Below are 57,681 nucleotides of genomic sequence, written 5' to 3' on the forward strand. Positions count from 1 at the left end.
CTTTTTCAACAATGTCCCTTTCTTTTTCTGTTATCCCTGGTTACATTTTTCCATGACTCAAGTTATCTCCAAATATATCTACAGTATTTCACATTAGCTACTTATTTTAGGGGAAGAAAACCTTAATAAATGTCCTATGTTTGATAGCTAAATATGAAGTGTCTCATTTTCTACTTAAATTCTACCATTTACTTGATCTAGGAAGCACTCCATTCCACACACTTTTAATATCTTTTGTCCATCTCTCAAACTGGATAAGCCCATATTTTACAAGTTCTACTCTGTATCTCATGGGTAATGCTAGATTGATTACCACACCTATCTGAGAATGGTGTTATTCTATGTGAGCGTATATGTTAAATTATTATTATTTTTTTAAAGATTTTTATTTATTTATTTTTAGGGAGGGAAGGGAGGGGGAGAGAGAGAGAGAGAGAGAGAGAGAGAGAGAGAGAGAGAGAGAGAGAGAGAAAGATCAATGTGCGGTTGCTGGGGGGTTATGGCCTGCAACCCAGGAATGTACCCTGGCTGGGAATCGAACCTGGGACACTTTGGTTCCCAGCCCGTGCTCAATCCACTGAGCTACACCAGCCAGGGATGTTAAATTATTTTGTATAACATTTGATACAATCATTATTGATTATTAATATGAATATCATCCCTGTTGGCACCAGAACCTGCACAAGTGATAGTAGCTTGGGGAAAATGCACATTCATATTGTGTGATCTTCCCTAAACCATCACCAAAAATCTCTAATAGTAACTTGACATTGCCCAGAAATCCTTCTGTTCTGCCCTGTAAGCTCTACTTTTCCACTTTTCCAACTCTACAAAATTTATTTTTACACTATCCCTTTTTCCCTCAAACCTCTAATATTTTCATTTCTCTCTTTAAGTGACTGATGTTACTTTATATTTATCTAGAATAAAAATCACATGTCAATACTGATAACAAATATAATCTTAATTGCATAGAAATAACTTCATGTTCCATGCAAAAAATTTATCAAAATACTTGTATCTCATCCAGATCCTCTACCTTCCTTACCCTATCCCTTAATTAATGACTGAGGCTCTCCTCATTTGTGAACTTTAGAATCATCTACTTACCTCCTCAAGGACATTTGATTCTATTTATAGTCCCCTTCTGAATTACTCTTTTTCTTCTTTATAAGATCAACATCATCAACAAATTTCAAATATTGTACACACTTCTAAACATGTGGATGCACAGTACATTTTAAATCATCTCTTTGAATGTGTCCAACTTTCTAACGATGTAATCAAGGTCTTAGAAGGCCTCTAATACAAACACACTGAATTTGGCTGGAGCCAGGGAAAGGGTTGGCATGCCTTTATGTTTGTTGGGTGAATACCTTTTCACTTTAATTTGGAGTGACACTTTCAAATTCCTTCTAATGTGTTTCAGCTTATGCTAGAAAAATGTGATAGCATTATATTTCCTCTAAAATATGTTGAAAAAACACAAACACTAAAAAATATTTCAAGTTTATCAATCTCTGTGCTTTTAAGCCTCTGAATCCTATTGCTATGCTCCTTTGCTTCCTGTTCCAGTTTTCTTAGAATTCACTAATTAAAGACAGTAAGACTCTTTGTGATGCTTTAGATTTAATTAAATTAGAGAGTGGAAGATAATTAATGTATTTAGTTGGCTAATATATCAAAATTATGCACAGAAAATAATCACAAATACTATCAAATATGCACATTAATACAGTAGTAGCAAAATTTTATCAAAAAAGAGTAATACTTTATTTTAAATAGAAGTAATTGAAAGTAATTCCTTTGAGGAGAATACAATACTTGGTGAAAATAATATTTTTTTCATTCTTCTCATTTTCCACTAATTATACAAAAGGTTACAAACTGAAATATAAATAAAGCAAGTAAAAGAACATAAATATAAATAAAATGAGTTGGGGAAAGGAGCTATTTTTACATATTGAGCATATTCTCTCTCTAGATTGGGCAACTACCATTGACATTAACTGATTATTACCATGAAGGAAAATAAGCTCAGTTTTGCTACTTTATTCTGGAGTTTAAAATCAAATATATTTATTTTTAAAATACTAGTTAATAATTTATTTTAAATCAATATTATCATAGCTAAATGAAACTCATAGAAGGACCATGTATGATCCCATATATTACTAGTTTGCTGAGTCTGCCAACACAACTCACATATTAACCAATTACTTTCATGGGTTTTATATAATAGAAAATGTTAAGCCTGAAATAAACAAACAGCATAACATTCCTATCTTAAGAACATTTTTAGTAAAAGAGAGACAGTTACAGGAATACAATTGATATGTAGTGTGAATGCATTCCTTCAAGTAATATTTATAGGGAAACTGCTATGTACTTAATATGGGTAGAGAGCAGTGAGCCAAAGAAACAAAATTGTTATTTAGTATAATATCTAGAATAATAACCACAGTATACTTGTTCAATAAGAAAAATTACATGTTAAAACACCTTGATTGTTGATAAAACTTTTATTGGGTATTTTTGCTAGGTTATGGAAGTGGTGGTTATAACATTATGTTCTTTTGAGGCTTAACTTAACAAATACCTACAAAAATTAAATCATGACACTATCTTTCATGATTCAACCTGACATTGTCGCTGATAGTCACATTGCCTTTAACCTCTGCAAGTAGATCTATCCATGGGACTATTAAAGCAATTAAGTATGTGGGATATACTCTAGGAAAGACTTTCCTTTATAATATAGAGACCAAGTTATGGGAGAACCCCTTTCTTCTTTTCCACCTTTAGATGTTTTGAATAAGGAACTTAATCTGAGAGATTCTGAAAATACACATTCATAAGGAGCCACACTTGGATACGCCAATGATGAGAGAGCCAAAAGGTGAGTACTTAGGCTTATGCTTCAATTTATGAACTCCTGAAATAATACTTTGAACTTTGAATCCTAACTTTGAACTTCTGATCAAGACAATATATGCATATGTGTATACACATATATTTATATTAATATATTTATGTATAAGTCTGCATTAAACTGTTGCCTTTTAAATCCATTATCTGATAACTGGCTTATTTCTAGTTGTTTTAGTTTATGGATTAAAGCTGCTCTGTACAAAAAGTAGCCACTGGCCAAATATGACTATTTAAAATTTAAACTAAGTTAAATTCCATTAAAAATTCAGTTCTGTCAAACTAATCAAATTTCAATTTCTCAATAGCAACATGTGGCTAGAAGCTATAATAATGCACAGCATAGATGCAGAGGAATTCTATCTATTCATGTATGTGATTCATGTAGTGCCTGACCAGTGATTTCCATGTCTTGAACTCTCAATGCTCTATTTGATTTCTATAGTCCAACAATCATCATAGGTTTCCATGTATGTGCATTATATCATATATCCAGCTCAACTACAGTCTTGTCAGAAGACAGATTCTTTACTTGAAACATAATTGCAGAAACAATTTTTCTGAAATGCATATGCAACCAGAGGTATTCAGGCTCTGTAAGCCAGTGAGGGACAATATAGTGAATTTAAACTGATACTACAGTTTTTATGTATTTGGCATGGGTGTTCTGCAATAGAAAATACATCACTACCTTATTTCAATATATACATACTGCCTGCATTTTAACAAGTATGAAGTGCAGGTCTTCATTGTCAATGCCAGGTAGATACGTTTTGCTTCCTCACACAACCAAAAGAAGGACATCAAACAATTTCAAAAGAAAAACAAAACAAAAAAAGCACAAGTGCCAGAAAAATCAAACTGTATGGAAGTGTGACAACCAAAGAGTTGAAGAAACATTCATCCTGACTAGTAGGATGGGGGGAGATGAGCAGCTAGGGCAAAAAGAACTTGCAGCAAGGTGGCAGTTGGTAGGCCAGACAGGCTAGGTGGTGTCTGGCAGACCTGGAGGTCCCACATTTGTGTGCAGATAAACTGGGAAGAACAACTGGGGTACAAGACATACAGCGTCACCCAGGGTTAAAGTAGGAGGAAATAAAGCCTCAAACCCAATGGCTCTAACAACCTGTAGTGGTTGTGGCACCAAGAAAAACTCCCAGTCTCACAGGAGAGTCTGTTGGAGATACCCATGGGATCTCAAAATATACATACACCCACCCACATGGGAATCAGCACCAGAAGGGCACAATTGCCATGTGGATAGTGGGAGAAGTAACTGAAAATGGGGTGAGAGCTGAGTAAGCAATATTGTGCCCTCTCTGACCATTCCCCTACATATAGTGCTACCACACAACATAGTGGGTTGCCCTGCCCTGGTGAATACCTAAGGTTCCACCCCTTACAACATAACAAGTACACAAGACAAAGAAATGTGGCCCAAATGAAAGAACAGATCAAAGCTCCAAAAATAGAAATAAGCAATGAAAAGATAGCCAACCTATCAGATACAGAGTTCAAAACACTGATAATCAGGATGCTCACAGAAATGGTTGAGTATGGTTGCAAAATAGAGGAAAAAGTGAAAGCTATGGAAAGTGACATAAAGGAAAATGTACAGAGGATCAACAGTGACAGGAAGGAACTGGGACTCAAATCAATGGTTTGGAGCACAAAGAAGAAATAAACATTCAACCAGAACAGAAGGAAGAGAACAAGAACTTTTTAAAAAAGAGGAGAGGCTTAGGAACCTCCAGGACAACTTCAAACATTCCAACATCCAAATTATAGGGGTGCCAGAAGGAGAAGAAGAGCAAGAAATTGCAAACATATTTGAAAAATAATGAAGGAAAGCTTCTGACAATCTGGCAAAGGAAATAGAAATGCAAGTCCAGTCATCAGCTGATTTCTCAAAACAAATCTTACAGGCAAGAAGGGACAGAAAAAAAAGTATTTAAAATCATGAAAGGCAAAGACCTACATTTAAGATTACCATCCAACAAAGCTATCATTTAGAATGGAAGTACAGATAAAGTGTTTCCCAGATAAGGTGAAGTTAAAGGAGTTCATCATCACCAAGCCCTTATTATATGAAATGTTGAAGGGACTTATCTAAGGAAAAGGGGAAGATCAAAACTATGAACAATGAAATTACAACTCACAACTTTCAACAACTGAACCTTAAAATCAAAAATAAAAACAAACTAAGCAAACAAGTAGAACAGGAACAGAATCACAGAAATAAATATCACATAGAAGGTTATCAGCAGAGTAGGGAAAAATGGGGCCAAAGGTACAAGAAATAAGAAGCTTAAGTGGTAGGTACAAGGTAGGCAGTAGGAGGTTAAGAATAGTATGGGAAATGTACAAGCCAAAGAACTTATATATACAACCGATGGACATGAACTAATGGGGTGGATACTGGAGGGAGGGGGTGCAGGGCAGAGGAGAGTAAACGGGAGAAAAATGGGACAACTATAATAACATAATCAATAAAATATACTTAAAAAAAGAATGAATGCCATCTTCTCAAAGATGTTATTTAATAAACATCACCCATAACTGTTTTCATAATTTTATTTTGTTCCATACAAAATGAAATTACATATATTTATTTTTAGTTATTTACAGGAAATTATTTTATATACTTATTTAATTCATTCAGTGATATTTGAACCCAGGTGCTTAGTCCATATTTTCTAGAATCAATCCTATAGGAATATATTATTGTCTTTGTACTTACATGATTTTCTTTCTTTTCACATAAAAATAATATTAAAATAATTTCCTTTAATTTTAATTAAATAAAAACTTATTCCCCTCTGATTCTCAAATTCATCTTCTGACTACTAATACTTCTTCATGAATTAAACCTAGTCTGTGAGAAAATCGAAATTAAAACTTTTATCACCACTTTTACATTGATATATCTTGTTAAATACATTATACTTATTAAAATTAGATATTTCAATTATACTTCTGTTGAAGATATCTATGATAATTTCATTCAATGATTTTAATGGAATAATTTAATTATATACTGGGCCATTGATATTAGAAATATTGCATGGGATTATATAAAGAGCTCTAAACTTATTAAAGGCTTAAAGATGATTTTTCATATTTGCATTTTATATATGTTCTAAATCAAGGGTTCTAATACTGTTTGGGAAGAATATTTTACTAAAAGAAAGTTGATCATTCTATTTGTGTTGACTGGTTCCTTAATCCAAGCAGGAAGGAATTGCTTTATTACATCTAGATGAACAGCAAAGTTTTCTGCACCTTTGGGTTATTGTCTCTAAAGTACTCGCTGTTGTTTTTGCTTTAATAAAACAGTAGTAGAAAATTTTCTCGGAATTATGAATAACAATTGTAAAACTTTGCCAAATAAGTAATATCTCTGACTATAGAAAAATTGAATCATTTTGTCATTCCTATAAAAAAATAAATGGAATAATGAAACAATGGAAGAAAATTAGGCTTCATTGAATAAAGAAGCTAGAGATGGACAAAATCTAATAATTTTACTAACATAAAATTCTGGAAAGAAGTAGTAAAACATAGAGCCACTTTATAGACATAATGTGCTCATTTATAAAATTAGAAAGCTGTTATTTAAAAGATGTTAATCTAGCCCTGGCTGGCGTAGCTCAGTGGATTGAGCGTGGGCTGGGAACCAAAGTGTCCTAGGTTCGATTCCCAGCCAGGGCACATTCCTGGGTTGCAGGCTGGAACCCCCAGCAACTGCACATTAATGTCTCTCTCTCTCTCTATCTATCTCCCTCCCTTCCCTCTCTAAAAATAAATAAATAAAATCTTTAAAAAAATAAAATAAAAAATAAAAGATGTTAATCTAATAATTTAAATTGTTCTGTGGGCTCTATAAAGTACCAAATGAAAAGTAATATGATAAGCAAAGTGATGACTGAAACAGAATCGAAAAGAAACAATAGCACAAATGATGAAGCCAAACAAGAAATTCAAATTAGGTAAAGAGAATTCCAAATTTGGCATTATAGAAATGTCTTTTGAGAAAATTAAGCAAATCTCAGCCTATAAATGAAAAAATTAAGTAGGCTATATTGTTTATATGAATGACATATAGGCAATATAAAAGTTAAGAAAACATAAAATTTTCTACAATATGTTTGAAGATATGCCATAACTATTTCAGAATCAAAGGAAATTCTTAATATGCAAAAAGTTTGTTATTTACCCATTATAACTTATAAAAAGTAATTAAGAGAAGACATATCCTCATTAATTTAAATAATTTCAGAGACAAAATAAATCTTAATACTAGAGGAAGAAATAGGAAAACAAAGACATAGTATGCTAATATGAAAATTCAAATATCATAAACAATAGATTATTTTTAAGTATTTAGAGGAAAAGTTACAATTGATAATTCTACACCATCAATGAAGACATCCACACATAATTCCAATGGAAATATCTTTGAAATTTTCAGGCCTAATGTGTTCTTCTTTAAAAATATGTCAAGATGAAAATCCTATTAAAACAAAATAAAATGCCTAACAAAACAACTAATACATGAAAAGAAAAAAGAATAAATGAACTTGGAATTATGATAGCAAAATAAAAGATGGTAGGTACCAATTCAATTTATTCATAAAATGAAACTTAAATAATTGTACTTAAAAAGCAGATTTAAAGTTATTGTATTTTTAAATAAAGATAATATACATTTTGAAGGTACATGACCATAATAAGCAGGGACAAAAATGTATAACTTTAGTAAAAATAAAAGTGGAAGAAAGCGACAGATTGTGAAAATTAGTGTATTATTTTTCTCCTTTCACTCATTGCTTGAAATTAGTAAACATTGTTTCATTTCCAATTTAGATTTGTTGAGACAGGTAGGAAAAGAGGAAATCAATTTGTAATTTAAAAGGTAATAAAAGAAACAATACAATATATGTATAGAATACAATCTTAAAAATTTATTTTTCTAGTAAGAAAAATAAAATTCAAAGAAAGAAATCATAAAACAACACTACCATCAGCAGCAACAAAACGATTAAAAAGCATTTAGACATAATTAACTTATTTAAATGTTTACATAATATGTATTAAAAGAAGAGCCTTCTCATATTGCATTATATAAGACAAAATAAAAGTCATATCTATTTTATGTCCACAGGAGCAATAAGTAAAACAAAAAATATTTTAATTTATAAATATATCACAATTCAAATTAAAAAAATATTTAACACCTTTCTCACAGAAAAGAACCAGTCATGATTTAAAAGCTTTAATCACAAAACTTTTAATTTACTTGCAATTGTATAAGAAATACACACTGAGCAGAATGGCCAACCTAAACAAATTAACAAACAAGTGTTGGAGAGGATGTCGTGAAAAGGGAACTCTAGTGCACTGTTGGTGGGAATGCAGACTGGTGCAGTCACTGTGGAAAACAGTATGGAATTTCCACAGAAAACTAAAAATGGAACTGCTTTTTGACCCAGCAACTCCACTGCTGGGATTATACCCTAAAAGCCCCGGAACACCAATCCAAAAGAACCTATACACCCCAATGTTCATAGCAGCACAACTGACAATAGTCAAGTGCTGGAAGCAACCTAATTGCCCATCAGCAAATAAGTGGATCAAAAAACTATGGTACATTTGCACAATGGAATTCTACACAGCAGAGAGAAAGAAGGAGCTCCTACCCTTTGCAACAGCATGGATAGAACTGGAGAGAATTATGCTAAGTGAAATAAGCCATGTGGTGAGGGACAAATACCACATGATCTCACCTTTAACTGGAACATAATCAACAAAAGAAAAAAGCAAACAAAATATAACCAGAAACATTAAAATTAAGAACAATTTAACAATAGCCAGAGCAGGGGGAGGGGACAGTGGGGAGAAGGGTTTTCAGGAACTACTATAAAGGACACATGGACAAAACCAAGGGGGAGGGTGGAAGCAAGGGAAGGAGGTGGGTTTGGCTGGGTTGGGGGGAAGGCGGGGGGAGAAAATGCAGGCAATTTTAATTGAACAACAATAAAGTAATTAGAAGAAAGTGAATCTCAAACACAAAATAACCTGTCAAACACATTCCTTCTTTGAAGTCTATACTGTGACTTACTTTATTCTTGTGTGATTCATAATTGAATAAAACCTATTTAAAATTAAATAGACATTTTATCATAATAAATATTTTTCCTGAGTAACTTGCTTTGACATACTGTACAATTTTTGCATGTATACCTAAATATGAAAAAGAAGGTACAAATTAATATGCAATAGTTATCCAGTTTGTATAACATTAAACAGATAAGTATATGTATGTATATATGAATATGTATGTAAAGTAGTATATTTATATTACTTTAAACCTGTGTAACAAGATGTTAACAAATTAAATTTTCTTTGAAATTAAACTTTAGTGTATGAGCAGATTGCAATTTATTTATAGTCTTACCTTATGTGAACTTTTTATGAGAATATGCTATATTATTGTGAAAAAATTTAAACTACAGTGCCTTTATAAATAAGGATATTATGTTTTTTATTTATTCCTTTATAATTTTAATGACCAACAGCACACTTTCCTAAAACTTTGCATCAACTTAAAAACAGAATGAGTTAAATAATTTTATATTTAATTACCTTGTTTACTTTAGAGTAAATTTTGTATAGAGTGGCATGATTAGTCAAAGAAATAAAGTTTGTGATTTAGATGTTAAGCACAACATTACATTTTAATTAAGTTTTAATTAAGTTCCAGTTTTAGTTAAACATCTTTCATTTCTTATTTATTTATTTATCTAACATTTTATTTATTTATTTTTACAGTGGGGGAAGGGAAGGGGAAAAGGGGGAAACACTGATGTATGGTTGCCTCTCGCATGCCCCCTACTAGGGACATGCCTGCAATTCTGATTCTTTAAGATGATATGACTTGAGTACCTTCCAAATTTGAATCATGTAAAAGAGACTGTAGTCTTAGCAAACAGCATCCACTTGATCACAATACAGCTATGAATCCCAACTTCTGGGCATCTACTCATTTCTGTTCATTCTCTCTTCTCAGGCAATCTCATGTATTTCTGTGATTTAATGCCATTTTAACACTAACATTTTAAAAATGTGTTTCTGAAAACTTTTCTAATCTTTAAATATATATATATATATATATATATATATATATAGCAGCTGCTTATTATCTACTTGACCTACTAATCTACTGATCTAATTAATCTACTTGAATATCTAATTCAATCTAAGCACACACAACCTGATTTCCTCATCCTTCAATCAAGTTTAAGTCAGAACTAAATTTTCATTTTTGTTTATAGCTTATACTTAATTTATTTCCAAATAGAATTCCTCCTACTAATATAAAAAACATTTATTTCTTCAAACTATATTGCCATTATCTTAAACCAATAAAAGTGGTAGCCTATCACTTTATAATTATATACTTGTATCAGTAAACAATAATTAGAAGACATCACATTTAAGTCAATTGCCAATTATTTGATGTACGTAGGGTAGATATCATACTTATAGCATATTATAGTTTAAACCAAGATATTACTGAAGTGTAAACATTGTCATGAAAATGAAATGATGAGAGAGAGCACAAAATAACACCTGACCCCAAATTCAACTAAAGCTTCCCTGTTTCTTTAAGGTAGTAGAGGGGGACCAATTAGTGTGGGCATACAAAAAAATCTTTCTGGAAAAGACTACAACATAATGTAAAAACACCACAAAAACATATTGATGAAATAGACCAGGAATCATTGGAAAAATGTTAAATAACGCCTAACCTACAATGAAATTGTTTTTTCTCCTTCCCATCATATTTCTCTGACTTCTAAAAACTGAGTATGTGGACTTTAGTGAATGAAGTAAAGGAATCATTTGAGAGAAAGGTTTGCTTTTTTATTTCTTTTTCCCTTTCTATCTTATTTTGGCCTGGAGCTTTGTTTTCTCTGCTTAAGTAGAACTATTGATCCAGAAAGACTAAAGGGGTTCTCATGAGACCCAGGGAGAATCAGCAAGGACCAGGCTGCCGAGAGCTCTGGACTAGAATTTCCAATGAAAAGAGGTCCAACTGGAATCACCAAGTAGGAGATTCATCATTATGTTAGAGAATAATTTCTTTTAAAATATAGGATATGGATCTTTGCCTAAATGATCTCTGGTTGAAATATGTCAAATTCTCTAGGTATAGCAATCACCCAGAATAGTAAGTAACTACTGACTTTATCTGGGTGAGAACAGTTGTATATAAATGGATCATCTGAAGAACTTACTTTACCAAGGAGAACCAAAATGTGTGTGTTTTAATATCTATTGCAATGATAATTCCTAAATGAATAAATACAGTACCTCAGAACTTCTCAAAGTGATTATTTACAAGGATCCTCCACATAATACAATATAACCCATGGATATGGTACATATTGGTGTCTGAGTTCCAGGAACTAACTTTGGGGAAGGAGGATGAATCCAGCAACTGAGCATTCTGGCTCCAAGAGACTTGCTAACTCTCAATCACAAAAATTAGATCTCCAGTTGACCATTTTCAAAATAATCATTGGAGTGGGCTGTGCTGACTTACGCATAGAGAACGTTCAACCTCCCTCCCCCTGATTTATGTTCTGCTTTCCCTCTCCCTCCTAATAACAACCTCTGCCTGCACTAAGATGTTAAGATGGGCTTTGGGATGAGCGTCTCCCATCTTCTCAGGTTGCCAGCACCTGAATAAACCACTTTCCTTCTTACCAGTGCCTGTCTCATGAGTTTGGCTTTCATTGTGACAGGCAGCTGGGCTTGTGTTCAGTTACAGATACATATTATATCATCACATCCCACAAAATCCTTAGAGTTTTCCTACCTTCCTTAGACTCTTCCACAGAACTAAGTTTTAAGTACTGCCTTTCTTTCCTTAGGATTTTTCTGCCATCACCTATATCTCTCAACTCTTCATAATGTTTTTAGAACACCACTTCTTCAGACTATTCAAAGTAAATTGGCTCTTATAAACAGAAGCCAAACCACTCCTCTAAACTTTATCTCAGATAATTTGCTTGAATTGATGCTATAAAATAAAGGATTAATGTTTTCTAAAAATATAATTTGCAAAAATTATTTTCTCCTATTCAGAACTTGAAAACAGTATTTTTTTACTTTTACTTAGCCTCACCTTTTTATAAATTCTCAAATATTATTTCTAATAAATAGTTTTTAATACTATATAAAATTAGATGTTATTTATGAAGCATATTAGAATGAAATTTATTTTAGGACTCAGAAACTCTGGTGCTAAAAATTTAACTAAACAAAATATGTTTCTTTAAATTCTTACCCGAGGATCTGCTTACTGGTTTTTAGATGGAAGAAGCAGGTGGGTAAAGAGAGTGAAAGAAAGAGAGACAGAAAAGAGAAAAACATCGATCAGTTGCCTTGTGTATGCATGCCTGCTAGGGATCAAACTCAGGCAACCTAGGTATATGCCCTGACCAAGAATCAAATCCACAATGTTTTGGTGTATGGGATAATGCTCCACTCAACTGAACCACTCGACCAGGGCTAAACAAAATATTCTTGATTTCCCATGCATTTATGCCACTAAAAGATATCTATTTTCCTACTTACCTATTATACATCTATGCAAAAGGTGTTAAATCAAAGCTTTTGCTAAATAAGACTTCACATAGATAGCAAAATTTTACCTTTGAACAATTAGCTTGAATTCAATGTGTTTTCTTAGAAAGAATTAACTTATCAATATAAATAATGTTTTCTACCATAGTATTATTACTTATATTCTAGGACATATGATTCATTTAAGAAAGCAAACTGTTTGGGTTAGAGATATACTATACAGTTTTATTTATATCAAAGGTTCTTGTTTTAAGAGAAAAAATATTAAAATTATAAATATTACTTAAAAGGGTCACTTTTTAAAACACTGTAAAACTTTCCTTTGCCAATAAGTATTTTGTGACTACGTAAGGAAGAAGGGCTTTGGGGGGAACATTTTTTGGTGCTCTCCCTGTGTTGTTTTCTGTTCAGCATAAAGACAAAATTAAATTGTATTTACTCTCTCCCTCTACCCATTTCTGAAACAATGTAGGGAAATGATATTAGGCATGACATTGTAACCTCTGAAATATCTATAGCACTCAAAGGAAGCACAAACATTAAGTGAGTCTCATTCCATATGTACTTCTATTGTACTGCTTCCTTTAAATGAAAAAAGGTTTTTTTAGTATACATACATATTTTTAAGTCAAGTAGGCATATCAAGTGTCTTTATAGCATATTAACAAAGTATATAGCTCTGTTAAAAGAGACAGCTATTCATGAATGTTCTAAATATGGGAGCTAGTATATATTAAGGAGTCACAAATCAGAGGGCTATAAATCAAATATTTCTTTTCCATTCACTAAATTTAATTGGTCTCTGTCAAATCTCTATGTTTATTTCTTAACTATATCTTGAGCTGATTACACAATTTTCTGGTGATTACAGGTTTTAAAAATCAATTAGTTGAGGATGAATTGATTAAATAACTCACTTTCTACAAGTCCAGACCCCAGTTCATTTTACCTTGGACTCTAAATAATTTTTTAAAAAGTTTATGGTTAGCTTTGATTTGCTGTTTCCATTTTTCCTCTTTAAAGTTGGTTCTTCCACATTACTAAATAGAAATGATAAAGGTAGGAAGGAACTATATTTTTTACACAACCATCACTTGCTTTATTTTACTTTGCTGTTTTTGACACACTGGCTGACACTGATTAATCATTAATCTCCTCTGTGCAATACAAGTCCAATGACTTCCTTTTCCAAAGGGTTCATGTGTGAGTTCTTCAGGGGGCCCTGGGATTCCACACTATGGAGTACTAGTTCTACTTAGTCCTCTTCTATGAATCCCCTTTCTTCCTGCTACCTGGTGTATCCACAAGCTCAAGCTGCTGGTGTTCATTATCTGGCAGGCAATCCTCTTGGGAGAAACAACAGTAGCTCAAGCTCTGGGGTGAGTTTCTGACATGTCCCCTTGCCTTATGAAAATTTCACTTCTTCTCTCCTAAAACACTACATGGGATGCTGGCTACTTCCTTACTGTTTTTCTCCCTGCTCTATGATCTCTGTCCAGTTCTCTTCTCCATTGTGCAGAGATGCACAGGAGAAGATCGATAAACCTCTTGCTTAAGCAGACATCAAGCTGGAAGTTTTTCTTTTAGAGAACACACACCCTCACTCAAAAATATATATTTGGCTAATGGAAGAGAAAACCACACTCCTCCTCAAATCTTGGACTTTGACACCCTCACAATTTGACTACACTAGTGATGCATTTGTGTCTTTTTACACTTCCACACTCCTTTTCTCCTTCCTGGTAGTATTATAGGGCCTAGAAATTTAAGGAGTGTATCATGATCACCTCTTAGGCCAAGTAAAATTTCCTGACCCCCAGCGACTCTCTCTTTATAAATGTGGATTAGGTTAGGCATTTCATTGGTCCCAATTCTGTTTCATTGGGAAAAGCAATACTAAACACCCAGTTTCCTATAGACATCAATATGCATTGTGGCTTTTACTTTGGACTATTCTAATTTGAATTTATATTCAAACTTCCTAATATTCTTATATCCCAATTAATTATACTACTTTCCCTTTAAGAAAATTTGTGTTTTACATAACCGTGAAAAAATAATATAAAATCTATGAATGTACCATTGCCATAACTACGGAATTCTGGATTATCAGACTAAATTTATAATGCATAATTTAGTATGCTAGAACTTTCTCTTACTCCCTGTCATGAGCATGGTTATGCTATATAAACTGTTTAGTTTTCCCCACTTTAAAACTATATTTAACATCAACACAAATTTTTTTTAGAAAAATTTTATATAATTTCTTACTATTATGTTATTTTGATATGTTATTTTATTTTGATAAGGAATAAGAACATGATATTTAATTTCTAGAAATACTATATGTAACTACTTTCTCTGTAGATGCAATTTTATTATTTTTCAAGTAAAAACATTGAGCATCATATTTTCAATGTGTTGTAATTGACTCAATATATATTGTATTAAAATAGATTAATTTACTTCTGAAAAATAACAATATAATTTTAAAGCCTTAATGTTTATATGAAAAATATACAGAGTTGATAGGTTATCAAAATAATCTAGTTATGCATATTTCTCATTAGTTATTTTAGAAGTATATCTTTTTTTAAAGGTTTATTTATTTAATTATTTTTTAGAGAAGGAAGGGAGGGAGACAGAGTGAGAGAAACATCAATGTGTGGTTGCTGGGGGCCGTGGCCTGCAACCCAGGCATGTACCCTGGCTGGGAATTGAACCTGCGACACTTTGGTTCGCAGCCCATGCTCAATCCACTTAACTACGCCAGCCAGGGCTAGAAGTATATCTTATCACTTCAAATTAATAATGCTTAGATCAAACTTCACTTGAAGCTTTCTTACACTGAGATATGAATTGAAGCCATCACTCAGTGATACTTAAGCAAAAATCTTGTCAGTGTTATGAATTTAACAATTCAGCACTTGGTTCTGTATTTCTTTATTATACCAATATCTTTACCAGGACAAAATGATAATTCTCTCTATAAATTACGATGCTGATACTGAAATGCTTAAAAGCCTCCTCTGATTTTTGTTTTTCCAAAATGTAAATTTTCCCATATATAGAATATTTCAATGAAATTAGATTAATTAATGATTTTTTTATTATTCATGACAGGGTATCACATTTTCTAGGGATAAGAGACTGAGGTAGGCTACTTATGTATTCTAGCGAACTATTTCCAATTCAATTGCAGACTCAAAACCTGAGTAGAATATGTCTTCCTATAGTGATTGGCATGTTCATATGTTCATATGTTGTTTGTGTTTTTATGACATAGCTCCCAATTTTCATTGTTCATTTTTTTAATATTTGAAATATTTTCAAAATCAATCATCTGTTTGTCTACAAGTTAAATTCCTTTGTAATCAGAAGTACAGGTTTTGTAGTATAAAATAATTCTGAGTAATTTTTTTTAGTATTGCTACTTTCTTAATCTTATAAATATAGCTACACAATTTATTATATTATAAAGTCTGCAGAAGCAGGTTAGATATACAACCATGTTTTTTCCAATTTATTTTTCCTGTGGAGTAATAATTTTCAATACACTTTATGCATTCAATTATTTTTGCATTGCAAAACAGTCACATTTTTTTAAGAAAGTCCTTTACATTCATTTTAAACATCATTATAAAGAATACCTAATAATCACATTGCATTGCAGAATTTTTTATATATGATACACTTAAATAATACTAATATATAATTTAAAAAATTCTTTACCATAGAACAAGTATAAAAGACACATTTGGACAAAAACTAGGGAGGGGATGGAAATGGGAAGGAAGTAGGGAGGGCTGGGGGGTGTGGGCTGGGATGGGAGTAAAAGAAAACTGTACTTGAACAACAATTAAAATAAAAAATTCTTTACCATAGAAAAAAAAACAAATGACAGTTATAGAGAAATAAGACATGAAATAAAAGCAGTAATGTAGAAACACAGAATAGAGTCAACTATTTAGTGATCAATGCTTAGGGAAACATTTCTCTTCAAAAAGGAAAACAAGTTATAGCTTAATACTGAAACTTTATAAGGTACTTAGCTCTATTCTCAGCTCTTCACAGGTATTAATGTATTAAAGCCTTATAATAATCAAGTGAAGTAGATATTAATATCATTTTATAAATGAGGAAACTGAAACATATGCATATTACGTAAATTGTCCAAGTTAACATTGAGGGCTAAAAGCTGAGATTCACATTAAGTTGTCTGTATCTTTAACCATTGCTGTTTCTTGTCTTTTCTTAAGATGCCCAAGCACACTTTATTCTTTCTGTGTTTCTACTAATTTTTAATTTTTTCTTAGAAAGTGAAAAAATATACTATCAAGCTTAAACTTATATAATTAGTACAGCCACAATTCAACAGGTAAAGTCTGTTAATCTTTCAGACTCACAGAGAAAGCTTATGGCCTTGACAGAAGATAATTTAAAATAAACATATGTAAATGGGAAGAATTGTTTTTATGTCTCTTTTAACTTTTTGGATTTACCTAATACTTCACTACATTATTAGAGAAATAGTTAAATCCCATTTAATGTAAAAATAATTTATCAAGTTGATGCTAAATATCAATGAATCACTTAGCATTTGTAATTCAATTTGTGTAATTTCTTTGGCAGCTCATTGAGACCTTGTATTAATTTTATTGTTTTTCTAATTTAAAAAATATTTTTATTATAATAAAAATAGAGAATCAAAGGACAACTGTATCACAAGTATATAATAACCTTTTTTGTTTATTTCTTGTCTTGGAAAAAGCATTTCATCCTCACTAAAGTTTTTGAATCTTGTGATGCATTAGGTCATTTTAGCTTAAATCTATATGAAATGCAGGTATTGGATGGTTCTCTGTTCTCAACAAGCAGGAAAATTTATCTATGATCTTCCCATAGGCCCTTTATTAAATATCTCTCTTTTTCTTCCAGTACTCAACTTATGTCAAAATTCTTTTTGTTAAAGATTCTGTTTATTTATTCTTAGAGAGAGGGGAAGGGAGGGAGAAAGAAAGAGAGAGAAGCATCAATGTGTTTTTGCTCCTCACGGGTCCCCCACCCTGGACCACAAATCAGGCATGTGCCCTGATTGTGAATCAAACTAGCAACCCTTTGATTCACAGGCAGATCTCAGTCCACTGAGCCACACCAGCCAGGGCTCAAATTACATCAAAATTCTTTAGTTACATTTACCATTGTAAAAATAAATAAATAAATATTTAAAATTTTCCAATTTTAAGTCTTCCACTCCCCAGATTTTATTATAATAGAAATTATGATTTTGTTTTGTAATATGAACAAAGAAAAAACAAATTTAAGCTAAAGAATGATGGTATATATCTCAGTTGTTCTTGACCAATAAATAAAACTAAAATCTGAGTCTGATCTTATGTATGATATTGAAGCAAGATAATTTAGTAAAGCATATTGATCACTTTGTGTGAAGCTTTTTTCTCTCTTTTTTTAAATTTGTGTTTTGTGGAATATTTTCTTAAATATACAATATGGAAACTAAAGCTAAAATGCTTTTGAAGTGTCATTTAAGACAGGATTTTGGAAATTCATTAGTGCCTCTAAATGTGTTTGGCAGGGTGTATGTAATCAGAATAAGCAGATATTGTGCATTTTTAGTTCCTGATTAAAAGTTTTAACTTCTGTCTTTGAGACTCACAATAAACATCTCATTTCTTTTCATCCTCCTAAATTTTGCTCCTTGAACTCTTTTCTATAAACACCAATCACTTGAAATTGAATATCCAGAAGATGAGCCATGTCAAGTGTCATATGTCCTGCCTTAGTAAAATATGCTAATATAGAAAATTATAAGGGATGTAGTTTAAAAAAATATATATTTTGCTCTTTTCCATTCAAAGCAGATGCCACCACTAAACACTGAAGTATTATTGCAGGCATATTTTATATGTATAGCAAACATTAAAAACTATGATTTAGTTGAATTTTTCTTAGACTCCAAGATTGCTTCTAAAAAATCATATAAGACTAACTCACATTTATGACAGATTTATTAAGGACAAGTGAAATATTAAATCCTTGCAAGTTATATTTTACATTAAAGGTAAATTAAAACTATAAGTTTAATTGTGCACAGACGAGCCCAGTCTTAGGAAACAGTAATCAGGTACTGTTTAATTTTCCTGCACTGAGCAGATAGATTCATCAAGACCCACTGAGTCTCTCTAGTAATTTTCTGTGTCCTTTGTATGTCTGACATTTGCTTTATTAGAATCAGGTCTCCTTATAAACATAAAGCAAAGCTCATTTTTATATTAAGGGGAAAGGATGGCATCACCATACCAATAGTTTTATCTGGAAAAATATATTTCTGTTGTTCTCTATAATGATATACTTGAGAAGAAAAAAAATCTTTAAGATAGAATTTTACTTTAATAAAATTGATCTACCCATTAAATAGTTTAATAATGAATGGGATTTTATGTGTGAGTGTGCTTAAGTTTAAAATATATAGAATTAAAAGAGCAATGTAAGTTTGTCAACAAATGATATCTTGAACTTTACTGACCGAAGAAGTCATCAAAATAAAATGTCTTATAAAGTTAAAGGTGCAGTATTAACAACAAATTACAGTCACACAAAATTGTAAGTGTAGTTCAGGATAAGGGTAATCAGGAGGGGAATTAATCTAAACTACAGCAAAGGAAGTCTTCAAACTGCCCTCCCAACAGGGCTGCTGATTGTTCCTTTCATCTCTTCTTGTGACCATGAGCTCTTTTGAAAACATAATGGAGTAATGTGTTTGGTAACTTGCAGTGTGTTCTTCAAGCTGCACAAAGTATAGGGTAGCTAAGTTTCATGTGGTTCCCATGTTATCCTGTTTGGCAGAATGATCTACTGGAAAGCATATTCCATTGCCACACTAGTCAACCCCTTAAGTTGTAATTTCCTCCTTACCTTTAGTGTAAACACCTCCATAGCTACCTCCACCCAACTCTCCTGCTGTGATGGCTGCCTCCAGCAATGAAACCATTGTGGCTGAGAAAGAAGCCACTACTGAAGCAGGAATTGTTAGCATGCTACTATATCAATAGCTTCTAGTACCAAATCCTCCACAGAATCTACTCTTCTTAGAATGTCTATGTCTGCTATCTTTGAAGTGGTGTTCCACTTCATATTTTAACCATGATGGCACTTCTTGTTTAGCTTCCACAAGATGATCCAACAAATCTTTCATAATATTTATGTTTCCTTTGTTGAAGGGAAAGGAGGTAAGACCAAGATTTGCTACAAATCATGTATAGCCAGCCCTGGCTGGTGTAGCTCAGTGGATTGAGTGCAGGCCTGAGAAGCAAAGGGTCACTGATTTGATTCCCAGTCAGGACACATGCCTGGGTTCCAGGCCAGGTCCCCAGTAGAGGGTATGAGAGAGGCAACCACACATAGATGTTTCTCTGCCTCTCTTTCTCCTTCCCTTCCCCTGTGTCTAAAAATAAATAAATAAAGTCTTTTAAAAAATCATGTACAGCCAAAGCAATGTACATATTCTTCTTTATTATTTGGTAAGTCAAATTGATAACATGTTTTATATTTGAAATGTCCAGTGTTCTTTTCTGTTAGTGAATAGAGACACTAGAATTGGGCTTTTCTGAGAGAAACTGGGAAAGTTCTCTGCTCTTTTTCTCTCAAGATTAGTCTTCATGGATACCAGTACAAGCATATAATTTATGGAATAAGAAGCCCTCCAGAGAATCTGCACTCTTTTTGGTCTCCACAAACACTAAGGTCGGTGAATCCTTGCCTGTTGTGTTTAGTAGACCAAGCAGAAATCACTGATTCTTTTTGTGTAATTTTCTGAGAAAGTATATCAAATATTTCTATAACTATAAAAATATGTTCATCCAAGAAATCATGAGCAAGCATCTGTGTTTCCTTTAGAGCAGTTACTATCTTATTGTGGTGAACTTCCTTTGTTGGCATAGTATCTTTTTCATGTATACTACTTATTTGAGTTTCAAACCCCACATCTAACTTTGGGTCAGCTTTGTGCAACCCCAAGTATTTATAAAAGTCCAATCCAATATTTTTCCTTTCCATCATATCAGACATGTTTGTGGGAAAAGATAATAGCATGTGACACCCATATTATAAGTCTCATGAACACCACCATAAGCAAATCAAGGACTAACTCTAGATCTGTATGAAAAATTTCTGGCTACTTTATAGATTAGTACTGCTAATTATATTGTTGTTAATATGAAAGAGATTGAGTATTATGTGCAATACCCATACCTTCCTTTTTTCTTCATGGCCCTCAAAATATCACCGGGACCATATGAATAACTCTGACTCATGATGGGCAAGAAAAATGGCGCAATTTTTCCAGACACTGGTCACAAACTAGCAAAGTTGTTTCTGGTTTTTCTTTCCTTTTTTTTTTGTCTTTGATCATAAGAGTAGCATTTGTTTGCACTGGAACTGGGTGAGAATAACAAGTAAACTTAACATTTCCCATCATAATTCTCCTATCTCAACATCACTAAAACTTTCAATATGTGGGTGACAGTTGGTGTCTGTTGCATCCAATGTCATATTTCTTCAAGCTACTCTCAGTGTTATCTCCAGAAAAGTGTTCCTGTGCCAACTGTTCACTTTATGGGAGTGAGTTTGACCAATCATCCTCATCTGATTTGCCACACCAGTGACTGTTTTTATCACCAAGCTCAAATTCGCTAAGCCACTTGTCAACACACTGCCAGTGCTGTCATAGAACACTTCATCCATGATTATCAAACCTTCCCTTGATCCACTTCCATAATCACTAAAGAAGATAGACATTCTCCCATGAATCACTATGAGATCCAAAACTGTTATGTGCATCCTTATCTTTATTAGATTTCCACTCTGAACTGAATTTATTCTAGACTATTTTTGAACTTCTCTCTACTTTAAATGTGAAGGAATATTCAATCCTTTGCTGTCTATACGTCCTCTACTGTGAATATCTTCAAGGGTTATGAGTGTACCAGCAAACTGTGGGTCCAGCCTCAGCACCTTTTCCACTGTCACAGGACCATCCTCGAAGAGCACAGAGGGATCAGAATCTTCTATTGCAGGATGAGAGTGGTCGATTTACAGAGAGGTCTTTACCAGGGAAGTGTGGCTCTCTAAAATGTTTAAAATTTTGTCCAAACAGTGAGGCTCAAAATAAATATTTTTAACAATTTATGATTAAAAAAGTTTTAGGACATTATCTCCCACCAATTATCAGGTATGGCTAAGCAAAGTATTTCTATACTGGCACAATGTCATGTTTTATATATTTCTAAATGGATTCTAAATTATATAACTTTCAAATAATCTCTTTACATTTATTTAATTGATACTTTCTAATTATTCTATCTTTTCAGATCAAATATTATTACAGAAATTTCAGTTGAAAGGGCTGATTAAGATTTTACAATTTTTGGCGGGGTTTTTTGTTTATTCTATTCTGAGTTAAACTGTGACTTAATAGTCTATGCTTTTCTGTGATAAGGAATTAACATAATTAAATTTTGGGCTACTAAGCAAAGAACTGTGAATTTACTCAATGGTTTGCAGTTAGCATAATGATACAATGTAATAGTGCAAAGACAAAACTATAATTTTAGGGAAAACTCTGAATTCCAATTTTGACCATAAATGGTTTTGTATCAAACATTATTGTAGTTTGAATCACTAAAACAAAATGGATCTGGGAATATATTACACAACAAACAATCATTACAGCTAATATGTCTTGATATAGCCCAAGTTAAATGATGGCAAGTTCAATGAAAACTCTTCACTCTTGTGTGTAAAGTACATGTATAAATGTTATAAGTTAATAGATTTCCATGATCTTGACTTTATAAAGATAATTTTTAGGTCTCAAAGTACAATGCAAATAAGTAATTGAATCCCCAATATAAAATATATTATTTTATTAATGATAATTTCTGAATTATGCACAAATGGATTTTAATCAATACTTTTTTAGTTTGTGTTCTTTGCAGTTGATAAAGGATAATAAATTGTAAGTATTCAGTATGATGTGATTTGAAAGCGATGAATGATCTATGAAAGTACATATGCCTTCTGTTACTTTACAGAGGAAGAAGTTAGCTGACTTGCATATGTGAAGCTTGCTATCTAATGACAGGTTTGAGAGAATAAGTCAACATACCCGATTCCTATGTTAATGATGTTTTTCTGTGCAAGATGCAACCTTTCTTTTTTAACTAACACTAATGCATACTAAATGAATGTTTCACATGGATACTACTATTTCTCTAATGAAGCCTTCTCTGCTTTACCATGATTATGCCTCCTGAATTAACTAGGAAAATAACTATCAGATTTCTTCTTTTTGTTCTTAGTACATAGTTGTCTCAATCTCCACCCTATATGACTTTCTCTTACCTCTACTAAAACCTATTGAGTAATAGAAAATAAATTTATCTTCCTATATATTCAGAAATTTCCCAGAAAGAAACACAGTAAAAGGCCTAAGAAGAAAACAAAATGGATGCTTAGAATTTTGTGTTTGGTGGGAACTTAACCATTCTTGGTAAAGATTGTTTAAATGTGTTAATGTTACACTTTTTTTCTCATATGGATTGCCTCTGAGAAGCACAATAAGAGAGGGAAATGATTAAATGTTAGTTCTATATATGTTTCTTCCTTTCTTCCTTCCTCCTTTCCCTTTTCTCTTTCTCCTGCTTTCTTTTTCTTCCTTCTTTTCTTTCTGTTCTTGCTTTAAAATAATAACACAAAATAAATATGCTGGTACATACTGAGGGTCTGTTTATTTTTTTTATAATTTTATATGTTATACTATAGCATAACTAAAAATAATTTAAAAAGTTTAAATAAGGACAATATACCCTAATTTGTAACCATTAAATTTGGCAGAAAAAATATTTATATAATTTTAGGGGAGAAACAAATGAGAAAAGGTTCCACATGTACTTTAGCTTAAGTTTACATTCTGAACTCGAAATCTTGTAAGTGAAATATCAAAACATTTTTCCTTATGCTTATTTAAATAGGTAACAGATATTCACAAGACTATATAGTGTAGGATTTCATTGAAAGAGATTAGTGGTCCCCTGGCCCCCCTGAAATCACTAGTTTATTCAACTAAGACAGACAAAAAACTAGGTCTTCAGGCTTATATTCCTCAAATTATAGATATTCCCAAAACAAGCATACTAGCTGCAACATTTTAAAAAATAGCAGAAACAATAAAAGTCTACAAACTCTTCAAATATTTGCATATCAAATCCTATGGATAATTAGGCAACCAGGCCCCATATCATCGCTGAGTGAGAGGGGGATCAGTGAGTGAACCTTCCTGAGATTTTCATGTTGTCAAACTATTAAAACTGTTTTCTTCACAGACCCAGGATTTAAAGCTATATCTTTAGGTTCATATACTTTCAAGTTATGCTTCCTTAATCCTTGTAATCATTTCCTCTCACTTAAAAGTGTCATTATTTGATTTCCTAGATAATGATACACAGACTCATTTGGATTATTATTATATTAATATTATTAATATGTAACAGATTAATCTATACTGATGAAAATCTCTATACCATCTGCAATGCGAGGTAAATCCTTACTCAGGGCAAAGTCATATCCACCAGTCAACTCCCACTCTAAACTATTATATTCAGTTAGTTTCCCTAAATGTAGTTGTCAAAAATGATAAAATAATGCAATTTTATCTTTTCATTTCTATTTCTTCTTGGTCTTATTTTCTTTTTTATGTTTTCCAGTTCTAGCTCCTTTGATTTTTACTATTTGATTATGAAGGAAATTGTCAAGCATACAAAGAGCCTCTACTGTATGCTGAACAATGTGCCAATGACTTTTCAAACATTTCATTGTTTTTCACCTTTGCAGCAGTTTTCATAGACTCATCACACATCTAACATTTCAAATGAGGAATTTGAAGTGTAGAAAAGTAAAGTAGAGTTAATCAAAATCAAATAAAGCAAATTGTAGATGAGGGTTTGTATTCAGATGTTCTGACTATAAATCTGTTATACCATAGACATCTTCCATAACATAGGTGCCTTTATTAATTTTTTTTATTTCTATATAGTGATGTATTCTGATATGACATTGTTTGTTCTTTTAGTTTCTTCTTTCCCTTCTTTTTTCCCTTCCTTCCTTCTTTTCTCTTTTCTTCTTTTCTTTTCTTCTCTTTTTTTCCATTTTCTTTTCGCCAGTCCTGATGTGATCATGTGTTTGTGTTCAAGATAAAAAATATTTGACATGAGAGGTCTGGAGAGTATTTGCCTTTATAATGAATTTGTATAGGATATATACCATAAAATCTCCATTCCTGATGAGAAAATATAATTCAGGATTTATTTCTACTACTTTTATATGTTTTTTTTCTGTCTTCTGAGCATTTAACAGAAATTTATGGGCTGAATCACATAAACTATCTGCATGGGGCGGTCATTGTTAATATCCAGTTTATTATACAGTAAGTGGACACACAAAAACAGCATATTAATAAGTTGCCTGAGGTCCAGTAGAGAACCTCAATGTCAACATAGCAAAGATGAAATTTCTTTTCTTTCTGTTAAGGACTTTATTTCCATTTAATACTGATACAAAATTGATTTATAGTATCAAGATTCATGAACTATATCCAAGTCTGTAAAAAGCTATGCTATGAAAACAATTTGCTTAAGCTTGCACAAGTTATCTTCTGTCGTTGTCCATTCAGGATGTTATAACAAAATACCACAGACTCATTATCTTATACACTACAGATATTTATTTCTCACAGTTACAAAGACTCAAAATCAGAGATCAGGAGGCCAATATGATCAAGTGAGACTACTTATTGCATTCTCACATAACAGAAGGGGCTAAGGATGTCTCTGCAACCTTTTTTTTATAAGGCAGGATTCCTATTCATTGAGGCGCCACCATAACAACATAAACACCTTCTAAATGTCCCATCTAGTAATATCATCACCTTAGGAGTTAGGTTTCAACCTTAGGTTTCAACATATTGATTTGGGAGGGAGACAAACATTTATAGCATAGCCACAACATCTACTTATACTCAAAAAAGCTTGAAGCTTTGGGATTTAACTTTTCATTTGCTTTATATTTGCTTTCCTATAAGGAATTACTTGACATTACTATGATTTGCTTCTCATTATCATTTTTTAACATTTTAAAAATTTATTTGTTTTTAGACAGAGGGAAAAGAAGGGAGAAAGAGAGGGAAAGAAACATCAATGTGTGGTTGCCACTTGTGTACCCCCTACTGGGGACCTGTTTGATTCCCAATGGAGAAACATGCTCGGGTTAACATCCTACTTAGTTCACAGGCTGGCACTCAATGCACTGAGCAACACCAGCCAGGGCTGCTTCTCAGTATTTCAATCTAGTATAATATATTTTTTCTGTCAAGGTTATTATGAGACCCATTAGACTATAAAGACCAAAATTCCAGCTATCTGGAAGGTATTCATCAATGCCAATATTAGGTTTTGCCTCTCTTTAATCTATAAAATTAAGTTAGGTACTATTAAATGTCCTTTCAATTGCCTTTTGGTAAAGTATATGTACCTATAAAATAAATTATATCTGTATTATTTGCATTTAATTCCCTTATAGTAGATTACTGGCACACAGTAAAATTTTAATGAACACCTATTAAATAAATAATAATTCTGAGATTTCTGATTCTGTGCATAAGGAGCTTGAAAGCCACCACTCTGTCTGAACAAGTAAAAAGTTAAACGAGCTGAAATCATCAGCTCTTCCAGAATCCCTAAGAAAGAAGAAGACATAAAGCAAACCACTACCTTTATGAGACATCAGACCTATAGATAAATAAAGAGAATAACACCTTACTAGAGCAGAGGCACATTAGCCCAAACTTCAGTGAAAACCAGTGCCAAGGTAGGAAAACCCAGACTATAATTACCAAAGTTCTGTAGGCTCAGTGTGGACAGCCATGAGAGTTAAAAATTCCATGGGGATTGAATATTTAAGGGGGCCCTAGATATGTAAGATTTACCTCAGAGTTCAACCAGGCTTCCACAATAAAAGCCAGAGAATCCCTCTTGTTTCATGCAGGGGAGAAGAAAATGAACCATTTTGAAATACACCAGAGCACTCTCTCCTTTTCAAAAAGCCTGCCCTCTGGGGAACCAGTTAAGCAGGGCCTAACCTGGGGTATTATCAAAATCTCACTGACCTAGAAGAAAGGATAAACCCAATTCCAAAATACTGTAGTCAACCTCACCCACATAATGGGTAGGGGTAGAAAAAAAATTAAAACACTTGTGAAGTTCACAATCCAGAGGCAGAGGTTCACTAAAAAACTGAGGCATAATCATAGGAGCACAGAATGCTGCCTCTTTCCCCACAATTCACCACCACATTACTGAAGGCCTGCTTATAGTCCTTTCTTTTACCCAGCCATTGTGTCTGGATCTACAAAACATATAAAACATATTAAAAAGTGAAAAAATATTCAAAGCAAAATAAACACAATTTAGAGAGAAAAGCTATCAGAACCAGACATGACGGGGATGTTGGAATTAACAAAAAAACAATTTAAACAACTATAACTCCTATGCTTAGGGGTCTTATGGATAAAACAGCATGCAAGAACAGTTGAGCAATGTAAAAAGAGAGATAGAAACCCTAAGAGAGAACCACAAAAACATTTTAGATATAAAATTACTGTAACAGAAATAAAAACAAAATTCTTTTGATGGGTTTATTGGTAGACTGGGCACACCTGAGGAAAACTTTCTGAGCTTAATTGTATCTCAGTAGAAACCCCCAAACTGAAAAGCAAGAGAAGACATACTGAACACAATAGAACCAAGTATCCAGGTACTATGACATGACAATAAAATGCATAGCTTATGTATAATGGAAATTCCAAAAAGAACAAGAAAGAGATAAAGTAACAGAAGAAATATTTTAAAAAATAATGACTAAGAATTTCCCCAAATTAATTTTAGATATCGAGTCACAGATTTAGGAATCCCATGGAATATCAAATAAGATAAATGCCCCCCAAAATACAAATAAAACAAAGCAAAAGAAAAAGAAATTACACATGGGCAATTACTTTCAAATAACAGAAAGTCAGAGGTAATGGACTGGTACATGCAGAAAAATGAAACTAGAACCTGAACTTACTCTATACACCAAAATAAACTCAAGATGGATTAAAGATTTAAATATAAGTTGTGACACCATAAAAGTCCTAGAGGAAAACATAGGCAGCAACATTTCAGATATCTCACACAGCAATATTTTCCCTGATACATGTTTTAAAGCAAAGGATATAAAGGGAAAAAAAAGTGATACAACATCACATTAAAAAAGATTCTTCATGGTGAAAGTAAACATCAACAAAATGAAGAGGGAATCAACCCTATGAAGACATATTTACCAATGTTACCTCAGACAATAGTTTAATCTCCAAAACATAAAGAACTCATACAACTGCAAACCAGCAAGACAAATACTCCAGTTAGAAAATAGGCAAAGGACCTGAACAGATACTTCTCCAAGGAGTCCACAGACATAGGGTCCACAAACAACATGAAAAAATGCTCAACATCACTAGCCATTAGAGAGATGCGAATTAAAACCACAATGAGATATCACTTCACTTTGGTCAGAATGGACATCATAAACAAATCAACAAATAAGAAGTGCTAGCAAGGTTGTGGAGACAAGGAAAACCTAGTGCACTGTTGGTAGGAATGCTGACTGGTGCAGCCACTGTGGAAAACAGAATGGAAATTCCTCAGAAACCTAAATATAAAATTGCCTTTTGATCCACTGATGACAGTGCTGGGATTATATCCTAAGAATCCTGAAACACTAGTTCAGAAAAACCTATGCACTTCATTATTTAGAGCAGTGTTATTTACAATAGCCAAGTGCTGAAAATAGCCTAAGTTCTCATCATTAAGTGAGTGGATCAAAAAACTGTGATTCATTTTATCAATGGAATACTACACAGCAGAAAGAAAGAACTCCTACCCTTAATGACAACGTGGAAGGAACCGGAGACTATTATGCTAAGTGAAATAAACAGTCAATTAAAGACAAATAGCATATGATCTTACCTATAAGTAGAACCTAATCAACAAAACAAACAAGCAAGCAAAATAGAACCAGAGATATGGAAATAAAGATCAAACTGACAAACTTCTGGCCAAGATGGAGGCATAGGTAGATACACTGCTTCCTCACACAACCAAGAGAAGGAAGGGAACAAATTAAAAAAAAAAAAAAAAAAAACACTGACAGAAAAATGAACTGTATGGAAGTCTGACAACCAAGGAGTTAAAGAAGAAATATTCAGCCAGACTGGTAAAAGGGGCGGAGACAGGCAGCCGGGGTGGTGAGGACTCATGGCAAGGCAGTGCCTAGAGGACTGGGTGAAGTGGCAGCTGGCAGAGTGTATGGTCCCACACTTGAATGCAAATAAACCAGGAGGAACAGCTGAGGAGCCACACAGACCATGCAATCCAGGGTTCCAGTGTGGGGAAAGAAAGCTTCAAAACCTCTGACTGAAAAACCTGCGGGAGTTGAGGTGGCAAGAGAAACTCCCAGCCTTACAGGAGAGTTAGCTGGAGAGAACCACAGAGTTCTAGAGCATACACAAACTTATCAACCCAGGAATCAGCACCACAAAGGTCCAATTTGTCTGTGGGTAGCAGAGAAAGTGACTGAAAGCCAGCCTAGAGCTGAGCAAGTGGCATTATTCCCTCTTGGACACCCCCCGCCCCTTACATACACTGCCACAAAGCATCTCCGTGGTTTGCCCCACCCAGGTGAATATCTAAGGCTTAGCCCTTCACTACGTAGCAGGCAACCAAAACAAAAAATGTGGCCCAAATGAAAGAACAGATCAAATCTCTAGAAAAAACACAACTAAGTGATGAAGAGAAAGCCAACTTATCAGAAGCACAGTTCAAAACACTGGTACTCAAAATGCTCACAGAAATAGTTGAGTATGGTCACAAAACAGAGGAAAATGTGAAGGCTATGAAAAGCAAAATAAAAGAAAATGTACAGGGAACCAACAGCAAATGGAAGGACACCAGGACTCAAATCAGCGGTTTGGAGCAGAAGGAAGAAATAAACATTCAACCAGAACAGAATGAAGAGAACAAGAATTCAAAAAAATGAGGAGATTCTTAGGAACCTCCAGGATAATTTTAGACATTCCAACATCCAAAGCATAGAGGTACCAGCAGGAGGAGAGGAAGAGCAAGAAATTGAAAACATACTTGAAAGAATAATGGAGAACTTATCCAATCTGTCAAAGGAAATAGACTTCCAGGAAGTCCAGGAAGCTCAGAGAGTTCCAAAAATGTTGGACTAAAGGAAGCACATACTGAAGCCCATCATAATTACATTACCCAAGATGAAAAATAAGGAGAGAATCTTAAAAGCAGCAAGAGAAAAGGAGAGAGTTAATTACAAAGGAGTTCCCATAAGACAATCAGCTGATTTCTCAAAAGAAATCAAGCAAGAAGGGGCTAGAAAGAAGTATTCACAGTCATGAAAGGCAAGAACCTATATTTAAGATTACTCTGTCTGCAAAGCTATAATTCAGAATGGAAGGGGCTATAAAGTGCTTCCCAGATAAGGTCAAGTTAAAGGAGTTCGGCATCATCAAGCCCTTATATGAAATGTCAAAGAGACTTATCTAAGAAAAGAAGACGATCAAAAATACAAACAGTAAAATGAAAGCAAACAGGCAACTATTAACAACCAAACTTGAAAAGCAAAAACAGAAATGAACTAAGCAAGCAAACAGAACAGGAACAGATTCACAGAAATAGAGATCATGTGGAGTATTATCAGCAGGGAAGGGGATGGGGAGAATGGATTAAAAGGTACAGGGAGTAAGAAGCTTAAGTGGTAGGTGCAATAGACAGGGAGAGATTAAGAGAAATGGAGAAGCCAAACTTATATGTATGACCCATGGATATGACCTAAGGTGGGGGAATGATGGTGGGAGCATATAGGGCAAAAGGGAATAAAGGGGAGAAAAAATGCAATAACTGTAATAACATAATCAATAAAATATATTAAAAAAAGAACAAACAAGCCCTGGCTGGTGCAGCTCAGTGGATTGAGGGCAGGCTGGGAACCAAAGTGTCCCAGGTTCGATTCCCAGCCAGGGTACATGCCTGGGTTGCAGGCCATAGCCACCACCAACCACACATTGATGTTTCTCTCTCTCTCTCTATATATATCTTCCTCCTTTCCCTCTCTAAAAATAAACAAATAAAATCTTAAAAAAAAAGAACAAACTGACAGAGATCAGAGGAGGGGGGGATAACAGGGTGGCAGTGGGGGAAGAAGGGGAAGTGTCAAGCTAAGGAACCTGAATAGAGGCCTCAGGTATGGGATAATGGGGTGATGTTTGACTGTGAAGAGGGAGGAGGGGGAGGGGCAGTGTAGAGCAATGAGAAAATATTGGGACAACTGTACCTGAATAACAATAATTAAAAAAACACCAGAAGGGACACTTTGATAATTTGTTATTTGTTATTATAGTGGCACTATTGTAGTAAAATAATAAAAGGTTAAATTGTAGGTGGAAAATAAATAGAATGATTTAAATTACAGCATTTTTGTGGGACTCTAGATTAATATATGCTGATTACATGTAGCATTTAATTAACTTATTTCATTAATTTCATTCCAATATATATATTACAACAAGTGCCATTAACACAGCATGTGCATTTAGTCTACCAATCAGTTATTGAGTGAGGTTTGAGAATTGTGATCATATGCTAGGCACTAGATTTTTAAAAATGAATGCCATGTTAGCTCTCTCTGTTCTTCCTTTTGTAGTAGTACGATCTATTTAAGGAAGACATTATAATAAAATTATCATTTAATTGCAGTATATAAAACATTATGCTATATGAATATAGACTCTCAGTGGCAGATGAACATAAAGTAATCAAAGAACCATGTATGGGAAAAGAAACATGGATAGTGCATGTCAGTAAAATCAATACCTAGTCTCACTTTTCATTGTCCTAATGTGAATTTTTGATCAAATAATTTCATTTGATGAATTTCCTTTAATCATTAAATAATTGGCCAATGATTAAAACAGCTAATATTTTTGGAAAGCTTCAGTTTATATAAAAACTTACTCTGACTGTTCCCATGAGTATGAAGAACTTTTGAGTGATAAATAAAGCCTTTGAGGAGGAATAAAAGGAGTGCCTGGCATCAAGGAATTGTAACCGTTGCTGCTTAATGCAGAAGTTACAACACACTTTTCTAAGACCCCAGGAGAATAAGAAAGTGTCATTGTTTGAAACATGACTAAAAAGGAGAAAAGGCAAAATATGAATTCTGCTACGTATGTGAAAAAGATGACATTTTAAATTTTGTTTATTACATTTGTACTAATATTTGTTAAGGTATCAACTTCCCACAAAAACACTATGTGAAAGTCACTTCAAAGTGTTATTTCACTATATGAAATCTGACTACCCTGAATAATATTGATGCTTCTGTTTTTGACCTAGGTGGGACTGTTATAGCATAGGGCAAGGGATAATAGGAATGGAGATGCTGAATACTTCCACTGAAGGAAGCAAGATTGTAAAGTGAAGTTGTAACAGTTTCTTCATCAAAAAATCAACTCCTAGCCCTGGCTGGTGTAGCTCAGTGGATTGAGTGAAGGCTGGGAACTGAAGGGTCACTGGTGAGATTCCCAGTCAGGGCACATGCCTGGGTTAGGGCTAGGTCTCCTTTGAGGGCCATCTGAGAGGCAACCACACATTGACGTTTCTAGCCCTCTTTCCCTCCCTTCACCTCTCTCTAAAAATAAGTAAATAATATGTAAGAAAAAAATCAACTCCCTTTCATTGAAAGGGTATAGACCTGATTATACTAGCAGAATTATTTAGTATATTCATTACAAAATATGTCTCATATAATAAATTCAAATATACTTTCCCTAAATGAATATCCCTTCCTTCTAAATGAAAATTTAAAAGTCACTGGCAAACTGATTTTTGTTTTATATTTACTTGCAAACATACATGAGGGAAAGGTAATGGCTGGGGTACAAGGTATGCTCTTAAGAATATTATTCAGTTGATGTGAAAGAAAATCTTTATTTTTCCAGAAGATATTAATCAAAAACTAGTACCCAAAGTAGTGCAACTTTTGACAAAATAAATGAAATGTGGAATATATACTGCATCTAAGTTGTGCTTAATACAAAAATGCCATACATTCTACAAACTTCTGCCAAATATATTTTTATCAAAAAAGTAATTTTTGTGAGCTGTTTCTCTTTGCTGGGATTACTATAACTATTAGGACATAACAGCTATGAAATAAGAGAGAGCCACATGATGTCAAGACACAAAGTTCAAGAAACACTTGTATTATAAATAAGTTAAGTTTCCTACTGCCTGCTGTGTCAGAAAGTTGGTCCTGGGGATAGATAAACTATTAGTGTGTCTAAAGAATGTGCTCTCACCTCCATAGGTAGCTATATGTTTCATCTGGGTTACTTGAGCTGTGCAAATTAGCATGTGATCACAAACCAAGGCCAAAATAAATCCAAGCCATAAGCAAAGAGTATCAAACAGAGGGGATGAGAGAGAAGTAAAGAAGAACCCCTGTCTCTTTTTTCATTTGCTTTTCTGTGAGGTTTTCAAAGACATCTGTGTTGGGTGAGAAAGATTTTTATTTTCAGATTTACAGATAGATTTTCTTATATATCTTGGAAACAGTGGGTGGTGGAAAAATACACAGACCCAAGACAGGAAGAGCAGGTCAACAGTATCTGAAAAGATTCAATGACTTAGAAAAAATTGTCTACTCTTAAACTGAACTATAAGCTTGTCTAATTTAAATGTATCAAAAAATAGAATATAATTCTCATTAGAGAATATATAATAGCACAAAACATATTCAATTGTATATTATTTTGAACTAAACTAAACATTAAAGCCTTTATTATAGTATTTTTGATTACCTGCTATGGTTCATTGTGTTTTATTCTACATTTACTTTTAATGTGTATAAATCAGACGGACATATGCATATGGCTTGGGTGTGGAAACGGATGACACCACACATGCACCAAGAAAGAATAAAAAGGCTAATTACTCTCATAAGGAGATCAGGATTGACTCCCATGCAGATACAAAATGGTTTAATAAATCAGGAAAGTGAGACCGGCTGGGTACCTGTAGTGGTTAAAGGTAGGGCTGTGTGGTCTACAATTCCCAAAAGGGCCAAAAGGGTGGAAGCGCTAGGGCTTTATTTTCAGCTTGGCCAGATAGTTCTGTTTATGGCCTGAATGTGGTCAAATCAGCAAATCTTTTATGTGTGCTTTAGAAAAATGTGTCTTCTGTTGTTGAATGGATTCTTCTATAAATGCTAATTCAAGGAATCTGTTCAAATCAACTCTATTTTCACTGATTTTCTTCTTGTTAAATCTATCCATTTAAAGTAAAGAGGTTTCAAATTCTCTTTTTCTTTTATGCTATGTCATATTTTCTCTTTGTGTATTATTTAAACTTCTTTTTTCAGAAAAAAATGTTTTAGTTGTCCTATAATTTAATTTACAATATGTGTTTAAATAATGTATGTGTGCCATCACATTTTACTATAACACTTTCTGTGTGGTGCAGGAACTCAGCTGAGCTGTGTGAGAGAAAGCTGAGCTGTCAGCTGTTAGAGCCAATTCAAGCAACAAGCAAGAAAACAAAAAGAGTTGAGGATGTTAAGTATTTAATCATTTCCTGCAACTGGAAGTCAGGAAGAGGCCAAAACCAAGGACACCCAACCCCCTTGTTTTCCATTTTCTCCATGGGACAGCAGACTAGTCAAGGGGAAGTTGCAGATATTGGGGTTACCTCACTGTTAAAGGAAACCAAACAAAAAGATTCTGGTACTTTTATGCAACCTGATGTTGGGGAGGGCTAGAGGGAAGGGTTGAGAGTGTAAAAGTTAAGTACTGAGTCAGAACTGGGAAAAGCGTCTTCATGGTTTCCTATTCCCTTCACTCCCTATAAGGTGGACACAGCAAAAAAGTCTAAAGAAGACCTAAGCACAAGGGGAAGTCTTGTACCAAGATCTTGGAATGAAGGTGCTGGGACTCGAAATCTGCATATATTAAGAGCATTGTTATCCAGGGGGCCTCGGGCCTTGACTGCAATTTCTTCAGGGGCTGCAAAATAAGGACTATTCACCAAGCCTGGTGTGGGGAGGGCAGCAAACCTCTGTAAGGCATGACAGGTAAAGCATTTGTAATTTCCTATAGTCAGGCCTGAAAACTCACCCAGAGGTTTTTTAATCAGGATCCAAACTCCTCAGTTGCCTTCAAGAAGTATCCTCAATTCCTTCCTCTCACACCTTATGACCTCACTATCATTTGTATCAACTATCCATAGATTATGCATACCTCATATACTGTTATTAGATTGTTTTAAATAAGCAATTGTCTTTCATATGAACAAAAATAAGAAACATAAGAAGGCTTATTTTGTTTTCATTTATAGGTTTGTAATTTATTCTACTTTCTGAGATCCCAGGTTTTTGACCTGTATCATTTTTCCTCCCTGAAGAACTTTTAAAATTTCTTTCAGATCAAGTCTTTAAAAAATTACTTCACTGTTACTTCTCAACCTTTACTTTTTCTTCAATTTCAAAAGATAATTTCACTGAATATAAATTGGATATAGATTTCTAGGTATTTTTTCTTTCCTTTTAACATGTGAAATGTGTCAACACACCCCATTTTTGCATGTTTTTTTATGGTAAATCTGCTGAAATTCTTATCTGCTTCTTTTCCTATATGTAAGGGTTTTTCTTTTAATCTTTAATATTTTTCTTTTTTTTTCCCTGCATTTTGTATATAAGCCTATTTTTTTTTGTTTGTTTGTTAGCTTGCTTCCTTTGTTGGATGTTGTTATTCTTGCTTGAGGTTCTCTGAGATTTTTGAATTTAGGTTTTAGTACCTGTCATTAATTTAGTAAGGTACTTAGTCATAATATCTCATATATTTCCCAACTTTTCCCTCTCTCTTCTCTTTCTAATATACCAATTATTTGTTCTCAAATGTTCAATTCTTTTTTTTTAAATTCATATGTCTCTTCTAGGAAGTTTCTAATGCTCTATTTTCAAGTTCATAAATAAATAGGCCTTCACTGTTAGGATTTATATTAATCAGACTAGGAGTTGGGCTATATTGGTTTAGGTTGTTGGTATAGGTACAATAGACATCAAATTTTTTATGGTTTTTATTTTTTGTCATCTTATGTTTTAAGGCTTCCCAATACATAGATCATAACAGAAAGTGTGTCTGACATCTATTTTGGCTGTAATTTGTATTTAGAATCCTGAAGGTTCATGTGGTATGGTGGCAGGAGTTAGGGAAGGGAGTATTCTATAATTCTAAGATTTTGTCTCAGTTTTGTCATGAGACATTGCTTGGTGTGTGTCTTTCACAAGTGCATGTGTCCCTCCTCCAATACAGGTTTTTGTCCCCCCAGACATCTGTTCTGTTTACTAAGAGCAGCATTTACAACCATTTTCTGAAAATTTGTCTTTTACTAATTTTTCATCACTTTGGTAATATAAGAAGGCTGAATCAAGGGAAGAATTTCTTTTTTCAAGTTAGAGTAAGACTTCAGAATTTTTTCTGGGGAATTTATTCTTCTCAAGATTATAAGCTTTACAGGAAGAAGGGTTTGGACAGTTTTTCAGATTGTTACCTTCCCCCTCTTCACCACCCTGACCAGGGCCAGAAAAGAATCTTTCCTGGATCCTCACATGAGAAACTGTTGAGAATCACTATGTAAAATTCTGCATATAGATAGTGATCCACTTATGAGAGTGGGACCCAGGAATTTCTCCCTTTCACACTATTCTAACCTCAGCCTACAGAAATTCTGGTAAATTACCATGTTTAAAAGATTATATTTATTTATTTTTAGAGAGAGGGGGATGGAAGGAGAAAGAGAGGGAGAGACGCATCAACACGTGGGACCTGGACCACAACCCAGGCATATGCCCAGCCTGGGAACTGAACTGGTGACCCTTTGGTTTGCAGGTCTGCACTCAGTCCATTGAGCTACACCAGCCAGAGCTGGGAAATTACCATTTATGTTTTCTTATCATTGTATTGATTCTAGCAGCTTCTGATGCTGGTAAAAAAATCTATGGATTTGTATCTTTCCGAGTGTGCCTATCTTTCAAGATGTCATGTAGTGGCTTGTCCAGCTACATCAATTATCTGATGGGTCTTAGAAAGGCCACAGGGTTTCAGATTGTTTAGCTTTTCCTTGTCATAAGAACAGTGACATGTCAGATCTGATACTGGCAGTCCTCTAAAGGAGCTGTTAATACAGATCTCCAAGCAGGTCCAAACAATGGTGACCCAATAAAAATTGTATATCACATAGTACATACTTCACTACATACACAGGAAAGTGTACTTCTAGTCAATTTAATTAGAAGTCTTTGAGAGTGAGTGACTTTCACACTACTTTACCAGGAAAAATTTAATTTTAATTTTAATTTTTGTATTCTTTTCAATTTTAAATACAGTATTTCAATTACATAATGGTAAACGAGCATGGGAGTTAAGCTTAGGAAATCAACCATTATATAATACCATTGTTTAGATGGGAAAATAATGTTGCAGGCTTTTTGTAAGTAATGATAAACAAGTCTTAGAATGCAAGTAGGCTATAAATTATAGTCTGCCTTAGAGGATAGATATATCTGAAATCTGAAGAAAGTGTTAGACCTTAATCTTAGTATGAAAACTTTCAAGACAAAAAAGTACTTAAAGTCTTCTTTTATTATTTTGACACAGTGTGATAATTACCTGTGTTTTGTCTGTTAATATTACTTACTTATTACAAAATATATTCATTTTTGTAAAGATAGAATGTGGAGGTATGTTAAATTGGAGTAAGTGTTGTACTTGTCTGAGGCTTCAGGTATTTCAAAGAAATCAATAAAATTTACTATGTTTAAGGAGGAAAAGAAGAAGAAAACACAAATTTATTTTATCATCCTGATATGAATTTCTAAATCTAATGGGAAAAATAAGTACATGTTCATATTCAGGAAAATGTAAAATATATTAGCTATAGGGACTTCCTTTACTCGTAGATAAAATCTGATTTCTAGCTATATTTTACAATATAACAAATAACTCTCCATTCAAAGTGAATTTCAGTTTTATAATATATCTTATGCTGAAGGATAAACAGAAGATAATTCTAAAATATAAAGAAAAGCTTTCACCAAAACAGTTTTGGATGTAATATACATAATAGACCTAGGTGAATTTATTGTTTGATTCACATTATCATCATTGTCAAATTTTATGAAATAGCACACATGACATATTGCAAGCATAAACTGTTATATTTTCATTGCTGTATTCTGAGATGGAGCTGTTGTTTTTATTTATTTTTATTCAATATTTTATTGTTCTACTACAGTCATCCCAATTTCCCCCCCTTTGTTCTGCTCTGCCCAGCCCATCCCCTCCTCTTACAGTCAGTCCCAACCCTGTTGTCCATGTGCATGGGTCATTTATACATGTTCCTTGATTAGTTCCTTCCTCTTCTTTACACCTTTACCCCCTTTCCCCTTCCCTCTGGTCGCCGTGACTCTGTTCCCTTTTTCCATGCCTCTAGTCCTTTGTTGCTTGTTTGTTAATTTTGTTCATTAGGTTCCTCTTACAGATGAAATCAAATGGAATTTGTCTTTTGTCATCTGGCTTATTTTGCTTAGCATAATATTCTCCTGTTCCATGCATGCCATCAGGATAGGTAGAAGTTCCTTCTTTCTTTTGGCTGCATAGCATTCCATTGTGTAAATTTACCACAGTTTTTTGATTCACTCATTTACTGATGGGCACCTAGGCTGCTTCCAGCACCTGGCTATTGTAAATTGTGCTGCTATGAACATAGAGGAATGCATGGGTTCTTTTGAATTGGTGTTTCAGGATTCTTAAGGTATATCTGAACTATGGACTTCCTGGGTCAAAAGGCAGTTCCACTTTTAGATTTTTGTGGAAATTCCATACTGTTTCCCACAGTGGCTATTACCAGTCTACATTTCTACCAAGAGTGCACTAGGATTCTCTTTGCTCCACATCCTCACCAGCACTTGTTGTTTGTTGTTATGTTAATGATGGCCATTCTGACCCTAACTGGTATAAGGTGGTATCTCACTGTGGTTTTAATTTTCACCTTTCTGATGGCTAATGATGTTGAGCATCCTTTCACATGTCTGTGGGCCACCTGTACATCCTCCTTGGAGAAGTGTCTATTAAGGTCTTTTGCCCATTTTTAATTGGATTATTTGTCTTTCTGGTAGTTGAGTCTTATGATTCTTATGATTTCATTATATATTTTGAGATCAAACCCTTGTCTGAGGTATAACTGGCAAATATGTTTTCCCATACAATTAGTTTCCTTTTCCTTTTGATGATGGTTTATTTAGCCATATAAAAGCTTTTTAATTTGATGTAGTCTCATTTGTTTATTTTCTCCTTTATTTCTCTTGCCCCGGGAGATATATTGGCAAAAAATATCGCTGCTTGAGATATCTGAAGTTTTACTGCCTATGTTTTCCTCTAGGACACTCATGGTGTCATGATATATATTTAAGTCTTTTATCTATCTTGAGTTTACTCTGGTGTATGGGGTAAGGTGGTAGTCTAGTTTCATTTCTTTTTTTTTCATGTACCTGTCCAGATCTCCCAACACTATTTGCTAAAGAGGCTATTTTTACTCCATTCTATGCTCTTGACCTCTTTGTCAAATATTAATTGACCATAGAAATTAGGGTTTATTTTTGAGCTCTCTATTCTTTTCCATTGATTTATGTATCTATTTTTATGCCAGTTTCAGACTGTTTTGATTACAGTGGCCTTATACTATAGTTTGATATCAGGTGTTGTAATCCTCCTATTTGTTCTTCTTTCTCAAAATTGCTGAAGCTATTAAGGGTTATTTTTGGTTTCATAGACATTTTTGAAATATTTGTTCTATATAAGTAAAATATGTCATTGGTATTTTAATTAGAAGTGTTGAATATATAGATTGCTTTGGGTAGTATGGACATTTTAATGATGTTAATTCTTTCAATCCATGAACCCAGTATATGCTTCCATTTGTTTGTATCTTCCTTAATTTCTTTCTTCAGTGTTCTGTCGTTTTCTGAGTACAGATTTTTTGCCTCCTTGGTTAAGTGAAGCTGTTGTTCTTAGTAATTTGTTCCCTATAAATCCTTCCAATTCCTCTTGTCTTTTCTTCATTAACTTTAATAGTGTCTAAGGAAATTAGCTTGCTAAATTCTGCAGCCTCTGAATTTGTGGGGATTCTAGGTACCATTAAAGATTATCATAAAATGGGTTTATTTCTTCCCAACCCAAAGTTTCAGGAAGTGTACCCCAAATATGCCTGAGTCATACCTCCCAGAAGAGACTGGATATGGGCAGGGAAATATGGGCAGGGAAAATATACTAACAGAGCTACCCTCAAAAAATGAAACAGCCTATATGCCCCTATAAACTCCATAACTGTTTTTTAATGTTATTTTTTATTTTTTTAAGATTTTATTTATTTTTCGAGAGGGAATGGAGGGAGAAAGAGAGAGAGAGAGAAACATCAATGTGCAGTTGCTGGGGGCCATGGCCTGCAACCCAGGCATGTGCCCTGACTGGGAATCAAACCTGCGACACTTCGATTCTCAGCCTGCACTCAATCCACTGAGCTATGCCAGCCAGGGCTCATAACTGCTTTTTAAAAATTATTTCTTATAACTTTTAATTTTGTTTTAAAAGTTTATTGATATATGATTTACAGACAAAAAGAATCACAGTTGCTAGGTATATGGTTGGTGGGTCTTGGCAAATTTATACAGTAAGGTAAACAATACAAATGTCAGTATATAAACTTTTACCACACACACACACACACACACACATACACAAAGTCTGTTGTCTTTTCCCTTCCCCTCCCCATTATTATCGAAACAAATAACATGACTTTCTCAGTCCACTTTTTTCAATCACACATAATTTTTAAAATTTCTCCATTTGGTGAGGGGTGTTCATCAATTTATGATTAACACTATTTCTTTTATTGGATGTACCACAATATGTTCATCATTATTTCAGTTGATTGGCTTTAGTGATATTTAAAGAATTTGGTAGTCATGAAGAAAGCTGCTATACACATTTTGGTGCAGAGAGAGAGAGGGAGAGAGAGAAAGAGATTTTATTTATTTATTTATAGAGAGAGGGGAAGAGAGGGGAAAAGAGAAGGAGAGAAACATCAATATGTGGTTGCCTTTCATGCACCTTCTGTTGGGGACCTGGCCCACAACCTGGGCATGTGCCCTGGATGGGAATTGAACCAGTGACCCCTTGGTTCACTGTCCAGCACTGAATCCACTGAGCCACACCAGACAGGGCTATATTTTTATATTTATTGTGTAAATATCTGTGAGTAGAATTACTTTGTCACATTAAACATGTAAGGTTAATTTCATAAGCAATTGTCAAGCTATTTGTCAATGTGCTTGTGCAAAAATAAACACCCACTGTTTATTGTTTATCTATCAATCCATCTATTTGTATTTATCATCTACCTATCATTTATCATTTTCATTTTATCTATAATGGAATCTTTGTAGTGATATCGCTGTGGTTTCAATGTGCCTTTCTCTAAAAAACGAGGACATTGAGCGTATTTCATGTGCTTCTTTATAATGTCTTTCTTTAGTCATTCGTCTACTCTAATTTTTCCCTAGTTTAAAAATTAAGTTGTCTTCTTGATTGTACAAAATTTTTGACAGATATATGTGCTTTCCAAATGCTTTAGCCATATGTAGCATACCTTTAATATTTTTAGAATGTTTCAATGAAATCTTTACCTATCCCAGAATGGCAAACATATTCTCTTCTGTTTGTGATTGAAAGTTATCATTTTAGCCCATGATTTTGGACCATAATCTACTTTGAATTATTTTTCTTAAAGGTATGAGATAAAGGTAAAAGACAAGTTATTTTCATATGGATATCTCATTTTTCTAGTACTGTTTGCTAAAAAAGATCTTCCTTTCTCTATCGTATTGCTATAAAAATCTTTGTTTTTTTTTTCTATTTATTAACTTGGCAAATTTGTCAAAAAGCAGTTGACCATATATATTTACCTGTTGAGATTTTTTCCTCTGTCTCTCTCTACCTATCTCTGGTCTCTTTATGCTATTGCATTGATCTACATATCTATCTATAATCCTATACATTGAGTTATGCCAGCTTTATAGTGTGTCTTAAATTCTGATGAGGTTTTCAAATTTGTATTTGTCCATTTTTATGTTATAATTTGAATTTTTATATAAATTTTTAGTGTCAGATTGTTAATTCTACAAAAAAAATAACACTTTCAGGATATTAATGATGATTACACTGACTCTTTAAATCAAAGTCTTTCAGTGTATGTATCTGCTTTAGCTCTCTCCATGTGTTTAGTTCAGCTTTAATCAGTTACAAATGTTTTGTAGTTTTAATTAAATAAAATCTGCATTTTTATGTTAAATTTATTAATTTGCTATATTAAATTGTTCCCTAACATCGATTTACTTTTCTATTTTGTAGTGTTTAAGCTTAGATAATTGATTTAAATACTTTTTTCTTGTGTTACACAATCATTTGATTCCATGAATTTTCAACTGAGAATGACTATAACTGTGTAACTCACAAATAATTATGTTTGGTTTTATTTTTCTTCACTTCAAATATTTTCTATTTTCCTTGCTTGTTATTTCTTTGACTCCAGGAATTTAGAAATTTATTTTTGATTTCTAGGTTTTTTTTAATTTTTGATTTTCAGTTTAATTTTTTAACATTTTCTAGTTTAAGGATATTATTATATGATTATAATTTTTTGAAGAGGAACATTTTAAAAAATACTTTATTTAATTTATTTTTAGAGAGAGAGGATGGAAGGGAGGAAGTGAAGGAGAGAAACAGCAATGTGTGGTTGCCTCTTGCATACCCCACACCAGGAACCTGGCCCACAACCCAGGCGTGTGCCCTGACTGGGAATTGAGCCGGTGACTATTTAGTTTGCAGGCTGGCACTCAATCCACTGAGCCACACCAGTCTGGGCTATATGATTATAATTTTACTTGTGGTGAAGTTTTTGATGGTCTATCTTTGTGAAGATCATGCATGCTTGTGGAAAAATTTACATACTGTGCTGGTGCTACCATTGGATGGGATGTTTTGTTAAATTGATAGTGTTGTTCAGATCATCTGTATCATTTTCTTCTGGATTATCTTCTGGAGGATGGGCCTCTTGTAGTACAGGCTTTCCCCACTAGGTGAGGGTTCTAGGAACCCATCTGTATCAGTGTACTAGCTGGTGGGGTTGTGAGAGGCTGTGTTCAGCCTTAGTGAATTTTTTTTTGAAGACTCAGTGCTTTTGCCCATTTTATGATGGGTGATTTACAAGTCTACCTGCCCACAGGGTGCTGAGTGTTTGGCAATTTTTGACCAAAAATTTCACAACCCTTGTGCCCCACCGTCCCTATTCACCTGATTCCACCCTGAGCGACTTTTTTTTGTTGTTGTTTCTCTGGAAGCAAAAAGTCCTCAAAGGGAAAAATTTTGCCGATTGGGAAGAGGTGAAACAAAAAAATGGAAAAGGCACTAAAAGGCATCAATTTGATGAGTTTGTAAATTTTTGAGAGGTGGAGAAAAACATCTTGACAGGTGTATTGCATTGAATGGAGAGTATTTTGAAGGTACCTGAAGTTTAAACATGTAAGAATAAGCACACGACATTTTTATAAATATGCTCCATTTTGAGGGGTGTCTGTCCTGTCATATTAAGACAGTATTTGGAAGTTTCCAATTATAAGTGTGAGTTCTCTCCGCTCTAACTATTTTATCTGTTTTATATATCCTGAAGCTCTCTTGTTATACCTGTTAGATTATTATTTCTTCCTGATCTATTGACCCATTTTTTATTATATAATGTGTCCCTTGTTACCTCTTTTATAAAAGTATACTTATCTGATATTAATATAGACTCTAGCTCTCTATTGGTTAAAAATTTTGTTTTGTGTTTTTTTCATTTTACTATCATTTTCCATTTTATTTTTAAGGTGGTTTTCTTGTAGACAACACAAAGCTGGACTTGCTTTTTTATCCAATATCACAACTTTAACTAGGGCAATTACATAAATTAAATTGACTTATATTAAAGTTATTTCTTGATTTCTTTTTGCTTTTTAAATGACTTAGGATTATTCAAAGATTTTTAAAAACAGTGTCATTCATCTCTACTATTGGTATTATGTGATAGCTTTTTAAAAATATTTTGTGATTTCTCCAACATTTATACTATGCATACATAACTTCTCATAGCTTATATTTACACAATACATTATATAAATATAGCATATCTGGTACAAGGTTCCTACAAAAATATACTTCCATTTTCTTTTTATGTGTAGTGCTAGTGTTATAATATATTTTTACAACAATAAATAGAAATAAACATTTTATGTATGTTTTCCATTCTAATGCATTGTTACTTCTTTCTCAATTGTATTTTGAGTTGAGTTTTTAGGAAGTCTTTTACATTTATCTGAAGTTTTACTATTTTAACATTCTTTGTTTTTATCCTCAAGCATGTAGATTCCCAACAGTTATTATATCCTATCAACTGGGAGAATTTTCTTTAAATTTTTCAACATAATTTTGTTGGACATAAATTGTTACAGCTTCTGTTTTTTTTTTTAACATTTCTATTTCACTGGAAAGTCTCTTAACAGATATACAATTGTGATTTGGATGATTTTCATTACTTTTTCTTTCATCACTTTCAAATTACTGCTTCATTGTCTGTGGGCTTACATGTTTTCTGAAGAAAAGACCATTGCAACTATTTTTGCTTTTGTCCATATTATAATTCTTATTTCTCTGGTTCCATTGAGGGCTATTTTCACTTTATCTCTGCTCATCTACAGTTTAACTATGTTATTACTTGAATGCATTATTTTATTCCTGTTTTATCTTCTCTAAGCACCTTGGATTTTGGTTTGTTTTTTCCTCCTTGTTTTTTCTTTTTTTTCTTATTTAATTTTGGAACATTCATAGCTATTATCTCAACTGTTTTCTTTTGTCTTATTCCCATGAGGTAGTTTAATGATATTTGATATTCAATGTTTGACTTGTAATACTGTGTTTTTCTTGTCAGACTTCAGGCTTAGTCTGGCCTATGTGCTTAAAAAAGATGAGGCCTTCTCCAGATTCTCATACCTCCTGTGGGAAGGAGTACCCTATACATCTGTCAGATTATGCAGTGGAGAATCCCATCTTTGCCTCAGCTATAGCATATATCTATTTTGTGTTTTAAAATTCTTACCTGAAGAGGATAATAATTCTTATCTCTCCTCTGGTCATTTTGCTTTTTTTTTTTTTAACCTGTTCCCCAGAGGAAATAAATCGTATGGATACTGGAGTTGGAGGGTTTGTGATCCCTATCCCAGAACATTAAAATTTTTGCTATATTTCATGTGGGAATCACACAAGAAGTAGCATTTTGCTCATTTCCCCACACACAAGCAGCTAATCATTTGTAGTTTTATACCACTTAAGATCTTCCCTCCTTTCTCTTGCCCTAATCTTCCTCATGATCTCCAAGAGAATGCCTGTAGAAGAGTTATGAGAAACTGTCAGCTTCCCTTCTTTCTGGGATGAGAGGCTCTCAGCACTTTCAAAATGACACAAAATCCATATTTGACTTTTAAGAATTTATTAAAATATTAGCTGATACACTTTTTTTTAAATCCACCTGGATGATCCCACCTTTTCTCTTCTTCCTGTGTTCAATCAATTGTGAAATTGTTCACATGTCTTCTCTTTCTTAGAATAACTATCACTTTTTGGAAAGCAGTTTAATTGTATGTCTGTGACCTCAGTTTTCTGATAGGCTTAAAAATATTACTTTGTAAATAGCTTGCTCTTTCCTCATGATTGATATGGCAGCAAAATTGTCTTGTGGAGAATATTCTAAGTTGAAATACAACTCATGTCAGGTTTTATGCTTTGGGCATCTGCTATATTACAAATAATTTTTCAAGACTGCTATAAAATTGAGTATGTATGATAAAAATGCACAGAAACATATACACATATATGTAGTACAGGTGCAAAGTGCACTCTTGCTTATGCACACATACAGAATTGATCTTAAAATCAGTGTGACAGCGGAGAAAAACTAAAAATTTTATTAAATATACATTCTTTTTATAAGCAACTTTGATCATTTACTTAACTATTACTATTCTGGCATAATTTCAAAATGCATAAAATCAAGTGTTGCAACATGCAACTTATTAGTATTTTTAATTTTTATTTATATATTGTAATTGAAAAAATATAAACTTGTACAACTTACCCTTTTCTTCATGCATTTTCTTTACATCTTGTGTTGATTTTAAATTATGACAAAGAAAATGTTTAGATGTTTTGGTTTCCCCATAAATAATAATAGACATACTATATACAAAATATTTCTTAGAGTCTATGTTTCATTATTTCACTGTAAAATACCAACTTAGAATATGTATGTTACCCTGATCTTGTTATAAAAATCAATTTCATATTCAGCCCTCTAGAGGAAAGTAAAAGTCAGATATCTAGTAGGTCAATTGTGTTATTTTAAACTCATGTAAAAGAAATAATAGGGGACTTAAAAGTTTAATATAATTTATTGATATACAAAGTAAGCCCTATACCAACTGAGACCATTTAAGATTAAAATTAGATTCAATCTCTCTGAAAGTATATTCAAGACTGCTGACTAGCAGAAACTTTGCACTAACTCATGTTGACTACTAGTTTTTCTGATGAATATATTCATGATTTAAAAGATGGTAGCAGTCAAGTATAAAGACAATATAGTGGATGCTCAGCATCACTAACCCTCAGAGAGATGCAAATTAAAACCACAATGAGATACTACTTCACTGTGGTCAGAATGGCCATCATAAACAAATCAACAAATAACTGTTAGCAAGGTTGTGGAGAGAAAGGAACCCTAGTACCCTGATGGTGAGAATGCAGACTGGTTCAGCCATGGTGGAAAATACTATGGAACTGCCTCAAAAAATTGAATATGGAACTGTCTTTTGACCCAGCTTTCCACTGCTGGGATTATACCCTAAGAACCCTGAAACATCAATTCAAAATAACTTATGTACCTTATGTTCATAGCAGCATAATTTACAATAGCCAAGTGCTGGAAGCAGCCTAGGTGCCCATCAGTAAACAGTGGATCCAGCCCTTGCTGGTGTAGCTCAGTGGACTGAGCACCAGCCTGGGAACCAAAAGGGCACAAGTTCAATGCCCAGTCAAGACACATTCCTGGGTTGTGGGACAATGTTTCTCCCTCTCCCTCTAAAAATAAATAAACAAAATCTTTGCCCTGGCTGGCATAGCTCAGTGGATTGAGTGTGGGCTGTGAACCAAAGTGTGGCAGGTTCGATTCCCAGTCAGGGCACGTGCCTGGGTTGCAGGCCACGGCCCCCAGCAACCGCACATTGAGGGGGTTGTTTCTCTCTTTCTCCCTCCCTTCCCTCTCTAAAAATAAATAAATAAATTCTTTAAAAAAAAGTGGATCAAAAAAGTGTGGTGTGTTTACACAATGGAATACTATACAGCAGAAAGAAAGAAGGATCCTGTGCCCTTCACTACAGCATGGATGGAACTGAAGAGCATTATGCTAAACAAAACAAACCAGGTGGTGAAAGACAAATACCATATGATCTCACTTATAAATGTAAACTATTCAACAAAACAAACGATCAAGTGAAATAGAACCAAAGTCATGGAAATAAAGAACAAACTGACTGTAGCCAGAAGGGAGGCAGTAGGGGATAACAGGGGAAAGAAGAGAAAGGGTTGTCAAGGAACAATCATAAAGGACTCATGGGCAAGGACAACAGGGGGGCACAATTGAATGTGGGATGTAGGGGTGGATAGAGAGGCAGAGAATAGTGGGGGGGGGATGTGGAAAACTGTAATTGAATAACAAAAGAATAAATATCACTGGGAAAAAAGGATGATAGAGTGAATGGTGGGAAAATTCAGTATCAGTAATAAGATTCAGGTCTACATATTTTTAGTAAATTATCTTACTGAAAGAATGTTTATTATATGTTAGGGTAATAAAATTTCACTGATAGTTTAAAGGTGAACCTATTTACAGAAAAAATCATCTAAATGTCACTTTCACAGAAGTAGAATTTTAACCTTCAAGTCATGTAAATGTAAAAATAAAGAGATAATATACATACATATGTATATACATTACCGAATTTTTTGGACTATAAGGCACACTGTACCATAAGATATACCAAGGTTTTAGAGAAGGAAAATACAAAAAAATTTGATGCAAAAAATGTGGTAAGATATTTAATAACATAAATAATGTGGGCTGCCACCTCCCCTCACCCCCTCGCACAGAGAGCCAGGTAAGCTACATTGGAACTATAAGATGCACCTCCTTGTCCTCCCAAATTGGGGGGGGAGTGCATCTTATAGTCCAAAAATATGGGTAAATAGATATGACTGTCATATTTCATTCGATTTTGAATAAACAGATCAATCTCAACTAGTTTTTATGAACATTAGGACTTTATTATTTAAAATGTTATATATAACAACTTATTTCAAGCTCATAAGAAGTAATATTAAGGTAAGATTGTATGCCTCATCATATTTTTTTACTACAAGTGGCTCACTCAGATATTTAAATGAATAGGAACACTTTATTCATGGTGTTCTAAAATTAAAACAAATAAAGTCTTAGAAGAAAATAGTGCTAACAATGTTTAAAATTGTGACTTTTTAAAATTAACTCATATTTTAAATATAATATTTCCTGACTAAACTGCTTAAATGAAGTGCATTTGAAGTACTTCCATAAAGTCCCTGTATGAAGTTTGTTATCATGGCTGACTCTTTGAGAAGTAAGAGGATATAAAATAAAATTAAGTAAAATAAAATAACCAACTTCTCCCAAATATTTTTCACACTCCCTATAGTATTTTTGAATACCATATTAGTACAGCCCTTATGTGGGATGTTTGCATAGCAAAGGGAAATATTTACAGGTCTATATTCATATTTGCTGCTAGCACGTGGGTCAGCTTATTCTGGCCCAGCAATATGCATTACCATTATCATTCAGTTGGGACATTAATGTTAACCATAAATTTTTTCTGTTCCCAAAGATAGGAGCTAATTATTTTGTAGAAGTAAGTAGAAAATGATTGTGCTAATAAACAGTGATGAACAGCAAGGGCACATCAAATCACAAGGAGTAGAAAAGCAATGGATCCCAGGGAAAATTGGTCAAAGGCTGAGAATTAACAGTGTAGCAAAAAGGAGACGGGACTATAGAATGAGAGAGGTTAGTTTTAAAAGAAATAATAGGTTGATGATAAGTATGGGGGGAAAGGATATTTCCTGGGCCAAAAGTACATATTGATCTGAACTCAAACTAGGATATTACACATTGATTTTGATATCTTAATTATTTAGATTTGAAAATAAATAAGCTATAAACCACACATCATTCCTGTTTAGAAAGTTAAAACTTAGTAAGATAAAAATGGTAAAATTCCCAGGGTAGTCTTTTCAGTGGGTTTAGTTTAAACATATCAAATGTATCTGAAAGTACCTATGGTTTCTACACTATGATACCACAGACTTTATGTCCCACTGACCTTCTATTTCAGATAGTGTGGAGAAATATGGGTTTAAAATTGCTGATGATATCAAATGCTAAAATTCAGTTTCAATTTATTTGTAAAATATAAGTTTGAATTACATGCTATTATTATCTCCCAATTTATTTTTGGCTCTATTAAAGCAATTACATTATGTCTTCCTAGAATGTGAAGTGTTTCTATCTTTATAAAAGCATCAGAATAAGCCTCTTTCTCAGTCAGTATTCTTAGAGTGTAGACATAATTTAATAAGAGGGAAACCCACAGATTTTTAAAAAATAAAGTTGACATAAACTAGTCCTATCCTTGTGCTACTACAGAGACTACTGACATTAGTTTACTTATAAAAACATCTTTTTTTTTCCCAAAAGTGTAAACATTTGGTGACATCAATCTTGATGTTTGTCCACCTCATAAATGTTAACACTAATAATGTCTTTCTCAGGATATCAACTGAAATTGTTCTTTTGTGACCTTAATCATAAAAGTAATAATAGGTGATTCATTTTCTAAATGCTTAAAAGTATAAAGTAAGTTGAAGAATTGAATAAATTGGAATATAAAGGTACCAGGATAAGGCATATTAGAAAAATAACATTTTTGCTTGTCTTTACTCTGTTCATAATTTATAGTTATTTTTAAAAAGATAAGTTAGTTTCAGACATATCAAATTTGAGTTAATAAAAGTAATTTAATTAAAGGTTGTCTAAGAGAAATAGAGATCTGGAAAGCACTGGTATGGAGCTGGTAGTTGAAAATATTATAGAAAGTTCATTTGCTACTTCTTGGTCATTCCTTTCCATCTGTGAAAGAGTCCTTCTATTCTATCAATAAGTCAGAAATGTCCTAATTTAGAGACTCTGCTTTATATTGGTTCAAGTTGGTCTTATACTCCTCAAGATATTTGTAGAGCCATTTTTCCAATTCCTTTAACTTTTTGCTTTATGTCACCTAGTAGATGAAACACACAGTGGTGCCCTTTATAAAAGTTTACATGACATTTCCAGATTGGTAGTATGACCAGCTATATTCACCCTACCCCCAACAAAACAACCACAATTTATGATATATAAAATATTACTTTAAAGACCACATTTAAAATAACTGGGTATTTTCTTAAATGCTATATGTTTAATTGAATACAATGAATGGAGAAATTTTTATTCCATAAAATCTAATATATCATGGAAAAAAACAGTGAAAGTCTATACCACTTGAGTTGCGACCAACTTCCCCCCAATTTTTTTTAATGAAAACTCACAGAACACAAGGACACAGGGTTCACTCTCCATTCAGCACTGAGATTTATTCCAAAAAATAAAGGCTAAAAGATGTAAGAGTTCCTTCTACTGCTGGCTTAGATATGTATGTCAGAAGCTCTTTCTCAGGGATGGCAAACAGAGAGCACTGGGCTCACATCACCTTTGCTTCAGCTTTTTGGTAGCTAAAGGTTCCATGCTGGATGGAGCAAAGCAAGTAACCCAGATTCTATCAGCCTATCCAAGATCCCACTTGTAAAGTAAAGTTGTAATGGCAGGAAAAGTAGATGTTTTTCTGCTCCTAGGTCTGAAGACTATTAAAAAGTTTGCATGGGAAAGGACAGATCATAAGAACAGAGACTTCCACAACCCTCTCTAACAAAAAACTTTCTTAGTAAAAGAACATTGAAATTTCAAACCTACATTAAGAGTGCTGTTGAAAACAATGTTTACATTGGCAATAAACAACTGAAAAGGGGATGGTGGCTCCATTAAATAACAATATAGATGATAAAATGTCTAAAGATTTTATTAAAATCTAACAAAATAAACTACTAGAAATGCCTCTCATAGGTTGAAAAAAAACTCCAATGATCATCCTCAAATACAACACCTGTAAAACAACCTGAACTTAATTATATCGATCAATATATAATCAATATATAATAATATGTTACATTATTATTTATAATATAAGCTTTATTAATACCATACATTATATTTTATATTATAAAGTGTTAATATAACAATTATATTTATGTATTCTATAACATTAATACATTTTAAAGTAATTTATAATCTTGGGCATTGTCAAAATTAAAAAAAATAAAAAATAGAACAAGTATCTAGCAATTAGCACAGGTGAATAGCTGGATATGAAATTAGTAGAAGCACACAGCTTAGCACAGATCAGAGGAAAAGACAAAGAGAACCCAGGATAAACCACTTTAATCCTAAGGTAGCCATGATCACATGCCATTTGAGAAGCACTATTGGAGACCGCACACTGTGGGTGTTTGTACAACACTAAAATAGCCCAGACAAGTCACTCAACAAATAAGCAACATACAAGAACAATAAAAACACCCAGACTCTGAGGGTCAGCATACAAAGTAACTATTACATATTATTTCAGATGACCGTTTTCAGCCAAGAAAAAAAGAGAAATTCAGAGAAAATGAAAACTGTGACCCATAATCAAGGACAAAAGCATGCCAAAGAAGCTGCCTTTAAGAAGGACCAAATATTGCACTTAGCAGACAAATCACCCAAACTAATAATTTAAATATATTCAAAGAACTAAAGTCATTCTAATAAAAGGATAGGAAGCTATGATGACAATGTCTTATGAAATAAAGAATATCAATAAAGAGATAGAAAATGTTTCTAAAAATAGAAATTCTGGGGTTGAAAAGTATAAAACAGAACACAGTAGTCCACCTTTAATGGTGGTTTCACTTTTCATGGTTTCAGTCACCTATAGTTAACCACATTTCAAAAACAGTCAATTCAAACTTTCAGAAATAAATAATTCATAAGTTGTAAAATGCATGTCATTCTGAGGAGTGTGTTATATCCACACTGTATATGCCTCCAACCATTAGTCTCTAAGCAGCTATCTCAGTTATTAGGTCAGCTGTCCTAGTATCATAGTGCTTATGTTCAAATAAGTCTTATATTCTTTTATAATGATGCCAATGCACAAGAGTAGTGATTCTGGCAATTCAGACACAGCAAAAAAGAAGTAATAATGTGTTCCTTTTAAGTGAAAAGGTAAATACAAGTAAAATAAGATATTTTGAGAAAGATACTAAATTCACTTCACTTTTATTAGAGTGTATTATTATATTGTATTTTGTTTTTAGTTAGTGTTGTTAATTACTTACTGGGACCACTTTATAAAGTAAACTTTATCATAGGAATTTATGTACAGGAAAGAACATGTATACAGGATCTGGCACATCCATGGTTTCAGGCATCTACTGAGGAGTTTTGGAACTATCCCTCACAGATAAGGTGCACTACTACAACTAAAATTAAAAACTATACTAGAGGTGTTTGAGGTTTGATTAGACATGACTGAAGAAAGAATTGAGAACTTGAGGATAGATCAATAAAGATTTTGCAACATGAATCTCAGACAACAAAAAAATAAAGATGAATGAGAAATGCCTCAAAGCAACATGAGAAACTAGTTGGCACATCACCATACTAGCAGTAAAGAGAGAGAATATCAGAAAACTGTCTGGGAAAATAAAAACAAAAACTTCCAAAATTATATGAAAAATATTAATCCACATGCCTAAGAATCTTAACCAAATCCAAGTATGAGAAATCAAAGAGCTTCATATCTGTATTAACCACAGTGCAAATATTGAAAAGAAATAAAAAATCTTGAAAGAATATCAATAACATTTAATTCAATTAATTTAAAACATTCAATGAAGAAAAGCTGTCAAACAAGAATATTATGTACAGTAAATTTACACTTTAATAATAATGGCAAAAAGACCTTCTTAAATAAACAAAAATTGGGGACATTTATGGCAAGCAAACTTTTATTACAATAAATAATAATAGAAGTTTTTCTGGCTAAAACAAAGTGACATTAGACAGAATTTCAAATTAGCACAACAAATGAATATTAGTAATTATGCAGGTAAATATAAAACAGTATGAGTGCTTTTCTGAATCTGAAATAATTACATGAAATAATGGACATTATTGGGTCAGTATTACATATAATATAAATTTGACAATAGCTGCACAAAGGAGCCTGGCAAGAGTATAGCTGTGTTGGAATAAGAAAATGACAGCTTATGGTAACTCAAAACCACTGAAAAAAATGAGAAGGACCAAATATGGTAGCTAAGAAACTCTATAAAGCATATGTTTTCTTGACTTCCTTGGCCAGGGCAGCTTGGTCTGTTAGAGCATCACTTCATACACCAAAAGTTCACAGGTTTTATTTCCAGAGCAGATACCTAGGTTACTGGTTCAATTTCAGGTCAGGACACATATGGGAGGCAACTAATTAATGTTTCTCTCTCACATCAATGTTTCTCTCTCTCTCTCTCATCTCTCTCTCTCTCAAATAAATAAATGTATCTTTGGGCAAGGATTAAAAAACATTAAAATACAAAGCATATAATTGCTCTTCTTTTTTTCTCATCTCCTTTTAAAACAATAAAATTATATAATTTAGTAATAATATATTGTTTTAAACATATATAAATGTAATTTATATAAAGTAATGACACGATAGAGGATATGGGAGAATAGAAGTAGATAAAAATGGCATCTCTATGTCTCACTGAAATTAAATTGGAATAATTCTAAAATTAATTATAATAAGATTGAATGTAAATTGTGAGTTTTTTAACATTACCATTAAAATATAAATAAAAATACAGTGAAATGTAATTAAAGGAATTATAGTGTAACACTAGAAAGTATTTACTTAATGCAAAATTAAGCTATTATTAAGCATTTCTTAATGAATTATTAAGAAAATAAAGCTAAGACCTGGCTGGTGTGGCTCAGAGGATTGATCACTGGCCTGTGAACCAAAGTGTCGCTGGTTCAATTCCCAGTCAGGGCACATGCCTGGGTTGCCAGCCAGGTCCTTGATGGGAAGTGCTCAAGAGGCAACCACACATTGGTGTTTCTCTCCCTCTCTTTCTCTCTCCCTTCCTCTTTCTCTGAAAAGGAATAAATAAAGTCTTAAAAAAAGAAATGTTAAAAAAAGAAAAGAAACAAAGCTAAAAATGAAACAAAAAATAAACTTCAAGGAAAAATGCAAAATATCAGATGAAAATAAAATATACCAGTAATTAGATTAATTACTCATATAAATGGATTAAGTAACCCAAAGAAAAAGCAGTGTTATCAAACTGGTTAAAAATAGAAAACTAACTGTGTGACACAAGACACACATAGATTTAAAATACAAATAGGTTGAAAACAAATGGATAGAACAAAACATTTCATTGGAAATGCAATCATATAAAAGGAAATAGTGTATCTGACAAAAATTAAAATAAATATATTTCTTGAAAAAAAGGGGCATTGTAGAATAATTAAAATGACTTTTTGTTAGGCAGACAAACTCAAACACATATATACCTCAAAACAGTTGTCCCAAAGTAGATAAGGTATAAACTAAAAAAAGAATTGAAGGAAGAAAGAGTCAATTCAAAGTAACTTTGAGAAGATTCCTAGATGGCTTCAGAGTAGGTGGAAGCTACACCAACTTGATCTCAGACTCAAATCAGATTTGCAGATAAATTACAGTGCAATCAACCTGAATATCCAATGAAGGCTAGGTGATCTAAAATATTATAACCAAGGATAACCAAAGAAGCTTCTGCAGTAAAGAGAGAGTGGAGACTTGTAAAGAGAGTGGAGACTTGTAAAGAAGGTGGAGACAGAAAAGGAAAGTCCTTGCATGCAGGTGTGGCAGCAGCTGAGTAGGTAGAGGGATATCAACTGTGGAACTATCTCCACCTAGGAGCTTGGGTGTCAGCCGAAACAGGGATCCCCAACCCAGAGCAACAGAGATGGAAAGTTGACCCTAGTAGCATGTGGTTGTGAAAATTGGTGTGATTCACTCTACCCAGGAGACTAATGCCAAACTCTCCCAAGTACAAGCTCTGCCTATTTTTATAGCACTAGCCAGGGGAGCTCATGGTCTGGACTCCAACAGCTGGTGAAGTCATGCTTCCCATAATTGCACCCTGTGGAGGGATCTGCTAGTTCTACTCATCAGTAACTTTAAGGAGCTTTCAGCTGATTTCTTAACAGAAACACTTCAGGGCAGAGAAGGGTAGAGAAGATTGGTATAAAATATTTAAAATAATGAAAACCAAGGACCTATAACCAAGAATACTCTATCAGGCAAGGCTATCACTTAAAATTGAAGGTAAAATAAAGATCTTCCCAGGTCTTCATGTAAAAACAAACAAACAAACCACACTGAGGGAGTTTATTGCCACCAAACCAGCATTGCAAGAAATGTTAAAGGGGCTGCTTTAAGAAGAAAAAGAAATATAGAGAGAGAAGAACATAGGTATAAAGGAAAAAATGACAACAAATAAGTACCTATCAATAATTACTCTAAATATAAATGAAGTAAATGTTCCAATCAAAAGACATAAGGTAGCTGAATGGATAAGAAAACATACCTGTATATGCTATCTATAAGAGACCCACCTCAGAACAAAAGATTTACACAGGGTGAAAATGAAAGAATGGAAGAAAATATTCTATGTAATTGAAAATGAACAAACAAAAAGCTAGGGTAGTAATACTTACATCTGAAAAAGTTGACTTCAAAACAAACGACATTACAAGAGAAAATAAATGTCACCACATAATGATAAGGGATCAATCCAATAAAAGAATAAAACCCTTGAAAACATTTATGCATTCAACATTGGAGCTCCTAAATATATAAAGAAAATCTTGGTGGACTTTAAGGGAGAGAATAACAGCAATACAGTCAAAGAAGGGGATCTTGACACCCCACTGTCATCAATGGATAGATCTTCAAGACAGAAAATCAAAAAGGAAACAGCAACTTTAGATGCCATACTAGATTTAATGGATTTAATTGAAATTTACAGAACATTTTATCCCAAAGCAACAGAATACACATTCCTTTAAAGTGCACATGAAACATCCTCAAAGATAGACCACATGAGAGGACACAAAATAACTCTTAAAGAAGATTGAAATCATATTAAGCATTTTCTTGGATCATAATGGCATGAATCTAAAAATCAATTTCAATAAAAAATCAAACATATGGAGGCTAAATAGCATGTTAATAAACAATGAATGAGTTATCAATGAGATCAAGGAATAAATAAAAATATGTGGAAAAAATTAAATGAACACACATCAAATCAAAACCTATGGAACACAGCAAAAGCTATCCTGAGAAGGAAGTTCATAGCATTACAGACCTACCTCAAGAAGCAAGAAAAATCTCAAATAAATATTCTGACCCTATCCCTGGAGAATTACAAGAACAAGTAAAGCCCAGAATAAATAGAAGAAAATAATGTCAGTGTAACAATAAGTGACGTAAAGACTAAAAGAACAATGCAAAAGATCAATGAAACCAAGCATGAGATCTTTGAAAAGATAACCAAGACTGATGAACATTTAACCAGACTCATTAGAGAGAGGACTCAAATAAATAAAATCTGCAATAGAAGAGGAGCAGTAATGACTATCATCCCATAAATAGAAAGGATTGTAAGAAAATACTATGAACAGCTATATGCAAAAAAACCCCACAAAAAACAGACAGCTTGGATAATATGGATAAATTCCTAGAAACATACAATATTTTAAAACTGAATCAAGAAGAATGAGAAAATCTGAATAGTCAGGCTACAACTAATAAAATTGAAGCAGTAATTAAAAAAAAAATACCCAGCAATCAACAGGCTTGGACCAGATGGCTTCACAGGCAAATTTTCCCAAGCTTTCAGAAAAAAAATAAGACTTATTTTGAAACTATTCCAAAGGAAATTCAAGAGATGGAAAGATTTCCAAGTTATTTTGGGGAGACCAGCATTATCCTAATTCCTAAACTGGATTAAAACACTACAAAGAAAGAAAAGTATCCTCGATAACATAGATGGTAAAATCCTAAACAATTATTAGCAAACCAGATCCAGGATTACATTAAAAAGATCATACATCATGATCAAGTAGGATTTATTCTGGGGACATAAGGTTGGTAAAATATTTGCAAATCAATAACTGTGATATCACATAAACAAAATGAAATATAAAAATAATGGTTTTATAATAGATGCAAGGAAAAACTCTGATGACATGCTGTACCCATTTATAATAAAAACTCCCAGCAGAGCTGGAATAGAGAGAACATACCTCACCATAATAAAGGCCATATATGAAAAACCTACAGATTTTTCTGTTCAACAGGCAAAAACTAAAATACCTC

At 33.3% G+C, this 57,681-nt stretch overlaps 1 pseudogene; it reads right to left on the reverse strand.

The window, feature by feature from the left end:
- Window positions 1-19,648: 19,648 nt before the first annotated feature.
- Window positions 19,649-42,870, reverse strand: LOC123818686 (annotated as a pseudogene).
- Window positions 42,871-57,681: the final 14,811 nt, after the last annotated feature.

The sequence above is a fragment of the Phyllostomus hastatus genome, unplaced genomic scaffold (genome assembly GCF_019186645.2).
Source record: "Phyllostomus hastatus isolate PE091 unplaced genomic scaffold, TTU_PhHast_1.1 phas_contig_29, whole genome shotgun sequence".
Taxonomy (NCBI): Eukaryota; Metazoa; Chordata; class Mammalia; order Chiroptera; family Phyllostomidae; genus Phyllostomus; species Phyllostomus hastatus.